The sequence below is a fragment of the Bufo bufo genome, chromosome 3 (assembly GCF_905171765.1).
Source record: "Bufo bufo chromosome 3, aBufBuf1.1, whole genome shotgun sequence".
Taxonomy (NCBI): domain Eukaryota; kingdom Metazoa; phylum Chordata; class Amphibia; order Anura; family Bufonidae; genus Bufo; species Bufo bufo.
Window position 1 is genome coordinate 664,372,768 of NC_053391.1, and position 72,089 is coordinate 664,444,856.

Consider the following 72,089-nt stretch of genomic DNA (forward strand, 5'->3'; position numbering starts at 1 on the left):
GAAAATGGCCAAATTGTGCCCAATTATCCATTTTCCCTCCCCGGTGTCATGTGACTTGTTTTTGAGATACTGTATCTATCTGTCATCTATCTAAAGTACAAAATGAGGCAGCACTAAGAGGGGTGATGGATACACTTTATTCACCTCACGCAACGTTTCAGCCTAACACTGAGGTCTTTCTCAATTTGTACATTGGATCATCCATTGAACTATAGCCTGCGCTCTTAGAGGGATTGCACCCACACTTGACAGTTCTGCTGCTTTCTCTTGTTTAGTATCTATAATCTATCTATCTAGAAAAAAAGGAAAGAAGCAGCACATAAAAAAAGATATATACGGGTGCGAAAATCCTCCTGGGGGACCTGAGACCAAGATCCCAAGTATGGATAAAAAAATAGATAGATAGATAGATAGATAGATAGATAGATGATAGATAGATAGATAGATAATAGATAGATATGAGATAGATAGATAGATAGATAGATAGATAGATAGATAGATAGATAGATAGATAGATAGATTGGAGATAGATAGATAATAGATAGATAGATAGATAGATAGATAGATAGATAGATAATAGATAGATAGATAGATAGATAGATAGATAATAGATAGATAGATAATAGATAGATAGATAGATAGATAATAGATAGATAGATAGATATGAGATAGATAGATAGATAGATAGATAGATAGATAGATAGATAGATAGATAGATAGATAGATAGATAATAGATAATAGATAGATAGATATGAGATAGATAGATAGATGGATAGATAGATAATAGATAGATAGATAGATAGATAGATAGATAGATAGATAGATAGATAGATAGGAGATAGATAGATAAAAAAAGCAAAAGAAGGCAGCACTCCAATTTTTAATGAAAAAAGTGGACGGTTTATTCACCCATCAGCAACGTTTCAGCTCTCTATGGAGCCTTTGTCCAGATGAGTAACATGTGCAAAATTACGTACATAAATAGTGCCAGTGATTATCAAGATTACAAATTGATACATAATATAATAAAGTGCAAATGTATGGATAATACCAGCGGGTCCCCGATGTATGGATAACACCAGCGGGTCCCCGATGCATGGATCAGCCTTGTCTGCTGTATACTGCGGTGCTTCTGACACTTTACATGTGTCTGTCAATTCTATACGGGCGGCTGTGCTGGCACGCGCATGCGCCCAAATGTAATGTACAATAGCGGCCATCTTTGTTGTGGTCCTTATGCTGCGTACTAGTACTGCGAGTCTCGCGATAGCGGACGGAGCGGCGCATGCGCCGACACTCTTCCCGGACGCCAACAGTTCCTGCCAAGTCTCTCCGGCCTAAAGTGATCCATTCAAAGGTTTTTAACAATTTTTTATTGATGTATCATGGTAACACACCTGTTCACTAATCACACTTGATTATTAATTATGCAATTCTGGTGATTTTGTACTGTATGAATCACACTATGGAATTTTTATTATTACACTTATGTTTCTGCGACATTGAATTATGATGACAAATGAATTACACTTGTAACATGGCTGTGTTATCCATACATCGGGGACCCGCTGGTGTTATCCATGCATCGGGGACCCGCTGGTATTATCCATGCATCGGGGACCCGCTGGTATTATCCATGCATCGGGGACCCGCTGGTATTATCCATGCATCGGGGACCCGCTGGTATTATCCATGCATCGGGGACCCGCTGGTATTATCCATGCATCGGGGACCCGCTGGTATTATCCATGCATCGGGGACCCGCTGGTATTATCCATGCATCGGGGACCCGCTGGTATTATCCATGCATCGGGGACCCGCTGGTATTATCCATGCATCGGGGACCCGCTGGTATTATCCATGCATCGGGGACCCGCTGGTATTATCCATGCATCGGGGACCCGCTGGTATTATCCATGCATCGGGGACCCGCTGGTATTATCCATGCATCGGGGACCCGCTGGTATTATCCATGCATCGGGGACCCGCTGGTATTATCCATGCATCGGGGACCCGCTGGTATTATCCATGCATCGGGGACCCGCTGGTATTATCCATGCATCGGGGACCCGCTGGTATTATCCATGCATTTGCACTTTATTATATTATGTATCAATTTGTAATCTTGATAATCACTGGCACTATTTATGTATGTAATTTTGCACATGTTACTCATCTGGACAAAGGCTCCATAGAGAGAGCTGAAACGTTGCTGATGGGTGAATAAACCGTCCACTTTTTTCATTACAAATTGGAGTGCTGCCTTCTTTTGCTTTTTTTTAATCTATCTATCTATCTATCTATCTATCTATTTATTTATCTCATATCTATTTATCTATCTGTTTATCTCATATCTATCTATCTATCTATCTATCTATCTATCTATCTATTATCTATCTCCTATCTATCTATTATCTATCTGTTTATCTCATATCTATCTATCTATCTCATATCTATCTATTATCTATCTATCTATCTATCTATCTATCTATCTATCTATCTATCTATCTATCTATCCATCTATTATCTATCTGTTTATCTCATATCTATCTATCTATTATCTATCTATTATCTATCTATCTATCTATTATCTATTATCTATCTATTATCTATCTATCTATTATCTATCTCCTATCTATCTATCTATCTATTATCTATCTATCTATTATCTATCTATCTATCTATCTATCTATCTATCTATCTCATATCTATTTATCTATCTATCTATCTATCTATCTATCTATCTCATATCTATCTATCTATCTATCTATCTATTATCTATCTATTATCTATCTATCTATCTATCTATCTATCTATCTATCTATCTCATATCTATCTAGAAGCGAAAAAGAAAAAAGCAGCACACAAAGTAAGTGGGTGCAAAAAATCCTCCTGGGGACCTGTGACCAAGATCCCAAATTGCATAGAAAACGAAAAGAAGGCAGCACTCCAGGTGAACTTGAAAAAAGTGGACGGTTTATTCACTCATTCAGCGACGTTTCAGCTCTCTCAATGGAGCCTTGTGTGCTGCCTTGGATTTTTCTTACATATACTGAGCTGGATCTAAGTCCGTGATCCGTCTCAAGGAATTGCACCACCTTGGATTTGTGTGCTGCTCATCTATTTTTCTACATCTATCTATCTATCTATCTATCTATCTATCTATCTATCTATCTATCTATCTATCTATCTATCTATTATCTATCTATCTATCTATCTCCTATCTATCTATCTAATATCTATCTATCTATCTATCTATCTATCTATTATCTATCTATCTATCTATCTATCTATCTATCTATCTATTATCTATCTATTATCTATTATCTATCTATCTATCTATCTCATATCTATCTATCTATCTATCTATCTATTATCTATCTATCTATTATCTATCTATCTATCTATCTATCTATCTCCTATCTATCTATCTAATATCTATCTATCTATCTATCTATCTATCTATCTATCTATCTATCTATCTATCTATTATCTATCTATCTATCTATCTATCTATTATCTATCTATCTATTATCTATCTATCTATCTATCTATCTATCTCCTATCTATCTATCTATTATCTATCTATCTATCTATCTATCTATCTATCTATCTATCTATTATCTATCTATCTATTATCTATCTATCTATCTATCTCCTATCTATCTATCTATCTATCTATCTATCTATTATCTATCTATCTATCTATCTATCTATCTATCTATCTATCTATCTATTATCTATCTATCTATCTATCTATCTATTATCTATCTATCTATCTATCTATCTATCTATCTATCTATCTATCTATCTATTATCTATCTATCTATCTATCTATCTATTATCTATCTATCTATTATCTATCTATCTATCTCCTATCTATCTATCTATCTAATATCTATCTATCTATCTATCTATCTATCTATCTATCTATTATCTATCTATCTATCTATTATCTATCTATCTAATATCTATCTATCTATCTATCTATCTATCTATCTATCTATCTATTATCTATCTCATATCTATTATCTATCTATCTATCTATCTATCTATCTATCTATCTATCTATCTATCTATTATCTATCTCATATCTATCTATCTATTATCTATCTCATATCTATCTATCTATATTATATCTATCGATCTACTTATTTGTGGAATGCCCATATAATATACAGTACACTGAACAAAAATATAAACGTAACACTTTCGGTGCAATATTCATGCTGTTTAATCAGCACCTTGATATGAATTATCTCGGGAAAGGAGAAGTGCTCACTAACACAGATTTAGACAGATTTGTGAATATTTGAGAGTAATGGGTCTTCTGTGTCTGTAGAAAATGTTTCATATCTTTGAGTTCCGCTCATGCAAAATGGGAGCAAAACCGAAAGTGTTGTGTTTATATTTTTGTTCAGTGTATACAGTATATATATATATATATACAGGTCTGCACCAGTGGAGAACAGCTCCTGCACAGATACAGCCATATAGACGCGCACTGTACACCTGTTCCTGTTGCATTTAGATTCCGGGCACATGCTATATGTTAGATATATCTATAATCCAAGGAACCTTGTTGTCTATTGAGAGCACAAGAACCTCAGCATTCTGGAAATGCGGAGACGCTGGAGGGGGCACCCTGCTCATTCATTCTCTTAAATACTTCTCACATTTGATATTGCAAAGTAGCAGAATGAATGTCTTTAGCTAGGTAAAGAGGGAGAACTAAGGGACGTCAGATTTGTAAATGAGCTGCAGCCCAATGAGCGGAGAGCTTTCCTTCAGCCGCCTGGAAGCTTTGCGTGCCTGAATGTCATATAAGTGTGCTGTGAGGGAAGCCTTGCTAGGATACAGATGCTGGATGTGAGGACTCTGATTGAATGCTGAGGAGCATCTGTTGCTATTGTGCGTGACAATTCTCTACTGACCTCTCCACTCAGGCATGAAGATCCATTGTGTAGCTTCTCGACCTACTCTACTTCTTCTTCTCCCCCTCTTGGTGGGATAAATAGATTGCCCATGTCCGTCCCATGTTTGTTTAGAGATGGAATCTTATCTCATGTGGCCTTTACTCTTGGGTTTGTCCACCCTGTCGAAAAGATCGGAAAGTTTCCACCTCAACACCAGCTTGAGGGAATCCTTTCAGCTCCCCAACATCACTGGCTTGTTCTCCTGGAATAACTACAGTCTAGTGGAATGGCAAAGCTTTTTAGGGAAGAAGAGATACGGAGCCGAATCGCAAAACCCCACTGTGAAGGCTCTTTTAATCGTGGCTTATTCTTTTATCATCGTCTTCTCACTTTTCGGGAATGTCTTGGTCTGTCACGTGGTCATCAAGAACAAGCGGATGCATTCAGCCACCAGCCTGTTCATAGTCAACCTGGCCGTGGCCGATATTCTCATTACTCTACTCAACACACCTTTTACACTGGTAAGGACATGTAAAACCCATGTACTACATCTAGCTAGGGTCACCACCACCATCCATATCTAGTGCTCCTCAGGGGTCTCATGTCATTTCTGAGTCTGAAGTCAGAAACAATTTTGTAGACGAGACTAGAACAAGGTCTTATTTACTACGCAATCAAGGTGCTACTTATATATATATATAGCGGGAAAAGATTCTGTAACTTATTAGTTTCCATTTTAATTCAAGTTCCTTCTATGTGTAGGAGACCTGTTGGTGATTGAGAGTCATCTCTGTAGGCATACTCCTAGAGGGAAGACTTTCCGTCACTTAAAGGGGTTGTGCCACGCAAAATATTCTACATTTTCCAACCCAGTACTTGGAACTAAATACTTTTGTACTTGCATGGAATTTAAAATGTAATATGGCCACTATGCCATTCAATAAAATGTATCTGTATAGCGCCACCTGATGTTTGCTCTTTTCCTTATTTCATGTCCACCTCACTGAGGTGGTCGCACGCATTCAGTTGAAATCTTCAACTACCACCAGCCTTATCTTCTGCTAGAAGCTGTGGCAGTTAGAGTGAAAGAGCTACAGCATAAAAGGCATACTCCCTGATAAAAGGACACGCTCCCTGAGGTGCCAGCGTGAAAGAAATCTATCAGAATAATTGGAACAATGAATGTGGAGATCTCCGGACCCATGTGAGGTACAGGGCTGGTTCTAGCTTGGCTAGAAACAGATTGTCATGTACTATATGATGTATTGTTTTCATTTTTGACATCCATCATGGCATAACCCCTTTAATAAGACCGCCCACTGGACTCCTAAGCCCAGAAGGAGCTGGAATGAAAAAAAAAGTATACAGAATCTTTTCCCACAAAACTATGCATCAATCTGCTCAGCTCCTCCCGCTCTATAACCTGCAGGCTACAGATTGGACTCCATGTCCAATGTGACAGGTTCCCTTTAAGTTGGGCTTTTGCCAAGTTCTCCAACTCATAGGCGCTAGGGTCTGCAAAGTCTCAAAGTATCAGATTACTCTAGACCAGGGATGCCCAACCTGCGGCCCCCCAGCTGTTGCAAAACTACAACTCTCAGCATGCACGGACAGCCTACAGCTATTAGGGCATGCTGGGAGTTGTAGTTTTGCAACAGCTGGAGGGCCGCAGGTTGAGCATGCTTGCTCTAGACCACTCTTCTTTGCTCTGGACCCACTCTTCGTTTTTAGCAATGGGGTCAGACTATGAAAAACGTCATCAACTCTACACCTTTAAGGCAGGAGGCACCATGGAAATCCGGACTGCAGAATGTACGACACGGTCCTCTCTAAATCCTCATAGAATTCCCACTGGTTGCAAACCTTCGCTGCTGCATCTTCAATGACTCTGGCCGTCTCTGTATTCTTCTTGCAGCCCCACCCTCCCCTCACCCTTTGGCCAGTTTTGGTGCCATTAGTTTTGTCGTCCAGTAGTGGGTACTAGACAGGACAGTCCCCAGTCCTCATACACACGACAGTATTTTTTCACGGTCCTCAAAACGGGGTTCCGTTGTTCTGTGATCCGTATCTGTTTTTTTTTCCGTTTGTCTTCCCTGATTTTTGGAGGATCACCAGACATGAAAAGTGAAAAAAAAATCTAAGTCAAGTTTGCCTTGAAAATGATAGGAAAAAAACGGACACGGATCACGGACGCGGATGACAATCTTGTGTGCCTCCGTGTTTTTTCACGGACCCATTGACTTGAGTGGGTCCGCGAACCGTTGTCCGTGAAAAAAATAGGACAGGTCCTATTTTTTTGACGGACTGGAAACACGGATCACGGACGCGGATGACAAACGGTGCATTTTCCGAGTTTTCAACAGACCCATTGAAAGTCAATGGGTCCGCAGAAAATCACGGAAAACGGAACAACGGACACGGGACCCAACAACGGTCGTGTGCATGAGGCCTTAGTGGAACATCATCTCAGCCATTCCCACTGAGCCCTGGGGGGCCACTTACCTGACAATTCACTGCTATCTGGAGCTGAAACGTAACGCAGGGAGGCTACAAGAAAAAGAAATGCACCACCGGAGTCACGGAAGATGCAGCTGCAAGGGTATGCAGCCTGTAGGATTTCCTTGAGGGTGTGATAGGTCCTCCTTAAGAACGAATTAATTCTAAATTCTATCTGAAATACATATCTCTAGACTTGCTGAATGAATGCAACAACATTTTTCAACACTATGTAGCAGTGCTGAGCTTGTTCAAATGGCAGTAGTGAGTTTGTCATGAAGTTTTCCCTAAACGCAAGCTCTACTTTTTGATCCCTTTTAATGTCGTAGTTACAAGTTAGAAACAGATATGTCGATGTAGACTTATAGATGTAAATGTATAGCAATTCTCGACACCCCCCAGTGACTTGTGTACTACATGTGCCAGCATGCTCTGTACGGTCCAGCATTGAGGGGATGCAGAAGTCAGCGAGCAACCGTTTTTGCAGACACTAGCAAGAACTGGGTGGATCCATCAGTAAGGAGACAGATTACAGCCCCTGCTGACTGTATCCACTTCTGCACTGACTGCTTTAAACAAGGTGGTGGCACACTGCCACTTAACTGTTCAATATGCCGTGGTTTTCACTGCTCTCATTCATCTTCATTCAACACCGGCAGATTCTACTGCTGCGTCTGCAGAATTGCAAATCTGTCACAATAGCCGTGCGGCTATTGCAGCCTCAGTCTTAAAGTGATACCCCACCTCCAATTACCATTGGCCATCTCATCAACACATGTAAAATCTAGCATCCATATAATAGAGCGTCATTGATGTTTTTATGCTGTTAATTAAATTTTACTATGTGGAAACCGTCAACAAGCAGGCTATCTACATTTGGTTTACAATGGCTTCATTTCTATATACCTGAATCATCACAGCTGATTGGTCTCACATGCCAATGAGTCCATTTTATGTCCATGGGCAGGAAATGGGAAGGTGTTCTAGGTTTACATTTAATTTATACTCCCTCATATGTCTATATACCGCCGAGGCGGCTTTGGTTTTGATGAATTCATGGGCAGGATATGCCATAAATGTCTGATAGGTGGGGGATTCTCTTGACCCCTGATTATGAATGGATGATGAGTCTATGGCAGGCATGCTCAACCTGCGGCTCTCCAGCTGTTGTAAAACTACAACTCCCACCATGCCCTGCTGTAGGATAATAGATGTAAGCAGTATGGGCATGCTGGGAGTTGTAGTTTTGCAACAGCTGGAGAGCCTCAGGTTGGCCATGCCTGGTCTAAGGGATGTATGGAAATAAGGGAGCAAGGAAATCCCCATTCATTCAATAGGTCAGGATCCTAATGGTGGCCCCACACCTCCACCTATCAAACACTTATGGTATATCCTGCAATCATGCCATACATCAATAGGAAAACCCCTTTAACACACAGACCATTTACAACAGCAGTAAACCTATAATAAGATTGCCAGATCCAACAACAGCAGCCTGCTGAACGTTTCCAGATAGCAATACATGTTGTATAATGAGGAATAATGAGTGTAAGTGTCAGATCCAACAACAGCAGCCTGCTGAACGTTTCCAGAAAGCAATACATGTTGTATAATGAGGAATAATGAGTGTAAGTGTCAGATCCAACAACAGCAGCCTGCTGAACGTTTCCAGATAGCAATACATGTTGTATAATGAGGAATAATGAGTGTAAGTGTCAGATCCAACAACAGCAGCCTGCTGAACGTTTCCAGAAAGCAATACATGTTGTATAATGAGGAATAATGAGTGTAAGTGTCAAAAATAATTAACATATACAGCATATACTCCCAAGCTAGAATAAATGGCGTTTTTATCGGGGGTTTTTAGCAGTTTTTTCTGTACAGATGTAGCAATCCTCATCTTGATTCTTAACGCGTTAAGTAAACAATGGCCAGGAACTTTTCATGGACTTTCTCAATGGCTTTCAAAGGTTTGTGCGATGTGTTATCACGCTGATACACAATATCGCGCTCACGTTTACAACCGCTACATCTGTACGTGTAATATATTACACATACTGTATATAATGCATTCATATTACGAACGGGAAGATGTTGTGCATTCACAATCTTCAGTTCAGTAGGAGTTAAATGCGAAGGCCTCATGCACACGACCGTTGTTTTACTCCGTGTCCGTTGTTCCGTTTTTCGTGATTTTCTGCGGACCCATTGACTTTCATCCGCGTCCGTGATCCGTGGTTCCAGTCCGTCAAAAAAATATAACCTGTCCTATTTTTTTCATGGAAAACGGTTTGCCGACCCATTCAAGTCAATGGGACCCTGAAAAAACACGGAGGCACACAAGATTGTCATCCGCCTCCGCGCATCCGCGTCCGTTTTTTTCCTATTATTTGCATGGTAAACTTGACTTAGACTTTTTTTTTACTTTCCTTCATGTCTGGTGATCCTCCAAAAATAAAGGAAGACACACAAAAACGGAAACGGATCACGGAACAACGGAATCCCATTTTGCGGAACGGAACACAACAACGGTCGTGTGCATGAGGCCTTACACTAAGGCACAGATGTTGGAGAGGCTGCTGCTGTAAACAGGGACAACAACGCGTTTCGGTCTCAGTCAACATCACAATGCTACTTGTTTTATCCGACGAGGCAGATGTTGCGACTGAGCAAGTCTGGATGGAAAACTCCTATCATGCTGGTGATGCAGAAGAAGATTGGAGGGATCGTGGGGGATCATCGGAGGTTGTCACTGAGGATGTAAGATGCAGAAAATAAATTGTAGGCTTGTGTGGAGGGTTACAGGAATCTGCTCTATTTACCAGTTATCTATCAGTTGTCGCCTCTGGCTGTGAAGCAAAATGTAAGCCTTGCAGTGTCGTTACATGGGGAAGGAAGGTCAGGAGGACTCAAAGTCTCAGAATAATAACCACAGAGTTCATATTTTATTAAACAGGGAAAGGGCAATGTTGAGGCTTGATATTTGCTAAACTCGTACAAAAGCAGCAGAGAATTACAAAAAAACAACAACAGATGAATTAAAGGAGAATTACCAATTATTAATTAAAGAACTAATCTCACAAAAAGGTTTATTCTCTGACCTGTTATAAAGGTGCATGATGTAAACTGCAGCGAAGGCAATCTTCTTAACAGAGAGACTGTATTTGGGAGTTATAACCTCTCTTCTGATCCTCAGATGTGTCATGTGACCAACACTCAGACTTTCCAAATAACACAGTATCTTGTGTGTAGACAGGAAGCCAGTTTCTGTATGCATTTCTATGGGAGCCTCAATGTTTGGACATCAGAGTGCAGGTCACATCACACAGCTGAGGATCAGAAGGTTATAACTCACAAATACAGTCACTGGTAATGAGATTACCTTCACTACAATTTACATCATGTACCCTTCTAAGGCTACTTTCACACTGGCGTTTTGGTTTCCGTTTGTGAGATCCGTTCAGGGCTCTCACACGCGGCCCAAAACGGATCAGTTTTGCCCTAATGCATTCTGAATGGAAAAGGATCCGCTCAGAATGCCTCAGTTTGGCTCCGTTGCGCCTCCATTCTGCTTTGGAGGAGGACACCAAAACGCTGCTTGCACGAAACTGAGCCAAACGGATAGAAAACAATAGAAAACGGATCCGTCCTCCATTGACTTTCAATGCTGTTCAAGACGGATCCGTCTTGGCTATGTTAAAGATAATACAAACAGATCCGGTCTGAATGGATGCAGACGGTTGTATTATCTGAACGGATCCGTCTGTGCAGATCCATGACTCATCCCCACCAAACGCAAGTGTGAAAGTAGCCTAAGGCTACTTTCACACTTGTGGTAGCCTTTTCCGTCAGGATGTTCCGGCGGGGGAACAGCCTGCCGGATCCGTGCTACCCCTAGTCCACCGTGCCGCTCCGGCCCTATTCACTATTATGGGGGCGGGCCGGGGGTCCGGCCGCAGCACGGCAAACAAGCCGAGAGGTGGCCAGACAAAAAACGGTGGCACGGTAGACCAGCGGTAGCACGGATCATCCTGCCGGAAAAGGTTACCGCAAGTGTGAAAGTAGCCTAACATGATTTTTGGGAGTGCTACCCTGATGTTTCCCCTGAAGGTTAGCTAATTTTAGCCTGAGACCTTCAGCAATCAGCTGTGGAGCAACCCAACAAGAGGTGATCCATGAAATACTAAATAGACAGTCTACATTAGGGCTTGAAAACATTTTTTGTCTTGAACCCAGCCAAACCGCTGCAACCTGAAGGCTTCCATGCCAAAAGAAGAATATGTGTATGTGTGGATAGTGTGATGAAGCAAAATCTTTAGGTCCCACAGTGCCCCCATAGCAGTGTCAGCCACAGTGTGATCAACGGTGCCCCTAGTTACACCTCAATTGAGAGCATTCTGCAGTGGCTGGGTTTGGGGTGACACCAACGCAACGCTGGGTCCCCTGGACACCGTCAAGGTGTCACCACATGTTGCTATTCTCCAGAAAGGATGGTAAGGCGTGATGCACCCCAATGGGAAATAAGTCCAAAGAGTCAGGGTCTGCAGTAAACCGGGGTGCTTCTTCACTGGAGGAAATAAAGTGCAAAACAATACAGGCAAGGCACTGGGCTGGCTTCTCCAGTCTTCTCCCAGGCAGAAGAAGGGTTCGTGCAGAGGAAAGACTTAAAGGGACACTGACAGGGCCAAAAAGCATATTAAGGTATATACTGTATATGACCGTACAGGTCTTATAAAGTGTATAAGAATCATGTAAGTATCCCCCCTGTCCACCTTATAACTACAGTAATGTGAAGTTTTATAACCTGCTGGAATCGGGTTCAATCTGCCCAAGGGGCGGTGTTTCACCTCAGCTTGCGCCCAGCCAGCCTCGCCACAACTGGCGTTTGAAGCGCCGCCCAGCTCATCAATATTCACTTCGCTGGGCAGCGCTGGGCGGCTACTAGTGTCCCCGGCTATCTTCAGCGCATGCGCCCGGCACCCTCACTGGCCGGGATCGCATCGCGCCTGCGCACAGTCTCATTCTCAGAGGCTGCCTCTGAGAATGAGACTGTGCGCAGGCGCGATGCGATCCCGGCCAGTGAGGGTGCCGGGCGCATGCGCTGAAGATAGCCGGGGACACTAGTAGCCGCCCAGCGAAGTGAATATTGATGAGCTGGGCGGCGCTTCGAACAGCAGTTGTGGCGAGGATGGCTGGGCGCAAGCTGAGGTGAAACACCGCCCCTTGGGCAGATTGAACCCGATTCCAGCAGGTTATAAAACTTCACATTACTGTAGTTATAAGGTGGACAGGGGGGATACTTACATGATTCTTATACACTTTATAAGACCTGTACGGTCATATATATACCTTAATATGCTTTTTGGCCCTGTCAGTGTCCCTTTAAGCTAGTTGTCCCTCTCTCTCAGAAGGCTAGTACCCTTCCAAAGGCTGGAGGCCCATGGTCTGTGGCTTAGTAGTCTGGCTGGCTCATTGGTCCCAGGGCTGGTGACCCATAGTATGCTGCTCAGAATACCCATCTTAGGCTACTTTCACACTAGCATCAGCCTTCTCCAGCAGGCTGTTCCCCCGCCGGAACAGCCTGCCGGATCCGTGCTGTCGCTAGTGCACCGTGCCGCTGGAAGTCCGCTCAGGCCCCATTTACTATAATTGGGGTGGGCCAGAGGTCCGGCCGAAGCATGGCAAGCATGTTGAGAGGCAGCCAAAATAAAACTACGACATGTAGTCAAGGGGCCGGAGCGGACAGTGCACTAGCGACAGCACGGATCCGGCAGGCTGTTTCCCCGCCGGAACAGCCTGCCCAAGAAGGCTGCCGCTAGTGTGAAAGTAGCCTTAGTGTCTTCTTTTGTTCACAAATGCAGTCTGGAATGATTCTCTTTTAAGCACTGTTCCCTAACTGCAGAACACTAGGTGCTCTGACGGCTCTCCTAATATATAGTTTCTAGCTGAACTAGAACCTTCACATAAATATAAGTTTTTTTTTATGGCCAGTTTTGAACCTGTTTTGCATCAATTTACTGGCCATCTGGCTGTTTTTAATGACCATTTTGTATGTGTTCTTAATGACTTTTAAAAACGGTCATTAAAAATGGGTGGTTTTCGCTGGAGTTTTTTTTTTATAAAATCCCAACATTTGGAGTATTTGGAGTATACATAATGTTAACCATAGTGGCCCCCATCACTAATAATGTCCCCCATAGTGGCCCCAGCAATAATAATCTTCCCTAGAGTGGCCCCAATGTCCCCAATAGTTGTAATAATGTACTTTTTTGTTTTAAGCTGGAAAAAAAAAAGACCATCCACTTGCACACGCGGAGTCAGTAGCTCTTCTCTTGATGCGGAAGGACCTGCGCCCAGCGTGATGATGTAACCAATGCAATTCCAGCATGATCACTGGGAGCGCATGCTGATATCATCATGTTTGTAGAGCAGGTCCTTCAGCATCAATAGAGGAACGACTGCCTCCGTGCGTGTAAGTGAATCAGGTGAGTCATTTTTTTGAATTTTTATCCCCATAAAAGCGATTTTATCCCCAAAAAGGCCACTGCCGTTAGAAGGGTGCACTCCTGTCTAATGTGAAAGTGGTCAAAAATAGGACTATTTCTTTGACAGACGCTTTTCACTGGCTGTTAAAAAAAACATTAATTTCTATGGGGCCGCCAAAAATAGCTGAGCGCTGGCTCAGCTATTTCCGTTGGCCCTATAGAAATGAATAGGAGCGGTGGCCTGGCAAGCGTGGTGAGCTCCCATTCGCTACTATAGGGAGAGAAATACGTATCATATCCGCTCCTTCACTTGATCATCCCCTTGGGTTGATCTGGATTTAAGGTACGGTATTCCTTTTGTGCTTTCAAATGGTAATTGATTGGTTTAAGCAAAGTTGAAGTCAGACACTGTCGATCCATAGAAAGCTTGCCTTCTAGACTAATCGTCATGTTTCAGTTGTCTGCTTCATGGGAGAACGTATGTACTGATTAGATCCATGGGATTTGTTGGCTTGCCATGAACGGCTCCGTCAGTCCTCCAGTATGGGATAGTCATATTGTATATATCCTGCACGTGTCAATGATTAGCCAGAATTACAGATACAATTCCCTTCCATTACAGATCTTTACGTCTGGAGTTAACATTCCTTCAGTTTTGCACAAATGAATACACAGCAAAATCCAATTTCATTTCTATAGCCGAGAGCTGGTTTGCATGATAATATGTCATCCAGCGGTGTAATATCACATTGAACATGTTCCAGGGAGTGCTTTCTCATTTTACACTGGAAATCTAATCATGCACAAGCTGCATACACTATCATCATCCAGGGGTAGATCTAAAAAAAAATATATATATATATATATATATATATATAGACACAATGACAACATACGTACTGCATACATTCAGAGATACGTCTGGTTTGTGGAGAGAGTGAAGCCCAGTGTATTCCATTGCTCAAAAATGTGAAAATGCATTGCAATACCATGCATGGCCACACGGTGCGCTGTTTAAGGGAAGCATGCTCAGGAGCTCTTTGTACTGTTATTCAAGTGTAGTGCAGCGCTCTAATGCACCACCTAATGGTGTAAATATTTAGTGCATTTGAAGGGTTTTCCAGATAGGTAACCGGAAGTTTCTGGGCACTGAAAAATCTACAAAAGGGTCCTTAAACCGGTTATCCACCGCAAAAACAAATTTAATTTATGACCCTGAAAGTGTGTAAATAAAAGCAAGAAAGCCACAGACCTACTGTATTCACCGTCACTCTGGTCCAGCGTTGAGACTCCCAGCCATGCTCCTCCAAGTCAGAGCCGCCCACTACCACTCCCATTCTCCGGTCTGCTCCACCAGGGCTCGCAGCATATCCATGCCTATTTAATGTTATAAAGTATTTATTATACAATGTCTGCAATGAGAATACCTGTTTAATTCCCAGAACATCTAAATACTGGAGCTTTTGAGAACTTCTTTAAATGTAATATTCTTAAAGAGTCACTCTACTTTCACACAAGTTAATTTCATTTAACCCCTTCCCGCCGTTCCACTGTAAAATTACTTTGGCAGGTGGGGGTTTAAAGATTGCGCTTGCTCACGAGTGCAGTTGGTGTCATAGCCGCCAGCTACCTGCTGTGAACACGTCTGTGAGGTCAAAAACCATGAGCGTTCGCTCCCGGCTGTCCACTGGCTCCCCCCGGTGAGGATCGCAGGAGCCGGAGTGTGTGCTGCAGCTTCTGTATTCCTCAATTATACCAGTCTGCCACACATTAGTGTAGGAACATAGTGAATTTTGATGCAGCCAAGTGGCAAACATTGGTATTCAGTTATGAAGGCAGGTCCTGCCTTGGTAGTAATGATGGTGACATCAGAGTTCTCAGGAGGGTGGAGAGTGCCTGATACCAACACCAGGTGTCATGGAGTGGGGAGCCATTAGCTACCATGGCCATTCCATCTGGTATTCATGGAGGGAGCATTGGCCAGCATTTGGTATGTCCAGGACATCTTGGAACCAGTGCTAGTGCTTTTTTTTTTAGTACAGGAGACTTGGCGATCCAAGTAGATAACGGCCACCCCCACACTGCCCGTGCTACTGTTCTTTTCTAGATATTCAGCAGCTCCCCTGGCCGGCGTGGTCTACAGACCTCTCCACCATTGAGAGTGTCTGGGACTGGATGGGACGATGGATCTTCATGCACAGCAGCCAGGAACCACCTTGGCTGAACTACAGGTCCAAGCAAAAGAGCTTGGAAAGACATACAACAGGAGGATAACCAGCATCTGTCTGACCGTCACCAAGCCAGAGTGGCAGCCTGTATAACAGCAAGGGGAGATGTCACCCAGTATTAATGTGACCCTGCCTCATCATATACCCTGCTGCAGAGCCCAAAATAAATGGGGCACCACTTTGGTTGTATCTTGTGTGATCATTGACCAACCACCACTGTTTATACTTTGTCATTGTCACCTTAATTTCATTACGTTCTCCAGCTGTTCTTTTTTCATTTTCTGGTAGTGCATTTACTGACAGAATTGAAAGTGTGAACAGATACTTGACACATCTATATGTGAGAATTGACGACGAAAGCACTGCATTGTAAACCGCCATAAAGTAATATGGTAAATATGTTTTCTAAGTGGGATTTTGATGTTAGACCGTTTGTTCGACCGACAGCTATTGACTGTGTATGGCCTCCTTAACTTGCAGAATAGTGGATTTCATGAGTGAGGCTTCGTCTTTCCTAGTCTCCACTGTGGTATATGAAATATGAAATCCTTGAAGTCCATGGTATTCACAGAGTAATCTTGTGTGATGCCTTCATATACTAGCAGTACAGATTTTAAGGTGGATTTTTAAATTCACGTCATACTATATGCCATATACTGATTGAGGTTTCTACACCTTGATTGGAATCCCCAATGGTCAGTTAATTGCACATGATTTGGAAAGACACACCACTGTCTACAGGTCTCACAGCTGACAATGCTTATCAGAGCAAAAACCAAGCCATGAGGAGTTAAGAACTGCCTGTAGAGCTCAGAGATGGGATTGTGTGGAGGCACAGATCTAGAGAAGGGTAGAAAATATATTTATGCTGTACTGGAAGATAGAGCAAAGTGGCCTCCATAAATCTTAAATAGAAGAAGTTTTGAACAACCAGGACTCTTCCTAGAACTGTCTGCCCCACCAAACTGAAGGACCTTGGTAAGAGAGGTGACTAAGAACTAAGAATGGTCACACTGGCTGAGCTCCAAAGATCCTCAAATGGTCAAAACTTCCAGAAGGTCAACCATCACTGCAGTCTCCACCAATACAAACTTTATCGCAGAGTGGCCAGAAAGAAGCCTCTCCTCAGTAAAAGACACATGAAAGCCCATCTAGAGTTTGCAAAAAAGCATGTAAAGAACTCTCAGACTGTGAGAAACAAGATTCTCTAGGCTGATGAAAACAAGATTGAACATTTTGCCCTTAATTCTAAGCATCATGTCTGAAGGAAACCAGATACTGCTCATCACTAGCCAATACAATCGCTACAGTGAAATATGGTAGTAGCAACATTGTGCCATAGGGTTGTTCTTTAGCAACTGGGACAGGGAGACTGGTCAGGGTTGAGGGAAAGATGAAGGAGGTATAGTACGGAGATATTCTAAATGAAAACCTGATCCAGAGTGCACTGGATCTCAGACTAGGCCGAAGGTTCACCTTTCAACAGGATAATAATTCTAAGCAAACAGCCAAGACAATACAGGAGTGGCTTATGGACAACATGTGAATGTCCTTGAGTGGCCCAGCCATAGCCCTGACTTGAACCCAATCGAACATCTCTGGAAAGACTTAAAAATGTCAAAATCCAGGTGTTCAAACCTTGCAATATCATACCCAAGACGACAGTGTCGGATTGGGGTTCCTTTGACCCACCTGAAAAAAATAAATTTTGAGGTCCAGCTCCTATATAATCAATAAAGCTAATAGGTTTTGAATCAAACGTATAGACCCTCCAAAGGTAGCCAAATAGTTTTTTTTCTCCTGGACCTTTGGGGTCCACAATAGTATTAAAGTCTGGGCCCACTAGGGGATCCTCTGGTGGGTCAGTCCCACCCTGCAAGAAGACTGGAGGCTGTAATAGCTGTCAAATGTGTTTTAGGGTCTGAATATGTAGCATATCAAACCACAGGGGAAAACACGTGAGGCTCACGGTGGGCCGATGGGTGCAATAGTTCATGCACTCACGGTTAGCAGATGCCTCCCTGGGCTGGCGTACAGTGGATGGGAAGACAGCACAAAATCCTCCGGGGCACTCTCGGTTACAGAAACACCAGCCAGATGGAAGTTGATGTGCCTTTGATGGTGGTGGTGTTTAGGGTGCTTGTGGCTGCTTGGCCCCTGGTTCGTGACGCCAGCACCGTTAGGTGCAAATGTTGAGTGTAGTAGTAAGAATTATGAGTCGGTTGTTGTAAACCAGTTGAACATTTACTGAAGAATCAATAGTCTCTGGACAGTTGGTACAGTTCATCAATGGAAAGCGTTTTGTGTAGCACAAATAATAATACTGTAAGTTCATTGGTAATCCTATTATCAGGTAGTGGCAGTTGTCAATGGAGGGATTCTTCTAATGCTGATACTTTACAGGCAAGAATCCTGGTAGTAATCCTAAGTTCACTCTTTATAGCACTAAAGATGTTATTAACTATTTATTCAGGAGTTATCCTTTAAGGGCGTTCCCCTCACCGCAGGCAAACACATCTGCTTCATTCTTTGGCAGGAATCTCTTCTAAAAAGGTTTTTTGGTTTTCACTACTACCCGGAAGGTTTAGTTAGTGATAAAGATTCTGCGCACTAACTGTCCATTTGTGTCCAGGTACTCGGAAAGCTACTCCTGGTCACTTGTGCTGATGAGGTCCATAAGCTATAGTTAGCTGTTACCCTCACTAGGCTCTCTGCATCTTGGTGTATAGACTTACTGTCTGGTGCTTGGTTTCTGTAGTTATCTTCTCCAGGCTTGATCAGGGCCCAGAGGAAAGGAACAACGTTACATGGTGACTTTAGCCTGTCTCTCTCCTCCATGAACTTGCTTCTCCTCCTCTCACCAACTACTAACTAACATTCCTCTTAAAGGGAGTCTGTCACCTCCATATGGCCATATACAGCGCTTACATTGTCCTATAGCACACCTATACATGAATGTAATGGTACCTTTGTCTTTTTCATTACACTTGCAGAAGCTGGAAAAACGAAGTTTAATTTATATGCAAATGATCACTCGCAAGTGCCCAGGGGCGGCGTTCACTGTGTTGGAGCCCAGGCTGCTCTGCCTTTTTTTTTATTGTTCCCCCGCCCCAGCCTCTGCCTATGGCCGCCCTAATATTCCCTTGCGTCATCCTTTGGTCTGGCTGAGATCCAGCGCCTGCCGGGGCATACGCACTACGATGCCCATTGTGGGCACGGCATCGCTTTAACTACTGCGCCGGTGAATGGCGTGAAAACAGCGGCGAGGGGGCGTTCGCCGGGGCGTGCACAGTAGTTAAAGCAATGCCGTGCCCACAATGGGCATCGCAGTGCGCATGTCCCGATCCAGCGTGGCAGTGTGCAGGCGCGGATCTCGGCCGGACCAAAGGATGACACAAGGGAATAGGAGGGCGGGCATAGGCAGAGGCTGGGGCGGGGGAACAATAAAAAAAGGCAGAGCAGCCTGGGCGCCAACACAGTGAACGCCGCCCCTGGGCACTTGCGAGTGATCATTTGCATATAAATTAAACTTAATTTTTCCAGCTTCTGCAAGTGTAAAGAAAAAGACAAAGGTACCATAACATGCATGCACATACATGAAGATGTTTGAAGTGTCCCATTTACACACATACTGTATGTGGGACACTGCAAATAATTATGTCAGTACAGGATTTTAGCTTTTCCTTTTCAACAAATTAGCAAAGATTTCTGGCATTCTGTTTTCACATTCTCATTATGGGGTACAGAGTGCAGAATGATGGGGAAAACATGATTTTTTTATTTTTTATTTTAATACAAGGCCGCAACATAACAAAATGTTAAAAAGTGAAATGGTCTGAAGGTTTTCTGAATGCATTATATGTATGGATGCAAATAAAGAGCACATATATCTATGACCATGTGTGTAACATAGGCAATGCACGAACACCGACCGTGGGGCAGCCGCAGCGGATCGCGGACCCATTCACTTTAATGGGTCCGCGATCTGCCCGTTCCGCAAAAAGATAGGACATGTTCCATCTTTTTGCGGAACAGAAATACGGGACGAAACCCCACAGAAGCACTCCGTAGTGCTTTCGTAGGGTTCAGTTCCGTGCTTCCGTTCCGCACCATTCAGCATCTCCGGATTTGCGGACCCATTGAAGTGAATGGGTCCGCATCCGTGATGCGGAATGCCCACGGAACGGCGCCCGTGTATTGCGGATCCCCATATGCGGTCCGCAGCACTGGCACGGACACATACGGTCGTGTGCCATAGGCCTAATACTGTTGTCTTCTTGTGTGGCTCAATGGTCTTTGGGCCCCCTCAGGCTCCTGGGCCCGATAGAGTCTGCTACTTATGCATCCCTATAGCTACGCCCCTGTGTATGTGTTCTTGTACGTAGCGAGCTTGTACTCATTTGTTGTTCTGGGGCGCTCTGATTCAATAATTGTCCTGTTGGGGGGCTTGAAAAGTTATCGCTAGCTGATTGGAGGATTTTGTAAAGCAAGCATATATATAACTATCAAAGAGCACCATTTCTCAGAGATATCTTGCGTGTCCAGTTGAACAGGCCAACATTTTTTCTACTGAATTTTTCTACAAAATCCGATAGAATACAACCCTCTATGTCCCTATATGACATTAGTTTTCACAGTAATACACATTGTTCAGTGTATTTATATGTTTTTTATGTACAGTATTTCTTTTTGTTCACTTCAGCAGGTTCTTTTCACCCAAAGGCGTCTATAGGTAAATCTGGCTGCGATCAGTAGAGTTAAATAGGTAGACACTTTGAGAATTCGCGAATATTTAGAATATAGTGCTATATATTTGTATTCGCGAATAGTGTTGAATATTCTAATCGCGAATTTATCGCTAATATATTACATTGCTGATTTTCGCAATCAAGTAAACAATGACTGGAGATCACAAATTCTCGAATTTGCCAATTTATTTGCGAATATTCGGCCAAAAATTCACAAAATATTGCGAATTCGAATATTGCCTATGCCACTCATCACTAGTAGTATGTAGCTCCTTATAGTGTAAGGGCCCTATTGCATGAGCTGATGATTGGGAAGGAACAATATTCGTTCCTGATCATTGGCCTGTGTCAACTGCTTGTTTGTTGGGTGATCACATCTTTTATGCAGCACTAAAAGTCAGGGGATCGGGATGTACTGCCGACAAAAGAAAACTGTATGGGGATGAAGGATCATATTTACAATTGTTGGCCCCTCTTACATGTAAATGTTACTTTAATGAGCCACATACTGTATCGTTGTTTGGTGCTTGTTAACAGGCATCTAGGACCCTAAGACTTTACAAACAGCCACAAGTCCCTGAGAAAGCTAAATACGTCCACTTTTCTGATAGCTTCAATTTATCATATGATAATATTTCAGTTCCCTGCAGCCTCCACTAGGGGGAGCTTATAAGCTAAATGCAAAACTGCATGAAACCCAGCTCCCTCTAGTGGTGGCTGCAGGCAGCCAGAGTTCTATTGTTTAACTCTACGTCTATGCGGAGGATTTGTATCACAAGATATATTAAGAAACTAATCAGCACAAAACCTTGAGCCTTAAAACAATGCAGTGTTAAAAGGTGGACATTCAGTTTAAAGAGGTTGCCTGGGATTTTAGTATTGATGGCCTTATCTCAGGATAGGCCATCAATATCAGATTGGCAGGAGTCCACCACCCGATGTCTGTCCACTACATGGTGGATGGTACTGTGCAGTTCCAAAGCTACAAGGAACAGCTGATCGGTGGAGATGCTGGGTATTGGTGTCTTATATTCATGGCTTATCCTGAGGATAGGCCATCAATACCAAATTATTTGACCATCCCTTTAAAGGGCCATGATTGATGCAAACAACCTTGATTGATGACAACACCTTTCTAACAAAGCTAGAACCAGCCCTGTACCTCACATGGATCCAGAGATCTCCCCACTCATTGTTCTAATTGTTCTGCTAGATTATTTTTAGGTTGGAAGCTCAGGGTACGTGTCCTTTCTGCTGCAGCTCTCTCCCTGTAACTAACAGAACATATGCCTGGTGCTAGTTGAAGATTTAAGCTGAGCACGTGTGACCAGTTCAGTAAGGACGGACCAAAAATTAAGGAAAAGAACAAACAGCAGGTGGCGCTCTACAGATACATTTTATTGTATATCTCAGTGGCTATACAACATTTTTTATTACAGGCAATTACAAACGTATTCAGATCCAGGTGCTGGTTTGATAACTGTAGAATATGTTTCGTGACACGACCCCTTTTAAGGCCCTATTCTTGCTGCATATATTTTTCCAGTAATAGGTCACTGCATTATAAAAGCCCAGCCTATGTTCTCGGCCTCCCTGGGATGTAATTATTATTCTATGTCTTGACTTCCACAGGCCCGTTTTGTGAATAGCACTTGGATGTTTGGAAAAGGCATGTGCCATGTCAGTCGCTTCGCCCAGTATTGTTCCCTGCATGTCTCTGCCCTGACCCTCACAGCAATCGCAGTGGATAGACACCAGGTACGTAATATGATGTCTGTGCACTTAATCCTTTAGAGAGTTACTTCCGGATCAATAAGCTCGAATAGTCTTCATAGAAGGACACGCTGGTATAGTTGTCACCTGCTGTTCTTTTATCTCCTTGTCTTCAGCTCATTTCTGAAGGATTCTGTTTGATAGGTCAAGCATGTCATCTTTCATGCAGCTTCGGGGCCAAGCTTCTCAATGCAGTCATCCAGAATACATCCATTTTTCGGTAGAGTTTGTCCTGCCGCAAAAATTCTAGAACGCGGAGATGGAAGACTGAAAATTTGTGTAGTTCTCAAAGGGGATGTTCGAGAGAAATAAAAACTGGGGCGGCAGCAGTAAATGTCATAAAATAACCAAAACATTTCATAATCACCCCTTTTCTCCCCTGTGCTGCGCTCTGATCCTCCACTCTGCTGTTTTTTGAATGTGGCTTTTTTTGTTATTTTATGACATTTACTGCTGCCCCAGGTTTTATTTATCTTGAACAACCACTTTAAAGGGGTTCTCCGGGAATAATGGAATTTTAGCAATTGCCAGCAGTCCGCCTCACTCAGCTGAGAATTCATACTTACCTGCTCTCTTTATAACACAGCTGGAACCAGCCGTGTACCTCACATGGATCCAGAGATCTCCACATTCATTGCTCTGCTAGATCTATATCAAGCTGAAAGCTCAAGGGGAGTGTCTTTTCTGCTGAAGCTAAGGGGGCGTGTCTCAGCTCCCCCTATCACAGCTCAGGAGGCAGTTGAAGGATGAAACTGAGCATGTGCGGCCTTCTCAGTGAGCAGGTCAAAGAAATAAGAAAAAACAGCAGGTGGCGCTATGCAGATAGATTTTATTCAATAACTCAGTGGCTATGCTAAATTTTGAATTACATGCAATTACAAAAGTATTCAGATCCATGTGCTGTTTTAAAAACTATAGAATATTTTTCATGGGACAACCCCTTTAAATCTCAGACATGTACAGACACTGTGGTTCCTTCCAACATATAAAAAAAAACAAGAGAGAGCAAATTGCTGCCGCACTGGTGTTCCTGACGACGGTTATTTAAAGCAAACTCAGCAAGGGACAAAAAAGAACACCAATCCTCCTGATTCTCCGCCACAAAACAGCGCAGATATGTCTCCAGATTCTGATTGACGCGCTCTGTCTGGCCATTCGACTGCGGATGGAAAGCAGAAGAGAATGACAACCGAACCCCCAAGCGAGAACAGAAAGCCTTCCAGAATCTGGAAACAAACTGCGTGCCCCTATCAGAGACTATGTCTGAAGGAATCCCATGCAATTTGACAATGTGGTCAATAAATGCCTGCGCCAGCGTCTTAGCATTGGGCAAACCAGGAAAAGGGATAAAATGCACCATTTTGCTAAAACGGTCCACCACCACCAGAATCACAGACTTCCCCGAGGAACGAGGCAAGTCCGTTATGAAGTCCATGGACAGATGTGTCCAAGGACGGGAAGGAATGGGCAAAGGAAGGAGAGGACCTGATGGCCGTGAATGAGGGACCTTGGCACGAGCACAAGTCTCGCAAGCTGCCACAAAACCCTCAACCGACTTACGAAGCGCAGGCCACCAGAATCTCCGAGCGATGAGATCCAGTGTGGCTCTTGCCCCCGGGTGCCCAGCAAGGACCGTGTCGTGGTGTTCTTTAAAAATCTTGTGTCTCAAAGCGAGAGGCACAAACAACCTCCCAGGAGGACAAAGATCAGGAGCTTCTGACTGGGCTGCCTGCACCTCTGCCTCCAATTCAGGAAAAAGAGCAGAGACCACCACACCTTCAGCCAAAATGGGACCCGGGTCTTCAAAATTCCCACCTCCCGGAAAACAACGTGACAGGGCATCTGCCTTCACATTCTTAACCCCAGGGCGGAACGTAACAACAAAATTAAACCTTGAAAAGAACAAAGACCATCTGGCCTGTCTCGGGTTCAGACGCTTGGCTGACTCCAAGTAGGCCAGATTTTTATGGTCAGTAAACACGGTAATAGGGTGTCTGGCTCCCTCTAGCCAATGGCGCCATTCCTCAAAAGCCAACTTGATGGCCAACAATTCCCTATCTCCCACATTATAATTTCTCTCTGCGGAGGAGAGTTTCTTTGAGAAAAAGGCACACGGTTGCCATTTGGCAGGAGAGGAACCCTGAGACAAGACCGCACCCACCCCTATCTCAGAAGCATCAACCTCAACTATGAAAGGTAACGAAATATCAGGTTGTACTAGGATGGGAGCGGAAGCAAAACTCTCCTTGATATTAGAAAAGGCCTTACGCGCCTCTACCGACCAGGAAGAAAAATCTACCCCCTTTCTGGTCATATCAGTGAGTGGTTTAACAACAGAGGAATAATTCAAAATAAATTTCCTGTAATAATTGGCAAAGCCCAAAAAACGCATCAGCGCCTTCTGATTCTCAGGAAGCTCCCACTCAAGCACAGCGCGGACCTTCTCGGGGTCCATGCGAAAACCAGAAGCGGAGACAAGAAACCCCAGAAATTGGATTTCTGGAACCGCAAACACACATTTTTCCAGTTTCACGTATAATTTATTCTCCCGCAGGATGAGCAAGACCTGACGTAAGTGTTCCTTATGAGTCTTGAAATCAGGAGAAAAAATCAAAATGTCATCCAAATACACTAATACAAATTTTCCCATTAAATGATAAAAAATGCTGTTGACGAAATGCTGAAAAACGGCTGGGGCATTCATCAAACCAAAAGGCATAACCAAATTCTCAAAATGGCCCTCAGGGGTATTGAAAGCCGTCTTCCATTCGTCTCGTTCTCTGACCCTAACCAGGTTGTATGCCCCTCTTAGGTCTAATTTGGAAAAGACTTTAGCCCCAACAACCTGGTTAAACAGGTCCGGGATCAGAGGAAGCGGATAAGGATCACGAATAGTGATACTGTTCAGCTCCCTGAAATCCAGACAAGGTCTTAAAGAACCATCTTTTTTCTTAACAAAGAAAAAACCAGCGGCAACAGGTGACTTCGAGGGTCGTATGTGTCCTTTTCTCAGACTCTCAGAGATATAAGCCCGCATAGCGACCCTCTCAGGTTGGGAGAGATTGTATAAACGAGATTTAGGCAGCTTGGCGCCTGGGATGAGATTAATAGGGCAATCATACTCCCTGTGCGGAGGTAAACCCTGAACTCCACTCTCAGAGAAGACATCCAAAAATTCAGAGAGGAAAGGTGGTACAGTCTTAGTAGAAACCTCAGAAACAGATGTTATGAGGCAATTCTCTCTGCAAAAGTTACTCCAACCATTTATTTGCCTCGCTTGCCAATCAATGGTGGGGTTATGTTTAGTGAGCCAGGGTAGCCCCAACACTAGAGGAGTAGGCAAACCGCTAAGGACGAAACATGACACATCCTCAACATGAGCATCACTCACAAATAAACGGATATTGTGAACTATGCCCTTTAATGATTTCTGAGAAAGTGGAGCTGAATCAATAGCAAAAACAGGAATATCCTTTCCCAAAGTGCATACCTGGAAACCATGAGTTATTGCAAATTGATTATCAATGAGGTTGACAGCTGCTCCACTATCCACAAAAATCTCACAAAAAATGCTCTTGCTCTCTAGCGCCACCCTAGCAGGCAGGACAAAACGGGAACTACAAGCAAACGGAAAACCTTCAATTTCCGCCTCAACCCTGCCAATAGTAACAGACGGAACATTTTTAAAAGATTTTTTCCTTTTTGTTTCTTTATTACTCCCAGAAGACTGCCTGAATCTCCTAGAGGGACAAACATTTGCCAAATGATTTATACCTCCACAACAAAACAAAACCCTCCCATGCGGGCTGAATCTTCTATTGTCAGAGGCAATCAACCCCAGCTGCATGGACTCCTGCTCAGAAGGGGCTGACAGCGACTGAGACCCCTGTGCACAGAATGAGACCGCTGCACTGTCCCGGGACTGAGTATGACAGGAAGGAGAGATCTCTCCTCTCTCTCTAAGACGCCTGTCAATACGAACAGCGTGAGACATAGCAGAATCCAAGGAGGTAGGTCTTTCATGAAAGGCAAATGCATCTTTCAATCCCTCTGAAAGACCATAGCAAAATTGACTTCGGAGTGCAGCATCATTCCAACCCGTATCTGCTGCCCATCTCCGAAATTCTGAACAGTATATCTCTGCGGATTGTTTACCCTGGCATAACAGACGTAGTCTAGACTCAGCCAGAGCAATACGATCTGGATCATCATATATCTGACCCAGGGCTAAAAAGAATTCATCCACTGAACGAAGGGGCCGTGCCCCCTCCGGCAGCGAAAAGGCCCAGAACTGAGCGTTACCCCTGAGCAGCGATATAATGATCCCCACCCTCTGTTCTTCATCACCAGAAGAATGGGGAAGAAGGCGAAAATGGAGTTTGCAAGCCTCTCTAAAATGCACAAAATTCTCACTACCCCCGGAGAACGTATCCGGGAGCGAGATCTTAGGCTAAGCACAAACTCCATGAACGCAAGCTGAACCGGTCACTTAAAACTGAGAAAAAGTCTTACGGAGATCAGCTACCTCCAAAGAAAGAACCTGAAAGCGTTCAGCCAAAAGTGAAACCGGATCCATGCTTGAGGCGGTTTTGGAGGCTGATAATGTCACAGATGGTGTACAGGAAACAAGACAATACCATATAAACAATGTCTCTCTGGATCCACAACTAAGGAACAAAGGGAGACCCCTGCAATAGACCTGCCGCTCTCCCTCACTGCTCAGCCTATGCGAACACCCCAAAGGTGGATGGCCGCATATCCACGTTCCTCGGCTATCTATTACCTGAAGACCCTACAATAGTGAAGGTACACGACCACCGGCTCCCTACACTGACACGGAGGGAGTCAGGGTCACCTGGATCCAGAAAAGACAAAATCATAAATACATAAACAGCACTTATCTTGCAGACGACTGAGGACTGGGAACTGGGAACAGCATGCACACACACTCCAGGAAGTTGTATCAGCCGCACACTACTGCATTATGGGGAGGAACTTAAAGGGTAGCAATCAGTCCAACTGCATGACAGCTGAGATAGACTAACGAGATGAGAAACTAAACCAAAACAAAGAAATTCAAGGAGGAGGATCTGAGAAGCTCCTGTGAGCGCTTCTCAGCTGTCTGGCTGTGACACTGAGATGGTGAACAGGGGAATAGGAGCAGCCTGCTCCCTCAGAACCTGGAGGAGACAGATGACACACAAACAACCTAGACAGCAAACAACAAAAATAGAAACCAAACTTATCTTATCTGAGCTGGAACAGACAATCCTTCCTTCCTTGCTTCCAAGGCCAGACTGATTTCTATAACCCGCACAGAACACTGGGATTGAGTGAGATTTAAACCAATGACCCCACCCAGTTCACCTGAAGGGAGGCGGATCCAGCACGACTCCAAAACAAAACAAAAAACTAAACACGTGCTGCTATTCTGGCCGACCTCCGCACATAGTCAGAGCAGGGCATGACATCTACACAGCAAATTCCTGTATATTACCGCTCAATCGCAGTCATTTGGAGCAGTTTGTAAGGGTTAAAAGATAAAAGATAAACTAAAGTATTAAAACTTATATGAATCCGAATTTTTGAGTAGTTTGCTTTTCTTCTTATGCCTTGAAGTTTTCCTGTGCGGCATATGACAGCAGGGTGCCAACTCACCTCAATATGGTTTTCCCAGTTTCTAATTAAAAGGGGTTATCCCATGACTAATGAATAATGAAAATCAGACATCATATAGTAAATGGCAATCTCTAACAAAGCCAGAACCAGCCCTGCACCTCACATGGATCCAGAGATGTCCACATTCATTGTTCTGCTAGATTTATATCAAGCTGACAGCTAAAGGGGAGTGTCTTTTCTGCTGCATCTCAGGGGGCGTGTCCATGTTCTCCCTATCACAGCTCAGGAGGCGTGTCCATGCTCTCCCTATCACAGCTCAGGAGGCAGCTGAAGGATGAAACTGAGCATGTGCAGCCATCTCAGTGAGCAGGACAAAGAAATAAAGAAAATAATAGACAGCAGGTGGCGCTATACAGATACATGTTATTGAATAACTTATCGGCTATACAAAATTTTTAATTACATGCAAAAGTATTCAGATCCAGGTGCTGGATTGAAAACCGTAGAATATTTTTTTTGTGGGACAACCCCATTTAATATGTGGGACTCAGCATGTTTATTATTACTTCTCAAGGTTATCATGCATCCCTTAAAGCCACGGATATCGACTGTTCGAGGGGTGGCGTACATCGCTATCATCTGGATCATGGCGACATGTTTCTCCCTTCCTCACGCTATTTACCAGAAGCTCTTCACATTTGAATACAGGTAAATGAATTAATGAATGTTTCATATGAAGGTGAGCCATGACTTTCCGTACAGTTCTCAGATCAGGAGGGGGGAGGAAGGCTGCAGTCGGCTGGTGAGGGAGCTGAAAGGTCCCACAGAAGAAGACACCAGTATTATAAATGGCGTATAGTAGTTAGGGGCCATGTTGAAGATTTTACAGTGGATCCAGGGGCGGATTGGTCATAGACCTTAAAGGGAAATTTCCCGGTGGGCCAATGCCCAGGGCGCCACCTGGGCCCTTCTCACGGCCGGCCAGTGGAAGTTTTTGGGGTTGTATTTTGTGCTGCTGGCAGTATTTTATGACGGGCTGTGGTATATGGCTCTGTTGAGGTGGTATAATGTGCCACAATATGGTATTGCAGGCTCTGCTTTCCATCAATTTGGGCCCGACTACAAAACGGGGGCCACTTTTAGTATTTTTTGCAGGGCCACTTCAAGTTCCCAGTCCGTCCCTGAGTGGGTCAGTAGAACCACCAGATTATTTAAAGGAGTCTTTCGTGATATTTCTGAAAGCATCCCTCCATCTTGCTGAGGCCAGTGATTGGCTGCAGCGGTTACTTCAGGTATGGGGCAGACTGGGGGTGAAGCTTGGAACTGTGGAGCTGGAAATGGAGGGTGCACTTTAGGATTGTTTTTTTATATGTAATCACATTTAGGTTCCCTGCACACGTCGCAGATGGCGGAAAAAAGCGCAACGTAATACAGGACCAGCAAAGTGTATGAGATTAGACAAATCTCAAGTACATTCGCTTATTTCTTCCACACAGAAACTGTCGTGCGGATTTTAAAATCAATTGTTTGTGGTTACTGCCGCAAAAACGGAATCCACAGAGACTTCTATGCGGACTTCTGTGCGCTTCCACCTCAAATCTGCCCTTAAAACCCGCATGTGTTAGACTACTTTCACATCTGCGTTGTGCTGTCCGGTTTTGAGATCCGGCACAGGGTCTCATAACCGCAGCACAACCCTTCAGTTTTGTCCCCCTTCATTGTCAATGGGGAGAAAACTGAACAAACCGGAAGGGAGTGCACCAGATTGCATTCCGTTCTGGTTTGTTGCGTTCCCATCCTGGGCACAAAAAAGAAATTAAAAATAAATAGATCCAGCAAAAAAAAATAAATGAAAGGATCCGACCGTCACCCATTGACTTCCGAATCCGGTTTCTTGATTTTCGAAATAATACAACGGATGCAGCCGGTTGTATTATTCAAACGGAAGCGCAGATGTGAAAGTAGCCTTACCTGAGTTTTTTGTTGCGAATTCGATGCGGTTTTACCGTAGATCTCTCCTTTGCTTTACAAAGTGTGAATTCCGCACACAAGAAAAAAAAAATCACACAAAAATTGAGGTGCTGGAGATTTCAGAATCCGCACAGTAGGTCAATTTCCACATGAAAAAAAAAAACACACATAGTTTGTCTAATCTCATACACTTTGCCGGTACTGTATTACTCAGCTGTTTTTCTGCATGAAAATCTCCTAGGGAAAACCGTGCGTAATCCGCAATGTGCGCAAGTAGTCCGGTTGATTATTATTATATATTTTTTTGCAGATTTCATGCTTTGCATGCAAGGGTGAGAACTGCGGCCAAACTGCATCAAATACGCAACAAAAACTGCAAGTAACGCAGTGAGGATTTGGTGCCGAAACGCACAGAAATCTGCATCCTTGTGCAGGTTCCCTATAGGCTACCTGCACTTGTTGCGGATTACGCAAGTTTTTCCTACGCTGATTCTCATGCAGAAAAACCACAGCATAAGGGCTCATGCACACAAACGTATTTTGTTTCCGTGTCGTTCCGTTTGTTTGTTTTTTGCATACCATATGTGAAACAATTCATTTCAATGGGTCGGCAAAAAAACGGAAGGTGCTTCCATATTTCCGTTCCGCAAAAAAATATAACATATCCTATTATTGTCTGCATTATAGACAAGGATAGTACTGTTCTATTAGAGGCCAGCTGTTCCGTTTTGCAAAATACGGAATGCACACGGAGTAACTTCCATTCCGCAAAAAAAAACACAGAACGGACATGGAAAGAAAATACGTTTATCTGCATGAGCCCAAATACGGTACAATAAAAGAGTATAAGATTACACAAATCTCATGTACATTTAGCTTTTTTGTTCCGTGTGGAAATTGACCTACCGCGCGGATTTAGAAATCTGCAATGTGTCAATTATGTCTGTGATTTTTGGTGCGGAGTTCACCCTTTTCAGTGGAAGGGTAAGATTTGCAGAAAAACTGCATCAAATGTGGATCTTCTGCAGGTTTACCTGCACCCGTGTGCATGTACTCTTAGGCCTCTTTCACACGGGCGAGATTTCCGCGCGGGTGCAATGAGTGAGGTGAACGCATTGCACCCGCACTGAATCCGGACCCATTCATTTCTATGGGGCTTTTCACATGAGCGGTGATTTTCACGCATCACTTGTGCGTTGCGTGAAAATCGCAGCATGTTCTATATTCTGCGTTTTTCACGCAACGCAGGCCCCATAGAAGTGAATGGGGCTGCGTGAAAATCGCAAGCATCCGCAAGCAAGTGCGGATGCGGTGCGATTTTCACGCACGGTTGCTAGGAGACGATCGGGATGGGGACCCGATCATTATTATTTTCCCTTATAAGATGGTTATAAGGGAAAATAATAGCATTCTTAATACAGAATGCATAGTACAATAGGGCTGGAGGGGTTAAAAATTATTATATTTAACTCGCCTTAATCTACTTGTTCGCGCAGCCCGGCTTCTCTTCTGTCTTCATCTTTGCTGTGCAGTAGGAAAAGGACCTGTGGTGACGTCACTGTGCTCATCACATGGTCCGTCACATGATCCACCACCATGGTGATGAATCATGTGATGGACCATGTGATGAGCACCGTGATGTCATCAAAGGTCCTTTACCAGGTCCTGAAGAAAGAAGAGAAGCCGGGCTGTGCGAACAAGTGGATTAAGGTGAGTTAAATATTATAATTATTATTATTTTTAACCCCTTAAGCCCTGTATTAAGAATGCTATTATTCTCCCTTATAACCATGTTATAAGGGAAAATAATACAATCTACACAACACCTAACCCAAACCCGAACTTCTGTGAAGAAGGTACCAAACATGCCGATTTCTATCACGCGCGTGCAAAACGCATTAAAATGTTTTGCACTCGCGCGGAAAAATCTGTCATTTTCCCGCGACGCACCCACATCTTATCCGGGCAAAAAACATGACGCCCGTGTGAAAGAGGCCTTAGGGTCCTTGCAGAACTTTTTGGAAACCTCTTGCTTCTATGGGAGAGTTTGGCGCAGCACAGAGGCACCATATGGCGGCACACAGAGCGGCTATGGTTTCATAATACGGCTTTGCTGTGTGCATGAGGCCAGAATTTCTGATAATACGTCACATCTCTGGCTCTGTGGCTATAAGAGGATATTTTTGCCGTCCTCCAGGAAGCACTTTTACATCTTAAAAACTTGTACAATATGGTGTGGCTCACACTATGTATAATGGAAAACGTGGGTGCACCTCCATTTAGGGTACCCCAGTGCCAACAGATTTTATGTCAATGACAGTAAACAATGGGGGGGCACACCACTATCTGGATTGATTGGAACAACTCCTTAAAAAATGAATATAACATAAAAAGCCAGAAACAACAAACATAAAACTTAAAATTTGCCATGAAATAAAATAAACAACAAGTTTTCTATGTTTTCCAAAACTAGTCGCAAGAATCTATGGCTAGCTGTTCCAGCCTATAGATTTCAGCCAGTAACTGGACAATACTGTTCGCTGACCAATACATTAATAATTTGACCCCAAAGATATAGTTGGCGTTTGTATCATAAAATTCACTGCTGGTACATTTCATCACATATTTTTCCTTTCCTCGCACTCTGATTTGACATATATGTTTTCAGTTGTTGCAACAATGTAATGATATCCCGTTATTTCACTGTGTCAGCAGCAAAATCCCATTGTATGTCGGTGTTAATGTCCCGCTTTAATGTAATGTTCCACTTTATAGAGTTGCAATCTCCTTGTGTATTATCATGGTAGTGCACTTACCGCTACTGTAGAAGTCCTTTTTGTTCCACGTTCGTTGTCAGCACTGCTACAAGTTCACCGGCGCACTCCTCTGGATACACGTGTCCGGACCGGTACTTGCCGGGTGGTTTAAGACTCTAGTTACGTATTGTGCTGACACGTTGAACCCAAGTCACCGCTGCACCTTTTTCACTGTAATGCTTTTTCCATCCTTCTATTGTGGTTTTTCCGTGCTTACTGTTGTCGACGTCTGGCTTATGGTGACAAAGCGCCAAACATGTTTCGGAGCTGCGGCTCCTTCCTCAGTGGCTATAAATCACCTCTATAAGCCCAGCTTTATATACACCTTCCTTCATTCACCTTGATTAGGTTGGAGGGATAAATCCAAAACCTGGGCATGGATCTTATACTCATGGGCATGTATTTCTAATATCACGATACTATTTCATCACTCATGCAATTAAATTATCCTACTTTACACACATTTTCCATTTTCTGCGTTGGTGGTGCGTTTTTAAGCGCATTTTTTCATATACATGCGTTTTTTCTGTGTGCACTCATTTGTCCTTGCTGTGTATCGTTTGCGTTTATCTGAATATATTTGTCATTCTCATAATATGGTTCTACTAAATTTTCTTCATTATACTTACTCTAAGGGTTTCATTGTTTGGAAAAAATTATGCTAATTTGTGCTACCTGCGGTAACGATGCGTTTTTGATGCTTTTTTTTCCATACACATGCGTTTTTTTCTACCAAGACTTCTTTTTCATTGCTATCTAACATTTCTATAAATCAAAATATAACCAACATTCTTATTTTAGGATTTCTACTACTTTATCAAGATATATTAGTTGTCTCTCTATTCTTTCTTCTTTTCATTTTGTCACAACCAGACAGCTGAGAAGCTCTGACAGGAGCTTTCCAGATCCTCCTCCTTGAGTTTCTTTGTTTTGGTTAAGTTCCTCATCTCGTTAGTCTATCTCAGCTGTCATGCAGTTGGACTGATTGCTTCCCTTTAAGTTCCTCCCCATGATGCATTAGGTTGCGGCTTATACAACTTCCTGGAGTGTGTTTGCATGCTGTTTCTATTCCCCAGTCCTCTGCAAGATAAGTGCTGTTCCTTTATTTGTGATTTTCTGTCTGCTGGATTTTCAGGTGACCCTGACTCCCTCCGTGTCTTGTGTAGGGAGCCGGTGGTCGCGTCCCCTCACTATTGCAGGGTCTTCAGGTATTAGATAGCCGAGGTACGTGGATATGCGCCCATCCACCTTTGGGGTGTTCGCATAGGCTGAGCAATTAGGGAGAATGGCAGGTCTCATGTAGGGGTCTCCCTTTTGTTCCTTAGTTGTGGATCCAGTGAGTCATTAATTGTATTGCATTGTCTTGTTTCCTGTACACCATCCGTGACATTATAAGCCGCCAAAACCGTCTCAAGCATGGATCCGGTTTCACTTTTGGCTGAGCGCTTCCAGTGTCTTTCATTGGAGGTAGCTGATCTCCGTAAGACTTTTTCTCAGTTTCAAGTGACCGGTTCAGCTTGCGTTCATGGAGTTTGTTCTGAGCCTAAGATCTCGCTCCCGGATACGTTCTCCGGGGGTAGTGAGTATTTTGTGCGTTTTAGAGAGGCTTGCAAACTCCATTTTCGCCTTCTTCCCCATTCCTCTGGTGATGAAGAACGGAGGGTGGGGATCATTATATCGCTGCTCAGGGGTAACGCTCAATCCTGGGCCTTTTTGCTGCCGGAGGGGGCACGGCCCCTCCATTCAGTGGATGAATTCTTTTTAGTGGGAACACAACGGATTCCCGTTTTTTATTGTGTACTGAAAGTTCATAACGACCATCAAAACCCACCAGGCCGCCCGATAATATCGGGTATTGGGTCAGTTACCTCTAACCTATCTCAATACTTAGACCGAATACTCCAACCAGTAGTAAAAACCACCCCGTCGTATGTTAAAGATACAACACAAGTCATCTCAATGGTGGAAGCCCTCCAGTATAAACCAGACTGGACCCTGGTAACACTTGATGTGAATACCTTGTACACGGTGATAGACCATAAACAAGGCATAGAAGCCATACACACTGTCTTACAAAGGGAAAGTGAATTAAATGAGGAACAAATATTATTCACCTTAGAGGGGATTCAACATATTTTAAACAAACTATTATTTTTGGTATGAATCCTATTTTTATTTGCAAACGCGCAGTACTGCCATGGGTACCAGATTCGCCCCCAACTACGCAAACTTATTTTTGGCGCAATGGGAATACAAAACAATTAACCCAAAGCTGGGGGAGGATCTGGTACTCTGGCGACGTTTTATAGATGACATTTTATAGATATGGGATAGGAGTGAAAGTGAATTGGGACAGTTTTTAAATGCAATACATTCCAACTCCAAAAATTTGAGATTCACACCAAACATAGATAGGAAACAAATTACCTTTTTAGATCTTGTAATATCCGTGCAAGAAAATAAACTAAGGCTACTTTCACACTGGCGTTTCTGCATCCACTTGTGAGATCCGTTTCAGGGCTCTCACAAGCGGCCCAAAACGGATCAGTTTAGCCCCAATGCATTCTGAATGGACAAGGAGCCGTTCAGAATGCATCAGTTTGGCTCCGTTCAGCCTCCATTCCGCTCTGGAGGTGGACACCAAAACGCTGCTTTGTTGTCTGCCTGACGATGCGGAGCCAAACGGATCTGTCCTGACTTACAATGTAAGTCAATGGGGACGAAACCGTAAAAACAGATCCGTCCCCCATTGACTTTCAGTTTAAGTCAGGACAGATGCGTTCACTTTTTTGTGAAAGAATATTGCAAACGGATCCGTTCTGAACGGATATAAGCGTTTGCATTATTGGTGCGGATCCGTCTGTGCAGATACAAGACGGATCTGCACCGAACACAGGTGTGAAAGGAGCCTTACCTGTAAAACACATCGTGAGGATGTGGCGAAAAACAGCTACATCCTTTATAATAGTTGCCACCTTCCGAGATGGTTGACTAATGTACCGGTCAACTAATTTCGGTGACTAAAGCGGAACTGTAGTGTAGAAGTTCAATTTGAAGAAAAAGCTCAGCAACTGTCAACGGAGTTTATAAATAAAGACTACCCACAGGAAATTATTGAAACATCACTAGAACAAGTACAGGAGAATGAAAAGGGAAACATTTTTGGAGTCAAAAAATCCAAAATAACAAAAAGAGGAGGAAATTAGAATTGTACTTCCATTTAATTCCCAATATAGAACGATGGAGAAAATAATAACCCAACATTGGCACCACCTACTTAAGGATAAGGTTATAGGATCATGTTTGCCAACATACCTCAAAATCACATATACCAGAGCCCCGTCATTAGGCAAGTCGCCCCAACAATGAGAAGTCAAAGTAAAACCACCTAAATTACAGAATGGGCAAATTAAATTATTATTATTTGTGTGGAAAATGTGGCAACTGCCAAGTCACAAAGGGCCCTAGGAAGACTAATATAATTTGCTCCACACAGAACAACTATAAAGGGGAGATTAGGGAATTCCTAACCTGTAACTCGAAGAGTGTCATTCATATGATACAGTTCCCCTGCAACAGGCAGTATATAGGGAGGACCAAACAAACCCTCAAAAAGAGAATTGCAGAGCACATAAATAACATCCGAAAAGGGTTAGAGACACATACTCTAAACATTTTAAAGATCATCATTGTAAAAACCCTAGTGGTATGCTCTTCATGGCAATTGAAAGTATTCAATATAAATGGAGAGGGGGTGACCATATAGCCTGTATGTCTCGGGCGGAATCGAGGCGTATATTTGACTTTGAAAATCAAACCCCACAAGGCCTCAATGCAGATATGGAGTTATTTGGCTTCTTGGAGTAATAAGAAAATTAATGAGGGTGGGGGCCTGGTGTAACGTTATATTTCCCTACTTCGTGAGATTTCCCTACCCTCGTCACTTCCGGTCGCACCGGACATGACGTGAGAAGGTGTGCAGCGCCGCGCAGGCGCACAACGACGGATTAGGAGCCTCACCAGCGGTTAGAGTAGGGAAAAAGCACTGGCCCGTACGTAATTTTTCCCTTCCCTAACCGCTGGTGCGGCTCCCAGTGCTTGCGCAGTGTCGGCCGGTGTCCAGCTGAGAACATCCATCCGATCACCGCGCCTGCGCACTGGCCCATAATTTTTCCCTACCCTAACCGCCGGCGAGGCTCTTGGCGCATGCGCACTCTGCTGTGAAATTTCCCTAACCTGTCGTTGTGCGCCTGCGCGGCGCTGCACACCTCCTCACGTCATTTCGACCGAAAGTGACGAGGGTAGGGAAATCTCACGAAGTAGCGAAGTATAACGTTACACCGGCTCTAATGGGAAACAGTAACGCGGCATTAATCAGCGTCCTGGTTTCCCCTTGGATCCGGACCCCTCCCCTATTCACAAGCAAAGGTGACTATATATTCGTCTCCCATGTACCAATGAATTATTAGATATTTTGTAATAAATGAAAAGAAGAAAGAATAGAGAGACTAGAGAAACAAATATATCTTGATAAAGTAGTTGTCACGGCTGAGGATGGGGGAAATCCTCAGCCGTGTGAAGCCAGATGATGTTATGGCTGCTTGACCAAGAAGACAGGATTAGGGAGCAGGTCACCTCCTAAACGCATCCCTAACCAGACCCTGACTCCTAGCTACATGAGCCAACCTTGATGGTAGGAGGGCTCATGCTCCGGAACCTAAAAGTCCCTGCTAGCCCTCAAGATGGCCCTAAGCTAGGAGCTGAGTAAGACAACCCACTCCTCCTAAGCACAGAGGAGCAGGAGTCTCAACGGCCAAGCTGCTGGAAAAGGGGAAACATAAACAGCCTATGTATATGGCAGGTGCTGCACTAGTTCCAGCCACCTGCCACAGCCCTGCTGACTGGATCCGTGTGCAGGAAAGCTGAAGTCCACAAATAGCAGACAGACGTCAGCACAAACTCATCCACACACCGGAACCCAGATACATGGCAGCACTAAATAGTAAAGGAAAACATAAACATAAACTATGACCACAGTGGTGGCTCTTACAGGCGGATGGAAAACACAGGAGGCTGCTTCAGCTAGCAAGACTGAAGCAACCTACTGAGCCCTGCTAGAGAGAGGGTCTATATAGGCCCAAGTGGCCACACCCAAGGGTTGGACACACCCAGTGACATCACACACACACTGGGAAGGGAGTTAACCCTTCCAGTACCACAAAAGGGAAAGACACATAAATGGGAAGTGCACAGAATACATACAACGTGCATAACATACACACACCTAACATAAAGGTTGCTAGGTGTGACCGCATGCCAGGGCAGCAAGCTGCCTAGCGACGCTCAGGCTGCTCTGCTGCAAAATACAACACTGGTTGCCCGCGGCAACCACAATTGAGGCCACAGACAAGCGGCCCTCACCCGTGGTTGAACACCCATACAAAACCGCAGGCAACTGCATGCGGTAAAGGAGTCACGGTCATGGGCATGGCCGTGACAGTAGTAGAAATCCTAAAATAAGAATGCTGGTTATATTTTGATTTATAGCAATGAAAAAAAGAGTCTCGGTAGAAAAAACACATATGTATAGAAAAAAAGTAGAGGTGGGACGAATCCAATTTTTTTCGAATCCGAATCCGAAAAGGTTCTCGAATATATCGAATCTTTCGAATCTCGAATCCTACGAATCCTGTACATAATTGTGTGAACGTACGGTGTAAGAAACAAAGTCAGACCGCGTCAGTTTGTCTGAACCTCCACCTCCCAGTCACGGTCGCACCCTAAATGACCACGATGACCCCCGCTCCTATCACTACAGAACATACAGGGTAATACAGCCACATACCTCTTACATCCAGTGACGTCTCTTGTAGATGTTCTCTTTCCTCATCTTCTCCTTTCAGACCTTCAGACCAGACCACCAGTTTTCAGCCATTTTTCGTCTCTGCAGCTTGACAAAAAAAATAAATCTTAGTTTACTACTTTTCCATCATCCTCCCATCTTCTGGACAAATCATCCTAACACCCCCAATACTGTTCCGCTGTGCTCCCCAATACTATACTGCAGAAACAGATAATACCCCTGATAATACTAGTACCACACAGAGCCCCCCATATAAAATACCCCTTCTTTGTGGCCTCAGTAGATGCCCCCATAGTGCCCCCCAATAATGTGCCAATAAGAAGTGGCCCCACAGTGCCACCCAATAATGTGCCAGTAAGTGTCCCCATAGATGCCCCCCTAATCATGTGCCAGTATCAAGTGCGGAGTGCCTCTCTCCTCCCCCCATGTGCCCGTATCATAGTGCCACCTCCCCCCATAATGTGCCCATATCATAGTGCCACCTCCCCCCATAATGTGCCCGTATCATAGTACCACCTCCCCCCATAATGTGCCCGTATCATAGTGCCATCTCCCCCCCAATGTGCCCGTATCATAGTGCCACCTCCCCCCATAATGTGCCCGTATCATAGTGCCATCTCCCCCCATAATGTGCCCGTATCATAGTGCCTCCCCCCAATGTGCCAGTAGTATCATAGTGCCTCTCACCTCTCCCCCTGGCATTCACAGACCCCCCCACCCCATAACAGTGCCATCCACAGACCCCCCACCCCATAACAGTGCCATCCACAGACCACCCCACCCCATAACAGTGCCATCCACAGACCCCCCCATCCTATAACAGTGCCATCCACAGACCCCCCCACCCTATAACAGTGCCATCCACAGACCCCCCCACCCTATAACAGTGCCATCCACAGACCCCCCCACCCCATAACAGTGCCATCCACAGACCCCCCACCCTATAACAGTGCCATCCACAGACCCCCCACCCTATAAGTGCCATCCACAGACCCCCCCACCTTATAACAGTGCCATCCACAGACCCCCCCATCCTATAACAGTGCCATCCACAGACCCCCCCCATCCTATAACAGTGCCATCCACAGACCCCCCCCATCCTATAACAGTGCCATCCACAGACCCCCCCACCCCATAACAGTGCCATCCACAGACCCCCCCACCCTATAACAGTGCCATCCACAGACCCACCCCCCACCCCTTAACAGTGTCATCCACAGACCCCCCCCATTGCCGCTCCAGTAGTTATAAAATGTGTAATTGTGATTAATAATCATGCTGCCCCCTCTGTCTCTAGTATTACATTCAATAAATCTTACTTACAGGGCTACTGCTATCGTAACAGGCCGGCCGGGCAGACGAGCGGCAGCGTCACTGACTGACGTCACCTCACTGAGCCGCCTGCTTTATGAATGAAGCAGGCATCTCAGGCAGGTGACGTCAGTCAGTGACGCTGCCGCTTGTCTGCCCGGCCGGCCTGTTACGATAGCAGTAGCCCTGTAAGTAAGATTTATTGAATGTAATACTAGAGACAGAGGGGGCAGCATGATTATTAATCACAATTACACATTTTATAACTACTGGAGCGGAGGGGCCGGAGCACAGTGAACGCACCGGCCCCCAGCTCCCCCTCCCACCGGATTCGTCGGATTCGTTTCAGGCAAAATACGTCGGGATTCGAGTCCACGAATCTCACGAATCCAGCAAGATTCGAGGGATTCGTGGATTCGACGAATCCCCCGTCCCATCTCTAAAAAAAAAGCATCCAAACCGCATCGTTACCGCAGGTAGCACAAATTAGCATAAAATATATATATATTTTTTTACAAACAATGAAACCCTTAGAGTAAGTATAATGAAGAAAATTTAGTATAACCATATTATGAGAATGACAAATATATTCAGATAAACGCAAACGATACACAGCAAGGACAAATGAGTGCACACAGAAAAAACGCATGTATATGAAAAAATGCGCTTAAAAACGCACCACCAACGCAGAAAATGGAAAATGTGTGTAAAGTAGGATAATTTAATTGCATGAGTGATGAAATAGTATCGTGATATTAGAAATACATGCCCATGAGTATAAGATCCATGCCCAGGTTTTGGATTTATCCCTCCAACCTAATCAAGGTGAATGAAGGAAGGTGTATATAAAGCTGGGCTTATAGAGGTGATTTATAGCCACTGAGGAAGGAGCCGCAGCTCCGAAACATGTTTGGCGCTTTGTCACCATAAGCCAGACGTCGACAACAGTAAGCACGGAAAAACCACAATAGAAGGATGGAAAAAGCATTACAGTGAAAAAGGTGCAGCGGTGACTTGGGTTCAACGTGTCAGCACAATACGTAACTAGAGTCTCAAACCACCCGGCAAGTACCGGTCCGGACACGTGTATCCAGAGGAGTGCGCCGGTGAACTTGTAGCAGTGCTGACAACGAACGTGGAACAAAAAGGACTTCTACAGTAGCGGTAAGTGCACTACCCTGATAATACACAAGGAGATTGCAACTCTATAAAGTGAAACATTACATTAAAGCGGGACATTAACACCAACATACAATGGGATTTTGCTGCTGACACAGTGAAATAACGGGATATCATTACATTGTTGCAACAACTGAAAACATATATGTCAAATCAGAGTGCGAGGAAAGGAAAAATATGTGATGAAATGTACCAGCAGTGAATTTTATGATACAAACGCCAACTATATCTTTGGGGTCAAATTATTAATGTTTTGGTCAGCGAACAGTATTGTCTAGTTACTGGCTGAAATCTATAGGCTGGAACAGCTAGCCATAGATTCTTGCGACTAGTTTTGGAAAACATAGAAAACTTGTTGTTTATTTTATTTCATGGCAAATTTGAGATATTATGTTTATGTTGTTTCTGACTTTTTAAATACATGTGTTATATTCATATCTAACGAGTTGTTCCAATCAATCCAGATAGTGGTGTGCCCCCCCCCCCCCCCCCCCCCCATTGTTTACTGTAATTGACTTTTACATCTCAGTATCAGATATGGTATGATTAATAGAGAGTCGGAGCACTACCGCGCGGACCCGGGGGGGCTCAGCTGGACACCATTATTTTCCAAGATGAAGTCTAGAAAAGCTTGAAATCAATTAGCTGGCCTTCTAGTGCAGGCAGATGGAGGGCCTTATCCGTTGTATAACACATGTGTTTCATCATTAAGGCAGAGACCGATATAGAGTTTAAATTTATGGCGCAGGCACAATAGAGGCAACATGATTTATAGTTTTCTAGAATCTCGCAGTCTATTAAAGTCTTATCATCCTTGACTTGCATCATACATGATATACTGTATTGACTGTACAGAGATACCTGCCCCACCCTTGTTTCTCTTGGGGGAAAATAGATTATTTTTTTCTTAGTCCTGTATCTTAAAATGAATCTGTCACCAGGTACAATGCCTTGTAGGGCTCACACAGCTGAATGTAATCATCCCTTTCACTTAGCGATCCGAAGCTTCATTCTGGAGAAATAGTATTTTTAATCCATATGCAAATGAACAGTTAAGTGCACTGAGGGCGGACCTAAGTCACTCTGTGCACTCTTGCTCCTTATGCTTCCTGCTGGCTCCTCCCTCTTCTTATTGATTGACAGGGCCAGGCTCCAGCATAGTTATCTCACCTGTCAATCAGGAAGGAGGGGGAGAGGGCGGCAGAGGAAGCAGGAGGAGCAAAGGTGCAAAGAGGGCTTGGGCCCACCCTCAGCAACCTTTGGAACTCCAGCTGCTGTGAAACTACAACTTCCAGCATGCAAACATGTTTGGCTGTTCTTCTAACTCCTATAAAAGTGAATGGGGCCTTCTGGGAGTTGTAGTTTCAGAACTCCTGCAGTGCCGGAGGTTGCTGGTACCAGACATATAGAATGAAGCAACGGATCACTATGTGAAAGGTATCATTACATTTGGCTATGCTAGACCTACAGGACATTGTGCCTGGTCTATCAGTAAATCTCCTGGTGACAGACACCCTTTAATACAATGGCCATCTTAGTACACTAGCCCCCCGGGGCAAAAGGGGCTTTTGCAGAAGGGGCAAAAGCCCCCGAGGTCCTCCTTTGCTCAGCTCCTGATTTAACTCTGGTTCAAGCCATGTCCTATATTCGTGACCTCTCCAGTGTTAAATATATTTGATATGTTATGAAAATACAGTTGAAAACAGCAGTTTACATACACTATATAAAAAGACTCATATGCAGGTTTTTCTCAAGTTTTTTTCTGACATGAAATCAGAATAAACCTTTCCTGTTTTTGGTCAATTAGGATTACCATCATTATTATTATTTGCCAAATGCCAGAATAATGAGAGAGAGAGAATGTTTTAAGGCATTTTTATTGCTTTCTGCAAAGTCAAAAGTTTACAGACATTCCATTAATATTTGGTACAATTGCCCTTAAATTGTATGACTTGGGTCAAACGTTTTGTGGATATCCTTCCACAAGCTTCTCACAATAGTTGGTCGGAATTTGGGCCCATTCCTCCTGACAAAACTGGTGTAACTGAGCCATGTTTGTTGGTCGCCTTGCTGGCACCTGCCTTTTCAGCTTTGCCCAGACATTTTCAATAGGATTGAGATCAGGGCTTTGTGATGGCCGCTCCAAAACATTGACTTTGTTATCCTTAAGCCACTTTGTAACCAGTTTGGCAGTATGCTTCGGGGCATTGTCCATTTGGAAGACCCTTTTCCGCCCAAGCTTTAACTTCCTGGTTGATGTCTTGAGATGTTGCTTCAGTATTTCAACATAATCTTCTTTCCTCATGACGCCATCTATTTTGTGACGTGCACCAGTCCCTCCTGCAGCAGAACCACCCCACAACATGATGCTGCCCCCCCCCCCCCCCCCGTGTTTCACAGTTGGGATGGTGTTCTTAGGCTTCCAATTATGGCCAAAAAGTTCAATTTTAGTTTCTTCAGACCACAGGACACGTCTCCAAAAATGTAGGTCTTTGTCCCTGTGTGCATTTGCAAACATTAATCTGGCTTTTTATGTTTCTTTTGGAGTAACGGCTTCTTCCTGGCAGAGTGGCCTTTCACCCATGTTGATAAGTCCCCGTTTCACTGTGGATATTGACACAATCTTACCAGCTTCTGCCATCATCTTCACAAGGTCTTTTGCTTTTGTTCTTGGGTTGATTTGCACATGTCGGACCAAAGCACGTTCATCTCTTTGGTCCGTCTCCTTCCTGAGCGGTATGATGGCTGGACATTCCCATCTTGTTTGTACTTGCGTATAATTGTTTGTACAGATGAATGAGGCACCTTCAGGTATCTTAAAAAAGCACCCAAGGTCGAGCCCTGGGGCGTCGCTAGGTCAAAACATTTGGGGCTTGAGCCCCTGATGTTTTGTCCAAGGCCCACAATGTTACGGCTGGTAGCTAAACAACTGCCTCGCCGACCTAAGGACGGCAATACAGTTGAATTACTATGGCCGCTTGCTTATAGAACATCGCGGGAGGTTGGCCGTGCAAATGCCTGTTCCGGGTCTCAGGCGGGGTGATGATGTCATCGCGCATGCCTGCGCCAAGACACAGATGGCGTGGTGACTTCAACATGCCCATCTGAATCCAGAAGCCTGCAACTTGGACCTCGGCAGTAGGAAGTCAGGTGAGTATTTTTTTTATATCTTGTCCACAGTGGGGGCTTTGTGAATGCTATGGGCACTAAATGTTGGCATTATACCTGCTGGAGCCACTGGGAGATTGGTTATAACTACAGGGGCCTTTGCAAGTACTGGGGACACTGAAGAGGTCATTTTACATGGGGGTACTATGTGGGGGCCATTATAACTGTTGGGGGGCACTATAAGTATTGCTGGAACTACAGGGGGCATTATACCTTCTGGGGCACTATAGGAGGGTATTATAACTATAGGGGGAACTACAGGAGGGCCTTATAACTACTTGGGCACTATAGGAGGATATTATACCTATTGGGGGCAGAACAGGAGAGACTTATTACTACTGGGGCACTACAGGAGGATATTATACCTATTTGGGGCACCACAGGAGGGCCTTATTACTACCGGGACACTACAGGAGGGTATTATACCTATTGGGGGCACCACAGGAGGGACTTATTACTACTAGGACACTACAGGAGGACATTATACCTTCTGGGGCACTACAGGAGGGCATTATACCTATATGGGGCACCACAGAAAAGTCTTATTACTGCTGGGGCACTACAGGAGGATATTATACCTATTGGGGCACCACAGGAAATCCTTATTACTACTGGGGAACTACAGGAGGATATTATACCTATTTGGGGCATCACAGGGGGGCCTTATTACTACCGGGACACTACAGGAAAGTATTATAACTATTGGGGGAACCACAGGAAGGCACTATTAGTACTGGGGCACTACAGGAGGGCATTATTCCTATAGAGGCACCACAGGAGAGCCTTCCTACTGCTGTGGCACTACAGGAGTATATTATACCTATTTGGGGTACCACAGGAGGGCCTTATTACTACCGGGAAACTACAGGAAAGTATTATACCTATTGGGGGAACCACAGAAGGGCCTTATTACTACTGGTGCACTGCAGAAGGATATTATACCTTTTGAGGGCACCACAGAAGGGCATTATTAGTACTGGGTTACTGCAGGAGGGCATTATTCCTATAGAGGCACCACAGGAGGGCATTAAACTACTGGGGCACTACAGGGAAGCACTATAACTACAGGGGCACTATAGGGGGCATTAGACAGTAACCACTGGGGGTCTTATAGGGGACATTATATGTTCTGCCCAGCAGACATGCCTAGGCATGCAATCTAATATACAGACAGCCACTTTACTATGTGCTTCAGTGTTAATGTAATGTTATAGTACATGCTACACTATGCTTAATACTTATAAATGTTATTTGTATTCTTGTAGTTGTAGATCACCAATGTATCCACAGGCAAATATTATAAGGGTGATCAATTGTGAAACTTAAAATATATCTTTTATTCTAGTATCTAAAATATGTAGCCCTTAGATAAATCAAAATAAATATAAATGGAAAAACAACAATAATTAGTCAAATAGGAACATATAGTGCACAGCGGCACTTTTAAAGATAAACCGTAGTCCTACCACTCTGACGACAGGTCCCTCGATGTGGCAACTAAGGTCCAGATAGATACGGGTCAGCTCCCTTGTGGACTTGTAATCGCCTTTCAGTGTTGGGGTTATTTAGGATCACTGTTCGCCCCTGTTTTTGACCCTGTGGTTAAGTGTAGCCCTAGCCTAATTTTTTTTTTTTATAAGGGCGACCCTGTCTGGAACCTGTCCCTGACCAATAACCCTATATTTTCGCTACTCTATTGCTAACATGCATGTTTCATATTCTTACATGAATAATCATGAGGGGAAAGAGAATCAGGATCTGTAGGATAAAGACAAAAGGGTTACATTCGCCAATCAGGTTTTGCCAAATTTTTAAATTTTTCTGAAAATTTCCAAAAAACACTTTTTTAAGAACCAGTTCAGTTATGAAGTCACTTTGTGGGGCTTACATAGTAGAAACCACCCATAAATTGACCAATTTTAGAAAGTGTACCCTTCAAGTTATTCAAAACTGATTTTAAAAACTTTGTAAACCCTTTAGGTGTTACACAGGAATTTAAGCAATATGGAGGGGAAATTTTAAAATTTCACTTTTTTGTGCAGATTTTCCAATTTAACCTATTTTTCCTGTAACACAGCAAGGGTTAACAGCAAAAAAAATTATTAAATATTCATTACCCTAATTCTGCAGTTTACGTGGTCAGTTTAGGTGGTCATAAATCTCTTCATGGGAACATGGTAGGGTTCAGAATGAAAGGAGAGCCATGTGGTTTTTGGAGTGCAGAATTTGCTGGAATGCTTTTGGGACTCCATGTCATATTTGCAGAGACCCAGAGGTACCTGAACAGTGGAAGAAAAAAAAAAATTGACCCCATTTTGGAAACTACACCCCTCAAGGAATGTATTTAGGCATGTAGTGATTGTTTTGGCCCCACAGGTGTTTCACAGAATTAATCGACACTGATCCGTAAAATAAAAAAAAAATCATTTTTTGCAATGAAATGTAGATTTATCCCCATAATTTGCTGTTTCACAAGGAATTCAAAGACACAATGCACCCCGTGGCTTGTTACACATTTTCTCCTGAATACGGAAATACTCCATATGTGGTAATTAATTGCTTTATGAGCACACAAGGATTGGAAAGGAAGGAGGGTTATTAGGATTTTGGAGGGCAGATTTTGCTGGAATGCTTTAGGGACACCATGTCACATTTGCAGAGACCCAGAGGTACCTGAACAGTGAAAACCCCCCAAAATTGACCCCATTTTGAAAACTAAACCCCTAAATGAATTTATCTAGGTGTGCAGTGATTGTTTTGGCCCCACAGGTGTCTCACAGAAATTGTCAACACTGAGCAATGAAATAAAAAAATTACATTTTTGCAATGAAATGTAGCTTTAGCCCCATATTTTGCTGTTTCACAAGGAATTCAAAGACAAAATGCACCCCGTAGTTTGTTACACATTTTATCCTGAATATGGTAATACCCTATATGTGGTCATAGACTGCTGTATGGGCACACAACAAGGCTTCGAAGGGAAGGAGAGCTATTAGGATTTTGGAGGGCAGATTTTGCTGGACAAATGCAGAGTTTTTGAGGTGAACCCAAAAAAGAAATCAGCTTTAAAGAGGACCTTTCACTTGTATAAACTACCGTATGTGAACTGAGTATGCTGCCATATAGAGCGCCGCCCGGGGATCTCACTGCACTTACTATTATCCCCGGGGGTGCCGCTCCGTTCTCTCGTTATAGGCTCCGGTACCTTTGCTCCTTAAGTTATAGTAGGCGGGTCTTCCCTTGTCCTGTGGGCGTCTCCTTCTCCTAGGCTGCAGCGCTGGCCAATCGCGGCGCACAGCTCACAGCCTGGGAGTTTTTTTTCTCAGTGGGGGGGAATATCTGTGGGGAAATGCTGGCCAGGAATTATCCTACAGACATCACTGCCAGATGCACTGTGGCCTGCTTCCTAGTCAGTAAACATCAGGGATTTTATAACTTTTTCTTGAAATTGCAGAAAGGAATTGCAGCATATTTGTAGAGCACAAAGGCATTGTACAGAGCAACTTGGGTCAGATGGACAGCCAACTTCTTGTACCATACTTTTGTTTTTTGCGCATGTCGTTGTATGGCTTGATGACCTGATCTGAAAAGGTCCACGCCGGCGGTGTATCAGCAGGGAGGGAGGAGGGGTGGAGGTCGGCATCTGGTGTTGTAATGGCAGCGGGGCCCGGTGCAGTCACTGTATTCTATTACACCGGGCCCCGCTCACTGTAGTATTAATAGGTAACGTGTAGGCATGGGCGCTGTTTTAAACTATAGTAATCCTCTGCAGCATAGAGAAATCCATCTAGTACGGTACTCACTTAAAATTCCTGTAGGCAGGCCGGGCGGACGGCGGCAGCGTAACTTCATTCACTACGTCATGCGCCTGCACCGCCTGCTTCATTCATAAAGTGGGAGGAGCAGGCACGTTACGTAGTGAATGACGTAACGCTGCTGCCGCCCGCCCGGCCTGCCTCCAGGAGTTTCAAGTGACTACCGTACTAGATGGATTACTCTATGCTGCAGAGGATTACTATAGTTTAAAACAGCGCCCATGCCTACACGTTACCTATTAATAATACAGTGAGCGGGGCCTAGTATAATAGAATACAGTGACTGCACGGGGCCCCGCTGCCATTACAACACCAGATGCCGGCCCCCACCCCCTGTATTGGGGGTCATTCACTATTTTACACAGGGACACTGTTATGGGGGGGATCTGTGGATGACACTGTTATGGGGGGAGGAATCTGTGGATGACACATATATAGCATAAGATGCTATATATGTGTCATCCACAGATTCCCCCCATAGAAGTGTCATCCACAGATCCCCCATAACAGTGTCATCCACAGATCCCCCATAACAGTGTTAACTACAGATCCCCCATAACAGTGTTAACCACAGATCCCCCATAATAGTGTCATCCACAGACCACCATTAGTTCAAAACCCACCAAAAGCACACCTTTTGGTTCAAAATTTCTTTTTCTTATTGTCCTCCTCTAAAACCTAGGTGTGTCTTATATACAGTACAGACCAAAAGTTTGGACACACCTTCTCATTCAAAGAGTTTTCTTTATTTTCATGGCTATAAAGGCATCAAAACTATGAATTAATACATGTGGAATTATATACATAACAAACAAGTGTGAAACAACTGAACATATGTCATATTCTAGGTTCTTCAAAGTAGCCACCTTTTGCTTTGATTACTGCTTTGCACACTCTTGGCATTCTCTTGATGAGCTTCAAGAGGTAGTCCCCTGAAATGGTCTTCCAACAGTCTTGAAGGAGTTCCCAGAGATGCTTAGCACTTGTTGGCCCTTTTGCCTTCACTCTGCGGTCCAGCTCACCCCAAACCATCTCGATTGGGTTCAGGTCCGATGACTGTGGAGGCCAGGTCATCTGGCGTAGCACCCCATCACTCTCCTTCATGGTCAAATAGCCCTTACTTTCAAAGTTTTCCCAATTTTTCGGCTGACTGACTGACCTTCATTTCTTAAAGTAATGATGGCCACTCGTTTTTCTTTACTTAGCTGCTTTTTTCTTGCCATAATACAAATTCTAACAGTCTATTCAGTAGGACTATCAGTTGTGTATCCACCTGACTTCTCCTCAACGCAACTGATGGTCCCAACCCCATTTATAAGGCAAGAAATCCCACTTATTAAACCTGACAGGGCACACCTGTGAAGTGAAAACCATTTCAGGGGACTATCTCTTGAAGCTCATCAAGAGAATGCCAAGAGTGTGCAAAGCAGTAATCAAAGCAAAAGGTGGCTACTTTGAAGAACCTAGAATATGACATATTTTCAGTTGTTTCACACTTGTTTGTTATGTATATAATTCCACATGTGTCAATTCATAGTTTTGATGCCTTCAGTGTGAAATGACAATTTTCATAGTCATGAAAATAAAGAAAACTCTTTGAATGAGAAGGTGTGTCCAAACTTTTGGTCTGTACCTTATATTAGGTTAATATTTGAAAAGTTTCTCATCTTATGAATGGAGGCAATCCTTGTACCTTGCCATCACTACTTTCTTTCTCTACAGTGCCTTGAAAAAATATTCATACCCCTTGAACTTTTCCAAATTTTTTCACGTTACACCCACAAACAAAATTGTATTTTATTGGGATTTTATATTATAGATTAACACAAAGTAGCAAAATCTGAAAAGCGTGGTGTGCATTTGTATTCAGCCCCCTGTACTCTGATACCCCTAAATAAAATCTGGTGTGACCAACGGCTGTTCTGTGAAGGCCTAAGAGGTTTGTTAGAGAACATTAATGATCAAACAGCATCATGAAAACCAAGGAACACACCAGACAGGTCAGGAATAAAGTTGTGAAGAATTGTAAAGCAGGGTTAGGTTATAAAAAAAAGTATCTCAAAGTATCCCAATCTCTGAAAATCTCATGGAGCACTGTTCAATCCATTATCTGAAAATGGAAAGTATGGCATAACTGCAAGCCTACCAAGACATGGCCGTCCACCTAAACTGATAGCCCAGGCAAGGAGAGCACTATTTAGAGAAACAGCCAAGAGGCCCATGGTCACTCTGGAGGAGCTGCAGAGATCCACAGCTCAGGTGGGAGAAACTTTCCACAGGAGAACTATTAGTCGTTTACTCCACAAATCTGGCTTTTGTGAAAGAGTGACAAGAAGAAAGCCATTTTTGAAAGCAAGCCATAAGACTCCCCGTTTGCAGGTGACACAGCAAGCATGTGCAAGAAGGTGCTCTGGTCAGATAAGACCAAATTTGAACTTTTTGGCCTAAATGCAAAACATTACGAATGGAGTAAAACTAACACTAATCACCCTGAACACACCATCCCCTCCATGAAACATGGTGGTGGCAGCATCATGTTCTGGGGATGCTTTTCTTCAGCAGGGACAGGGAAGCTGGTCAGAGTTGATGGGAAGATGGATTTAGCTAAATACAGGGCAATCCTGGAGGAAAACCTGGTAGAGGCTGCAAGACGAGACTTGGGAGGATGTTCACCTTCCAGCAGGACGACAACCCTAAACATACAGCCAGAGCTACACTGGAATGGTTTAGATCAAAGCATGTGTCAGAATCAGGGCCGTCTTTAACATAGGGGAAAAGGGGCAGCTGCCCCGGGCCCAGTTGCTCCTGGGGGGCCCAAGGCAACTGCCTCTTGAGCCCCGCTGGCCACTTGAGGACCTTTCATGGGTCCATACAGGGCCGTCTTTAACATGGGGCAAAAGTGGCAGCTTCCCCGGGCCCAGTTGCTCTTGGGGGGCCCAAGGCAACTGCCTCTTGAGCCCCGCTGGCCACTTGAGGACCTTTCATGGGTCCATACAGGGCCGTCTTTAACATGGGGCAAAAGGGGCAGCTTCCCCGGGCCCAGTTGCTCTTGGGGGGCCCAAGGCAACTGCCTCTTGAGCCCCGCTGGCCACTGGAGGACCTTTCATGGGTCCATACTTTATTAACTAAGTAGCAGGACATGTGGGGCATACATGATGGATGTCCCTGCACTTACTATTATTTCTGGGCGCCGCTCAGTTGCCCCCATTACATTCTCCCGCGCTGTATGCTAAGTAACAACATCAGAACACCAGGGAGGAGACATCAGCTTTTCTCTGTGGGCGTTCCTTCTCCATGGCTGTAGCGCTGGCCAATCGCAGAGCAGAACATCACAGCCAGGGAGAAAAAAAAAACTCACCTTCTCCCTGGCTGTGACGTTCTGAGCTGTGATTGGACAGCGCTACAGCCAGGGAGAAGGAACGCCCAGGGAGAAAAGCTGATGTCTCCTCCCTGGTGTTCCGATGCTGTTACTTAGCATACAGCGCAGGAAAATGTAACGGGAGGCCACAGTGGCGCAACGGAGCGGCGCCCAGAAATAATAGTAAGTGCAGTGACATCCCCCATGTATGCCCTACATGTCCTGCTTTAGTTAATAAAGTATGGACCCATGAATGCAGCGGCACTTGTGTTCTCCCTCTCGCCCAGGGTCCAATCAATATTAAACACGGCCCTGGTTAGAATGGCCCAGTCAAAGTCCAGGCATAAATCCCATTGAGAATCTGTGGAAAGACTTAAAAAATGGATGTTCACAGACGTTCTCCATCCAATCTGACTGAGCTTGAACTATTTTGCAAAGAAGATCGGGCAAAATTTTCAGCCTCTAGATGTGCAAAGCTGGTAGACATACCCCCAAATTCTTGCAGCTGTAATTTCAGTGAAAGATGTCTTACAAAGTATTGACTCAGGGAGGCTGAATACAAATGCACGCCACACTTTCCAGATTTTTATTTATTGAAAATTTTACCATGTATCATTTTCTTTTCATGTTACACATACAGTACTTGCTACTTTGTGTTGGTTTATTTCTTAAAATCCTAATAAAATACATTTAGGTTTGTGGGTATAATGTGAAAAAAGTGGAAAAGTTCAAGCGGTATGAATACTTTTTCAAGGCACGGTATATTTTAAGAATGAAGTAAGGTTTTGTGTTTTACTACTTAAGAGAGATGGACAGTACCATGAATATTGTGCACATCTGGGGTCAGGGGGGCAAAGGGCTCATAAAGCACCATACTCAACCATAGGAAAGCTGTAAGTAGTCTCACAGTTCCCTCAATGGTCCATGCCCGGCACTGATCTGTATAATCAGTCCAGGACAGGAAGGGAAGTATTTATTTGAGGTCGGGGTACTTGGCTTAGGAATGTTGAAAAGCACCAAGGAATATGGCATTAACCCTGTTATTACCCTGGACCACCAGGGAAGAAAAAACTGGCTACTACACTACACTAGGCTGATTGCATTAACCCATCCACTATCTTCCACCCCCCAGGGTACCCTGAATTAGTCTAAAATCTGTTTTAACACCAAACCTACTTCCCCATGTAGAGTAACTTTAACCCATATACAGATGTAGCAGGGTTATCACTCAAACTCTTAACTCAAATTTCTTAACTCATCATGTTATCCTGAAGCAAAAGCCATTGAAAAGCAATTGAAGGTGTGTGCTTAACGCATTTAGTTTAGATAACACATCTCATAAAGCATGAGTATTAACTCTACTACATCTGTACATAATAGACTGCAGAAACCAATAGAAGTATATGTAGTTAAATAATGAATCACTAAGTAGTCACACCATTACATTTTTATTAAACATATATTAACAGCATGATTGGCATACACAAACTGGTTAAAAAGATTAAAAACAACACAGTTGTGGTGGCTGGACAATGGGATAGACATAAAGTGCAAGTGCAAAATAATAGGATGGTATTAGAAACACAGCGTGGCGGTGTAGCTGTGAAAGTACCGGTATATGAAATATGCTAAATATACTCGAGAGAATATAGTATAATAAAGATGTATAAAAAGAAAAGAGCAATTGATAATAACAACCAAAGTGTGCAATCCCGTATTAGGTCAGACCACCACCACGCCCCGACGTGCGTTTTACATTGTACAAAATAGCCCTAATGATAGGTTCCTGTAAGCCCTGTACAAACATAAATACTCTGGTTTCAAAACTCTGCATTTACTATTCTTTTTTATTTCTAGTGAAGAAACTATCAGAAGTTTATGTCTCCCTGACTTTCCGGAACCTTCTGACCTCTTCTGGAAGTATCTGGACCTGGCCACATTCATCTTACTCTATGTCTTACCATTACTGATCATCTCTGTTGCCTACACAACCGTAGCAAAGAAGTTGTGGCTTCGCAATGCCATCGGAGATGTCACCACCGAGCAGTATTTTGCCCTCCGTCGAAAGAAAAAGAAGACCATCAAGATGTTGATGCTTGTGGTTGTCCTCTTCGCTGTCTGCTGGTTCCCTTTGAACTGTTATGTCGTCCTCCTCTCAAGTCAAATCATTCGTACTAACAATGCTGTTTACTTTGCGTTCCACTGGTTTGCCATGAGCAGTACCTGCTACAACCCATTTATATACTGTTGGCTTAATGACAATTTCAGATCGGAACTAAAGGCCTTGCTCAACATTTTCAAGAAGCAGCCTGGACCTCAGGAAGACCTACTTCCCTCCAACGTCCCTTCTTATAGAGTGGCCTGGCCTGAAAGCCGAAACTTCAAGAGGTCATTAGTGTCACATGCCCTCCCATCATCTTCTAATATCCAGTCTGGGAAGACTGATATCTCGGCTGTGGAGCCTATCGTGTCCGTTGGCTAATCTTATACTTGAAATCAGCAAAGGTCGAGAGTAGACCAGCTAAAACTCTTAGTGGATCCTTCAGTTTGCTCACTGGTGCTCAAGAAATTATGAGGATGATATTTTATTCAAATGTATGTTTTACTGAATGTCTAAGGGCGTAAAAGAAGAAGAAGACCTTGGCAAGGGAAGAAATGCTGCGCAACAGTTGCTGCACAAAGGCTTAATGCTCTGGGACCTAATCTTTAGCAAGATTGGTGTGAGCTTTGTGCTATCCATAATGAGAGGGAAAACAGTTCTGCTGCTACAGTCTATGTAATCAGATTGTGAGGGGAGCATCTGCTTAGTGTACTTCGTGATTTCATTATTTTGCTGCTAAATCATCTTTTGTACAATGTCTCGTGCAAATGAAAGAAAGTCATTAAAATTAAGACAATGGAGTGAAGGCAGACCATTTATAAATATAGTGACGTGGTGACAATGGTTCGTCATAGATCATATTGTGATTTCCATAGATCATTCTCCAAAGATCATGCCAAAGCCATTGATGTTTTCTACAATACCCTGCAACAATAGGCTTTGCTGTCAATAAGAAACACTACTAGGTCTATGCCTATCACTGCTTTATTCATGTGACGGCTCCGAAATGGATTGTTAATAAAGAGTCCGTGCAGAACAGCTTCTCTTTTTCATAACCCCATAAATTCTTGGAATTAGGCTTTGCAATAAAATGTTTGTTAAAAAGGTTGTCTCACCTCAGCCATTGGTGGCATATCGCTAGGATATGTCACCAATGTCTGATAGGTGCGGGTCCAACCTCTGGGACTCGTATGCACAGTGCGCTCCCCTTCACTTTGGAACTCCCGCAGAAATGAATTTAGAATGTACTGCGCAAGCGCCGCCACCTCTCCATTCACTTCTATGGAAATGCCGGAAACAGCTGAGCCAGTATTCGGCCATTTTTGGCACACTCATAGAAATTAAGGGAGGACGGCTATGCATGCGCAGTGCGTTCTTGTTCACTTTGGGAGCTCCTTCCTCCCTACAGTGCCTACTAAACTGAGCACTACATTGGCCACATCTGTACATGTCCCTTCATCATGGCTCCATCTTGGAGAACCCTGATCATCCATGCATTATATGGTCAGCCATTCATATGATTGGTCATACTGAACATATGCAGCACTTGTTATCTTGAGATATGGGTCGCTGCGCTATTAACATAGCACGCTGTTATAGAAGTGTATGAGAACAGTGTTCTATTTTAATAGCAGAATTAAACACTGCTACAGACAGTGATTGCTACGTCTGTATGCAATACTACATTTACCCTGCAGACTGCAAGTGCCTAGGGATATAAAGACATATGTCATCCATGTGCCGTCTGCATAGTTACATTGTTACTATGGTTGAAAAAAGACATAAGTCCATCAAGTTCAACCAAGGGATACAGTAGGTGGGGATGCGAATCCCAGAAGGAATTGAGACTCAGATTTCTACACATTTTCATAAGCATTAATGTCATTTACTTTTAAGAATTCATCTAAACCCTTTTTAAAACTGTCTACTGTTCTTGCTGTGACCACGTCCTGAGGGCGTCTATTCCACAGATATACAGATCTTATAGTAAAGAAATTTTGATGCTTCTGGAGACTGAACTTTTTCTTCTCCAGTCGGAGGCAGTGCCCCCTTGTCTTTTGAGGCCATTTTACATGGAACAGTTTTTCACCGTATTTTTTGTATGGCCCATCTATATATTTGTATAGGTTAACCATGTCCTCCCTTAGATGTCTCTTCCCAAGACTAAATAAATGTAATTATTTTAATCTTTCTTCATAACTAAGACCCTCCATGCCCCTTATCAATTTAGTCGCTCTCCTCTGTACTTTTTCCATCTCCAGGGCATCCCTTGTATGGGTTGGTGCCCAGAACTGAACTGCATATTCCAGATGAGGCTGCACCAATGCTTTGCCCCGTGAGTCCATGTCTCATTTAATGCATGCCAATATCCTGGTGGCCTTAGAAGCAGCTGATTGACATTGTGCTATAATTTAATCTACGCTCTACAAGGCCTCCCAAATCCTGACTCTCCCAGTGTTACATCCCCTAGCCTAAGACATATGAAGCACAGAGATTATTACTATCAAGATGCAGAACTTTACATTTATCCACATTGAACCTCATTTGCCAAGTTGATGCCAAGTGTTCAAGTTAGCTTGTATTTTATGTCTGTGAAGGTTCTCATTTATCCAGGTCATGGTATACCTGTAAAGAATAAATCAAGGCAACTGGACTTACTGTAGATTTCTTGAAAACGTTTCACTCGTTCTTCCAATGAGCTTTCTCAATTCTGAGTGACTGTACAAGAATTCTCTGGGAATAAATATGTAACTGAATCAACATCTGGTAATTATACCCAGCATCGGGTCAAAGGTGTTGATGCCATTATACTAATTGGAGTCAGTAGGTAATAATGACCTCCCAGAAAAAGGTGTCAAGACAGCATTGTATGTGGCAGACAATAGATGTCTAACCCCCCCGCCTCTATTCAAGCTTGGCTTCTCCATTTTTACGTAGATGGGCTCCTTCACGCCTCGTTTGTACCAATCGGCCTCCTTATCCAAAACACGTACTTGACTGTCTTCAAAGGTGTACCTGTTTCTTCTAAACATCTAAAAGAAACAGGTCACACCTTTGAAGACAGTCAAGTACGTGTTTTGGATAAGGAGGCAGATTGGTACAAACGAGGCGTGAAGGAGGCCATCTACGTAAAAATGGAGAAGCCAAGCTTGAATATGCATCGTAACTAAAATCAGAGAAAACATTGATGTAGCAACTAACGTTACACGTCCGCAAATGAGCAGGTATCTGGCTAATTATCAAGCCAATTAATTTAGATCAATACTACATAGAACAAAAATATACATCACCCAAGGGTCAAGTGATGTGCAGAGTCTTGGGGTAGTCAGTTCTCAAGAGTTTTTCCGATAATCCAAATCTTTTTCCAGAGATCTCCCTTTTTTTTTTTTTTTTTTTCTGTCCTCCTTTTTTTTCTCTTTTTGGTATCTGGTTTCTTAACCGAAAACTTATCAGATGAACAGACCCTCCTAGTTTGGAACTTTCCAATCATTGTTGGAATGGTGTGTGCATTGATAAGGAGCGTGACGTCATAATCCTACCCAGAATGCACTTTTGCTACTGGTGTAAAATTAACTGCTCATATCTAGGTGGTACTGTTGTATAATCAATAAGCATCATACCATTAAGGGTTAACTCATACATGCCTGATATTTTTAATACTACACACCTCTGACATCTGGAGGCCTTGTCTTCGAGGCGAGGGACAAATTTTGATACATGAAAGTATACTTTGAGGAACATCTAGACAATTCTCACACTGTGGAATTCATGTCCAGATAAGAAATACAATGAAGCCTCTAAATCTGCAGGTGTCGTGTATCTTCTAATATTCTAAATGTATAATATATTGTTACAATAATACTAGCTCTTTGAACGGCGCAGTAATCTTCCCATGGACTTACTTCGGCCTACATGAAAATCCATACAAAACAGTGAATATAAATCAACATTACTCTTAAAGGCAATGAATACCCATTATAATTAAAATAAGTAGATATAACTGTTTACACTTATGAAAAAGCACAACACGCCTGACACCTGACGGCTGATGCCTGACGGATGACACCCGACGTCTGACGGCAGACGGCTGATTGAGTTTTGACTGAGGTCTGACACCTGATGTCTGACCCCTGACGGCTGACGGAGTTTAGGCTGAGGGCTGACACCTGATGTCTGACCCCTGACGGCTGAGAGCTGACACCTGACGGCTGATGGAGTTTGGACTGAGAGCTGATGGAGGAGGTATTTTTTGACTGACATCTGACGGACGAGGGAGTTTTGAGTTGGGGGGAGAGATTTTTGTCTGACCTCTGAAGGAGGAGGGAGTTTTGGATGAGGGTGGAAGACTGATGGAGTTTTGCCTGACGGAGGAGGGAGTTGTGGATGATGTCTGAGGATGTCCTATTATGTATGCCATACATATAATACATTACTTATCCTGAGTTACATCCTGTATTATACTCCATAGCTGCACTCTCTATTCTGCTGGTGGAGTCACTGTGTACATACAATACATTACTTATTCTGTAATGATCCTGTTGGGTCAAAAACCCCAATGCCGGATGAGCGGTGGACTCCAAATTAGAAGTTATGGATATCCATAGAGAAAAACCAACACCGGTATAGAGCTGTGTTTCAAGAGTTTCTACTTTGTTAAAGAAAGCAGAGGTTAATAAAGCAATTCTTTTTGGATCATTTTTAACTGAAGACATAGTCAAACATTTACATCATTAATAGAGATGAGCAAGCATGCTCAGCCAAATAACTGCTCAGCTCAAGCATTGCTATGCTTGGCAGATACAAGGTCAAATAACTCAAGTCCTCAAATTCAATTTAATACAATGGAAGTCAACTAGGCACCCCTGCTCAGAAAACAAGAGGGTGTCTGGTTTATAAAAACAGGTTAGAAATTAATGGAAACCCTATCAGATAACAGCCAGCATGCCTTACAATGACAGCCTTGTGCACTATGAGATATTCCAAACCAACGCTCATCTAACTAAGAACCAATAACCCTCAAAGTTATTTTGCATTTGTTGGATGGCTTGGGTGGACCTGCACACCTAGATCAATATCATTAGGGCGACAAAAAGTTTTCTGATTGTTCTAACATAATATTCAATAACCTTTCTATACAGTTTTGTCATGTAAAAACTTATTTACATAAACATGGGCTTATGGGAAAGACATGCAAAAGAGCAGAATCTGCCTTGTTTTTCAGCTGTTATAAGACTATGAAAACTAATAGATGGCGCTATGGAGTTATAAATAGCGCCCTCTATTGGTTTTACAGTCTTATGACAAGTCTAATATTCTTGTCAGAAGACTATGAACAAGAGTCTTGTCATAACACTATACAACTAATAGAGGGCGCTGTAATCGTGACTCATGATTACAGCGCCGTCTATTAGTTGTATAGCATTATTACAAGACTATTTGCTGAGATCATATTCGCTATATTGCCATTCTAATCGCAAATTTTCCATGCAAAAGGCTAATAAGTTATTAGCCATTTACATGGAAAATTCACAATTAGAATATTCGCAATTAGAATATTCGCGATTTACACTAGGATGATATCTGCCAATAGGAAAGCTGGGTAATAACTCAGTGATAAAATCTGACACTGGGAAAGCTTGGTAATAACTTGCGATCTACACTGAGTTATTACCCAGCTTTTCCAGTGTCAGATATTATCACTGACTTACTACATAATGATTACATAATATTCGCTATATTGTTATATATTTGTTTTTTAGAATATTACGAATATTCTGAAAAACGAATATAGAGCAATATAGCGAATATGATCTCAGCGAATAGTCTTGTAATAACGCTATACAACTGATAGAAGGCTGTAATCAGGAGTCATGATTACAGCGCCCTTTATTAGTTGTATAGTGTTATTACAAGACTCTTGTTCATCGTATTCTGACAGGAATATTAGACTTGTCATAAGACTGTAAAACCAATAGAGGGCACTATTCATAACTCCATAGCGCCATCTATTGGTTTTCATAGTCTTATAACAGCTGTAAAACAAGGCGGATTCTGCTCATTTGCATGTCTTTCCCATAAGCCCATGTTTATGCAAATTAGTTTTTACATGACAAAAATGTATAGAAAGGTTATTGAATATTATGTTAGGAATCAGAAATTTTTTGGTCGCCCTAATGATATTAATCTAGGTGCGCAGGTCCACCCAAGCCATCCAACAAATGCAAATAAAAAAAAAAACCTTTGAGGTTTACTGGTTCTCAATTAGATGAGAGCTGGTTTGGAATATCTCATAGTGCGCAAGGCTAACATTGTAAGGTATGGTGGCTGTTATCTGTCTCATGGATAGAAGGCTCACATACCTGACTATTGGCATATATCCTTTGTGTGGTTGTATGTAATAGGAGTCTAAGATGTATCCAGCCATCCTTGTAATGCTGTTTCCAAACCATTTTGATATGGTATCCATTAATTTCTAACCTTTTATTATTAACCAGACACCCTCTTTTCCAAGCTGGGTGTGCCTGGTTGTTTCCCATTGACTTCCATTATATATGAATACTTTGTAGAGATGGGAAGATCTTCGGTTCACTTCCTGAGCCGGCAGAAGCAAGTGAACTGAAGATCAATGCGCATGCTCAGCTCATCGAATCTTCGGTTCACTTGCTGAGTCGGCTCTCAAGTGAACCGAAGGTCAGGAGGGACTCGCTCCTGGCAAGCACAGCTCTGCTGCAGTGGAGCAGACTGTGATGTAATTACAATGTATAGTTATCGCAGGGACTCAGAGAATCTGAGAGTTTATTAGTTAAAAGAATCGAATGAGTCAGAGACTGTGTCACCGAGTCCCTGCCAGACTTTCTGCTCTGCTACATGCTACACTGCTGCATGCACCCTATACACACACAGCTCCGCTACATGCTATACTAATTTCCCCCTTTCCCCCGGGAGACAGGGAGCCGCAGAGCAGGAAGCCGCAGAGCAGGAAGCCTGGTAGGGACTCGGTGACAAATTCTTTTAACTAATAAACTCTCAGACGATTCTCTGAGTCCCTGCACGACTCCCCCTGTGCTGTGAGTCAGTGCTGGTTGCCTCTGATTGGTTGGAGGGCGGGGTGGGGCTAGCTTCCACTGTAGGCTCCTATTACACTGCCTGCTGCTGCCTCTATGCTAATCTGACTGAGCTGTTTCACACGGATCGGCTCAGTCAGAGGAACCGACTCCTCCGGATCAGTGAACTGAATCGATTCAAAAGAACGATTCGTTCATGATCCGGACATCACTAATACTTTGGTGCTCGCTCATCACTAATCATTAACCTATTAAAAACACAATCTGAAAATGAACATCTTATTAGTCATATGCTTAGAACGTCTCCTTAATCTTAACTGTGGGTGCTAGCCACATACTAGTACTCTTGACGCTTGTTAAGATTCCTTTCTAACAAGCGTTGGAGGGGGCTAGGAATGACCTTGAAGTTACAGTAACTTTCCACAAAAAGCTCACAGTTTATTACACACAAAATGGCAGAATGAAATACAAACATGGAGGCTGAGGACACAACATGGAGTCTTAACCCTCACAATCCCCCCCATTTTGAGATATTCACTCACCACAGGCATCAGATACAATATACTTAAGCTGGACATTCCCCTTGCTGCTGGTTTCCCAGATTCTGCATATCTGCACCTGTGTGAGGGATCATCTCAACATGTCTAATAGTCTTTTCTACCTTTGTTCCTGTTACACACTCTGCTCAAGCACATCAATGCGAGCTTAATTACAATGTAAATGAGTGCAACATTCAACACAATCTGTATTATTTCCCTGTACTATACCCATAAGCCACCCACCAACATTTTTAAACCAGTTTGCTGGATTCAAGAAAGAGAAGGTATCTGACAACCAAGAGTCCTTGTCAGCACTATGTGCATCCAGCCATTTATCTCTGGTTTCTTTCATCTTTTCGATACCTGCTCTTACTCGAAAGTTACCTTGTGGATCTATATAATGACAACAATCAGATCCTATTACTTGACACATTCCTCCTTCCTTAGCAGTAAGAGAGTCTAAAACTAGAGTATGCTGGTTAGTAACTATGATTAACTGAGATTGTACATTATTAGTTTGGTTTACAAGACCTAACACATCCCATATTTGGTCATCTAGGTAGTCAGTGGAGTTAAACTTAAAACTTAAATTTTCTGGTCTTCAGATAGATAAGAAGTCTCTACAATTTATGTCAGCAAGTTCTAACCACGGTAACGGAATCACTAAATAAGGCATAGTCTTTGAACTCACAGGACTGTGAGTACAGATCCAACAGTTTTTATAATTGTCCGCATCTGTCATATATTTTTTTCTTTTAACATGACCTGATGATGCCTAATAAGGGCATTGTCCCAGTCACTTTTTAGGTTCACATGTAGAGCTTGAATGCTCAGACCCAGGAGTAGCAGTGCAAGGATCTCCATCCTCAGGGTTGGGCACCTTTTTTGCAATGGGAGGCGTGAATCCAGTTAGGCTTTCCTTACACCTTTACAGAGGCTGCAATTTTCAACAGGACTTGGAAGGGACCATCAAATCTGGGCTCAAAGGTTTTCCTCACATGCCTCTTTATCACCACCCAATCTCCAGACTCAAGACTGTGTGTGCCTTCTACTGAATCAGGGTCTGGAATGGAAGCAAACACTTGTTTATGAGTGTGATCTAACCTTTAAGTAAGTGCCTTCATGTAACTGACCATACTATCAGTCTGCAACTACAACTTTTGAAGAAAATACAATCCTAGCCTTGGAGCACTACTAAACAATACCTCAAAGGGGGGCAACCCTGTCTTCTTGTTCGGGGTGGTTCTTATGGAATATAAGGCTAGAGACAAACACTCTGTCCATGGTCTACCTGTTTCCTGCATGGCTGTTTTGTGGGTGGTACACCGTATAGAGGGCTTGGGTCACCCCTAAAGCTTGCATAACCTCTCTCATCACTTCACCTGTAAAGTGGGAACCTCTATCTGATTGAATAACTTCAGGAACACTATACCTGCATATCAGTTCACTGACCAGTTTCTTTGCGGTGTTCTTTGCATTCGCCTTAGACACTGGATAAGCTTTCGGCCACCCTGAAAAGAGATCAATACACACAAGAACAAACTCATATACTCCTACCTTATAGTTTTATATAGTCTATCTACAGTCTCTGAAACTGGTAAAATGGCCTAGGAGTGTGCTTGCTTGGAGTCTTCACCACTTGGCCGGGGTTGTTCAATGCACAGACCATACATCCTTGTACAAATCGAGCGGCTACTGCAAAAAACCCTGGAGCAATCCACCCTTCATTTACCACACTTACCATGGCACCTTTCGACAGATGTGTAGGCCCATGGGCCTTTTGAGCCATAGCTGGGTACAGAGGGCATGGCAGACAGATTCTGTCTTTGTTTCTCCATAGTCCTTGGTCATCTGGCTCAGCTCCTTGTTTAGTCCATAGTTCTTTTTCTTCAGGTGGGGCCTGCTCATGCAATATGATCAGAGTGTCTTTGGATATATTCACAGGTTTTAAGGCTCTTACCAGGGTGGAATCAGCATTCAGTAGCTGGAGCACAGCTTGCTTGGCTGCCTTATCAGCTCTGTCATTGCCTTTTACCTCTGCCATGGTACACCTTGTGTGAGCCTTTACTTTCACAATAGCAACTTCTTCTGGAAACAGTAAAGAGTTCATTAGTTCAAGCACAGAGTCTTTGTTTTTAATGGGCTGACCTGCAGAAGTCAAAAAGCCTGCCATATGGGTCCATAGTCATGTGCAATACCAAAAACATACCTGGAGTCCGTGTAGATGTTCACCTTCTTCCCTTCAGCCATTTTACACGCCTCGGGGAGTGCATTCAACTTTTGCACAGACATGTGCGAAGGGAGTGGTCGAGCAACGGCTACCTCATGCTGTGTGACCACTGCATATCCAGTGTGGAATCGGCCATCTTCTCCCATAAACCTGCTTCCATCTACAAAATACTCAACATCAGGGTTATCAAGAGGTTTTTCATGCACATGAGAAAATCCAGAAGTTTCTTGTTGCATCAACTGTATACAATCATGAGGATCATATTCAGCTAAATCAGACAAAAGCTTCCTGTGGTACCCTCCCCTATTTCTGAATCTGTAATTGGTAACAAAGTAGCAGGATTCAGAGTAGTACGTCTTTTGAAAGAAATATTGTCTGGCATGAGGAGGGCACATTGGAGTCTGAGTTGTCTAGCCATGGAAATGTGTTTTGGCTGAACTTGAAAAACAATACAATAGAAGCTCTAAACGTGTGTAGGCTTATATAGCACTCCAGTGTCAATAGGCGAATAGGCCCCCTAGAGGGGGAGGAGTCTAAAATATAACTTTTAATTCAAAATACAACACAATGATGCAATATCTATAAAACATATGGGGTCTAAGCCTGGTACCCCAGTACTGGTAGAGAAATAATACACCTGCTCAACCTGGTGAAAGGTGCGAGCAGTCTTACCAGACCAATGAAAATACTGGGATCAGCGAGGGTGTCCAGGTAGATCAATCCAAGGACATCAGGTATATACCGGATACGAGGTCACACTATGGGGTGGCATCTGTAAAGTTGATGCAGAACTGTGCCCTAAAAGATCCTATGAGAGGGGAAGTGGGCTGGTTTCATTCTACCTATCTATACAGAGCACCCGTCCGGATACCTGTCCCTACTTCGGGCCTGATCCCTAAATTTAAAGAAAGTGGCCAGTTAATAAATTCCTAGTGACCTCCCGACGTGGCACGTTTCTGTCCGTGTCGACTCTTCAGGGGTAAATTGCAACAAGGAAAAAAGAACAAAAAAGCCGCAGGTAGATCATTGTGTTGTTTATTCCCCCAACCATAGGGGATCTGCCACATAGCAGATTATCATATCTTCCTAACCGACCAGCATCGGATTACCATCTCCTTTGCAGATTTGCGTCCCAGCACCCAGGGGTGGTAAATATAAGTTCATTTTTGACCTAGTTACTACCGCAGGGTATATACCTGCGGCTATTTTTGTTCTTTTTAACTTGTTTCAATTTTCCCCTGAAGAGTCGGCACGGACAGAAACGTGCCACGTTGGGAGGTCACTAGGAATTTATTAACTGGCCACTTTCTTTAGATTTAGGGATCAGGCCCAAAGTAGGGACAGGTATCCGGACGGGGTTGCCCCTATCGGGGCGGGTGCTCTGTATAGATAGGTAGAATGAAAGAATGAAACCAGCCCCCTTCCCCTCTCATAGGGTCTTTTAGTGCACAGCTCTGCATCGACTTTACAGACGCCACCCCACAGTGTGACCTCTTATCCGGTATATACCTGATGTCCTTGGATAGATCTACTTGGACACCCTCGCTGATCCCAGTATTTTCATTGGTCTGGTAAGACTGCTCGCACCTTTCACCAGGTGGCGCAGGTTTATTGCTTCTCTACCAGTACTGGGGTACCAGGCTGGGACCCCTTATGTTTCATAGATATTGCATTATTGTGGTGTGTTTTAGTTGCATTTTGAATTAAAAGTTATATTTTAGACAGTGATACTCCTCCCCCTCTAGGGGGCCTATTGGCTGAACTTGACTAAGAATAAGAATACCCTGGATGTCATGTGCTGTTTGTACCACTAGCGGGTAGTCGAGGACTATCTCAGATGCCTTTTTCCACCATGAGCTGGACAGCCGCCACAGACCTGACACATGAAGGAGCTCCTCGAGATACAGGATCTAGTCTGGCAGAGAAGTATGCTACTGGTCTCTGCCTATCTTCATGTTTCTGGGTTAACACTGCTATGCTGTGTCCCTGGAGTTCTGAACAAAACAGACTAAACAGTTGATCATAGTTTGGGATTCCTAATGCCAGTGCAGATAATATTGCCAATTTCAGAGTGAAAAAAGACTTGATTGCATGTTCCGTCAGACAAAAAGGTTCTGATGATAGGCAACCATGCAAAGGCTGCATAAGCATGGATGCATGCCTTATCCAGGGTCTGCAGGATGAGACCAGACCCAAAAACATCCTGAGGGATTTTGGCCCCTGAGGGAGTTTTATGTCCTTCACCACTTGTGGCAGTTGGTGGCACCTGGGACAACAAAGTGTGCGGGTTTGGCACAATGGGAGTCTGCAGCATCGTGACCTTATTCACCTCCCTAAGATAATGAACCATCCTGTATGTTACTGGTTGTCCCTTTACAGGCTTCTCAACTGGGTACAATGGTGAACTGGTCCTTACTAAGTCCCCTATTCTCTCATACTGCTTCACCTGTAAGGCCACTGCTTGTTCTTGGGCATGACTCAAGGGGTCCTGTTTTAACACAAGGTGGTTGGAAACCTGGTTTGAGTTGAACCATGAAAAGGGTAACATTAAGTTTCCCAATGTCCAACTTTGTGGATGCCCACAACTTGTTTCCGCAGTAAGAGGCGGACTTAAATAGAGCCTCTAAAACAGCTAACGAGCAGAACCTGTGGAGAGGTGGGATCCAGCCCACAACAATGAACAGAAAGGAAACACAGAAAGACCTGTCAGATAGACTCACGTGCTGCAAGTCTATCTGATCTTCTCAGATCTCTCACAGGGCAGCCAGTGACAATTATAGGGAATATTTTCTTTGACTAACAATTGTGTTACAACTGTGCTATCTTTAATTCGCAATTTTAACAGCATTGTTTCTTGAACAAAAATTGTCTCCCCTGTGAAACCTGCTGCAGGTACATAATCTACACTCATCTGCCATGATTGAATATGTTTTGGATATATCATTGTTTATTCCCCACTTGTACTGGTATTTGAATTTGACACCCTTGTTTAGCTATACTCATGGCAGATAAGGACACTTGGTCTCCTATTGTGATCCAGCAGAGACAGGGTTTACGTCTGAGGTTCCCTGGGTCTGTTGATTCTCCTGCTGCTGGGGAGGAGCACGGCAGTTTCTCCTAATGTGTCCTGGCTTTCCACAGCTGTAATATTTGAAATCATTCCTCCTCTGCCTTCCCTGTCCCTGCAGACCTGACCATGTTTTCGGTTGACCTTGGACCATGTTTACTTTGGCTGGTCTGGAGCTAGACATGTCCAATTCCAGACCCTTGGCAGCAGCAACAAGTTGAGGCAGTGGTGACCCTCCACTTAGGCTTACAGGCTTAGAGTTTAGCCTTCAAGACTGGTCTCAGTCCTTCCATGAAGGCAGACGTGAGAAGTTTTTCTCCCATTTGCCCCGCGGCATCCCAACCCATGTCAGTCCGGACAGTTCTTAGTCTTGACTCAAAGGAGACTACATCCTCCTTAGCCTCCTGCACTACCATCTACCAAAAGTCCTGCAGTACTCTGTACCTGACTGTTCTGTCTTCTCCCAATTACTCCAGGCCACATTTGGGTAATTTTTCACTCTGTCGCACTCTAGGGTATTCTTAACCGAGCTATACTGTGCCTCCCCTAACTTCAGGGCTGCCAAGTCATTTAATAAGTCTGCCCATGTTGCTCTTTAAGTGGCCTGTATCTGTTGTAACATTCGGGATGTGGGCATAGGTCGCGTCAGTGGGTCAGGTATCCTTGACAGTAGTCTCAGTTGGTCCTTAGGACTCCATGGAACATACTGTATAAAGTGTTGTTGAAAATAATGGGGAGCCTGAGGAGGTAGTGCTGCCTGTTGGCCGTCTTGGCCATCTCCACCACCAGCTCCATCGGTGGCGGCAGGCGCCTGAGGGACCTGTGGTATCATCCCTGTTGTCAATAGCACTGGATATAATCCAAGCAGTGGTTAATAAAGTGATTTTCTGGATCATTTTTAACTGAAGACGTCGTCATTTAGGTCATTAACTCATTAAAAACACAATCTGAAATGAGTATCTTCTTGGCTATATGCCTAGAACATCTCCTTATTCTTAACTGTGGTTGCTAGCCACATACTAGTACTCCTGACGCTTGTTAAGATTCCTTTCCAACAAGCATTGGACGGGGCTAGGAGTGACCTTGAAGTTACAGTAACTTTCCACAAGAAGCTCACAGTTTATTACACAAAAAATGGCAGTATGAAATACAAATGGAGGCTGAGGACACAACATGGAGTCTTAAAGGGGTTCCGCAGTTTGTTTAAACTGATGATCTATCCTCTGGATAGATCATCAGCATCTGATCGGCGGGGGTCCGACCCCAGGGACCCCTGCCGATCAGCTGTTTGAGAAGGCAGTGGAGCGGCCTTCTCACTGTTTACCGCTGGCCCAGTGACGTCACGACTAGTATCAACTAGCCTGGGCGGGGCTAAGCTCCGTTCACTTGAATGGAGCTTAGCCCCGCCCAGGCTAGTTGATACTAGTCGTGATGTCACTGGGCCAGCGGTAAACAGTGAGAAGGCCGCGGCGCCGCTGGAGTGCCGCTGCCTTATCAAACAGCTGATCAGCGGGGGTCCCGGGTGTCGGAACCCCGCCGATCAGATGCTGATGATCTATCTAGAGAATAGATCATCAGTTTAAACGAACTGCAGAACCCCTTTAACCCTCACAATCCTGAGTTACATCCTGTATTATACTCCACAACTGAACTCACTATTCTGCTTGTGGAGTCACTGTGTAGATATATTACATTATTTACCCTGTACTGATCCTGAGTTACGTCCTGTATTATACTCCAAAGCTGCACTCACTATTCTGCTGGTGGATGTGGCATTTTTTTCACAGATTTTTCTATAGACATCTTACCAGAGGACGTTTAAGAAAAACAGTGTGGCAACACCCCCAAAAAAAATTGAATGTGAAAACCCAGCTCTGACCAAGTTCATAGTTCAGTTATTTGGTCAGTTATTTCCATCAGTTATTGGGAGCCAAGACCCCGTGCAGGTCAAAAACACAGAACAGATAGATGCAGATCTTTCTATTATACTGTATCTTTGAAGAGACTTCACTACTGGTTTTGGCTCACAATAACTGATGGAAATAACTGAAGTGTGAACTCAGCCTAAGGCCTCATGCACACGACCGTTGTGTGCACCCGTGGCCGTTGTGCCGTTTTCCGTTTTTTTTTCGCGGACCCATTGACTTTCAATGGGTCCGTGGAAAAATTGGAAAATGCACCGTTTTGCAGCCGCATCCGTGATCCGTGTTTCCTGGCCGTGAAAAAAATATGACCTGTCCTATTTTTTTCACGGCCAACGGTTCACGGACCCATTCAAGTCAATAGGTCCGTGAAAGAACACGGATGCACACAAGATTGGCATCCGTGTCCGTGATCCGTGGCCGTAGGTTAGTTTTTATACAGACGGATCCGAAGATCCGTCTGCATAAAAGCTTTTTCAAAGCTGAGTTTTCACTTCGTGAAAACTCAGAACCGACAGTATATTCTAACACAGAGGCGTCCCCATGGTGATGGGGACGCTTCTAGTTAGAATACACTACAAACTGTGTACAAGACTGCCCCCTGCTGCCTGGCAGCACCCGATCTCTTACAGGGGGCCGTGATCAGCACAATTAACCCCTTCAGGTGCGGCACCTGAAGGGGTTAATTGTGCTGATCACGGCCCCCTGTAAGAGATCAGGGCTGCCAGGCAGCAGGGGGCAGACCCTCCCCCCCCTCCCCAGTTTGAATATCATTGGTGGCCAGTGCGGCCCCCCCCCCCTCTATTGTAATAATAGGTTGGTGGCCAGTGCGGCCCCCCCCCCTCCCTCTATTGTAATAATTTGTTGGTGGCACAGTGTGCGCCCCCCCCTCCCTCCCTCTATTGTAATAATTTGTTGGTGACACAGTGTGCGCCCCCCCCTCCCTCCCTCTATTGTAATAATTCATTGGTGGCACAGTGTGCGCCCCCCATCGGCCCCCCCTCCCTCTATAGCATTAACAACATTGGTGCCCAGTGTGCGGCCTCCCATCTCCCCCCCCCCCCCATCATTGATGGCAGCGGAGTTCCGATCGGAGTCCCAGTTTAATCGCTGGGGCTCCGATCGGTAACCATGGCAACCAGGACGCTACTACAGTCCTGGTTGCCATGGTTACTTAGCAATAGTACAATAGTAGAAGATTCATACTTACCGGCTGCTGCGATGTTCCTGTCCGGCCGGGAGCTCCACCTACTGGTAAGTGACAGGTCTGTGCGGCGCATTGCTAAATGAACTGTCACTTACCAGTAGGAGGAGCTCCCGGCCGGACACAGACATCGCAGCTCCCAGGTAAGTATGAATCTTTTACTATTGTACTATTGCTAGTAACCCGCTGCCACCAATGATCGGGGGGGGGGGGGAAGGGAGGCCGCACACTGGCCACCAATGTTGTTAATGCTATAGAGGGAGGGGGGGCCGATGGGGGGCGCACACTGTGCCACCAACGATTTATTACAATAGAGGGAGGAAGGGGGGGGGGCGGCGCACACTGTGCCACCAACGAATTATTACAATAGAGGGAGGAAGGGGGGGGGGGGGGCGGGGGGGCACACTGTGCCACCAACAAATTATTACAATAGAGGGAGGAAGGGGGGGGGGCCGCACTGGCCACCAATGATATTCAAACTGGGGAGGGGGGGGGGTCTGCCCCCTGCTGCCTGGCAGCCCTGATCTCTTACAGGGGGATATGATAGTACAATTAACCCCTTCAGGTGCGGCACCTGAGGGGTTAATTGTGCTGATCACGGCCCCCTGTAAGAGATCGGATGCTGCTAGGCAGCAGGGGGCAGTCATGTACACAGTTTGTAGTGTATTCTAACTAGAAGCGTCCCCATCACCATGGGAACGCCTCTGTGTTAGAATATACTGTCGGAAATGAGGTTTCACGATCTAACTCATATCCGACAGTATATTCTAACATAGAGGCGTTCCCATGGTGATGGGGACGCTTCAAGTTAAAATATACCATCGGATTGGAGAAAACTCAGATCCGATGGTATAAAAGGGACTCCAGACTTTACATTGAAAGTCAATGGGGACGGATCCGTTTGAAATGGCACCATATTGTGTCAACGTCAAACGGATCCGTCCCCATTGACTTGCATTGTAATTCAGGACGGATCCGTTTGGCTCCGCACGGCCAGGCGGACACCAAAACGACTTTTTTTTCATGTCCGTGGATCCTCCAAAAATCAAGGAAGACCCACGGACGAAAAAACGGTCACGGATCACGGACCTACGGACCCCGTTTTTGCGGACCGTGTAAAAAAACGTCCGTGTGCATGAGGCCTTAGTATTTGTGAAATAAGGCAGCATAAAATGATGGAAATGAAAGGATTGAAGGTGCTGAAAATGTGCTGGAGCAATGAGACATCTCCATGAGAAGCCATTTCACTCTGAAACAGCCATTTACATACCGTAGTCCTTTAAGACAAGGTATTACTGAACGGTATAATGAAAGCCGGACGCTAGTACAGAATTTTAATTTGCTTCTATTTATCTGAAAGTGGTTGTAAAAAAAATTTATGTAGCCAACTTAACCCCTTAAGGAAGTAAGCTTTTTTGGACTTTAGGAAGCAGCAATTATTTCCATTTTTTTCCTTTCAGCATTTCAGAAGTCATTTTTATTTTACCATCACTGCATGAGGGTTTGTTTTGTTACAGAAAGACTTGTGGCTTTTAATATCATTTTGGGTTGCATCTAATGTGTAATATTTTTTGTTTGTTTAAAAATAATTATGGGGGTAAGGGGCAGCATGATAAAAACACATTTGTATTTTTGGGTTTAGTTTTTATGGCATTTTTGATAACTAAGGCTACTTTCACAGTACCGTTCAGAGCGGGTCCGTCTGATGTCTGCACAGACGGATCCGCTCCTATAATGCAGACGTTTGTATCCATTCAGAACGGATCCGTCTACATTATAGTTTAAAAAAAAATCTAAGTCTGAAAGTTGTTCAGACGGATCCGTCCAGACTTTACATTGAAAGCCAATGGGGGACGGATCCGTTTGAAAATTGAGCCATATTGTGTCATCTTCAAACGGATCCGTCCCCATTGACTTACATTGTAAGTCTGGACGGATCCGCTCGCCTCCGCACGGCCAGGCGGACACCCGAACGCTGCAAGCTGAGCGGAGCGGAGGCTGAACGCTGCCAGACTGATGCATTCTGAGCGGATCCGCATCCACTCAGAATGCATTAGGGCAGTACGGATGCGTTCGGGGCCGCTTGTGAGAGCCTTCAAACGGAACTCACAAGCGGAGCCCCGAACGCTAGTGTGAAAGTAGCCTAAGACAAATTTTGTTTTTTTCCTTTTTGACTTTCTATATGCTACTAGTAGACCCCTATATAATACACTGC

General features: G+C 43.9%; 1 protein-coding gene across 1 annotated transcript; it reads left to right on the forward strand.

The window, feature by feature from the left end:
- Window positions 1–5,051: 5,051 nt before the first annotated feature.
- On the forward strand, window positions 5,052–54,229 carry GPR83 (G protein-coupled receptor 83). The gene is made up of 4 exons (XM_040422637.1): window positions 5,052–5,438; window positions 22,507–22,632; window positions 28,841–28,974; window positions 53,605–54,229. The coding sequence occupies exons 1-4, from the start codon at window positions 5,052–5,054 to the stop codon at window positions 54,227–54,229; spliced, it is 1,272 nt and encodes a 423-aa protein (XP_040278571.1).
- The last annotated feature ends 17,860 nt before the right edge of the window (window positions 54,230–72,089 follow it).

Bases quoted from the DNA above. Each gene is read 5' to 3' on its own strand.
- GPR83 (XM_040422637.1), top strand. From the start codon at position 5,052: ATGGAATCTTATCTCATGTGGCCTTTACTCTTGGGTTTGTCCACCCTG. The intron at 5,439-22,506 runs GTAAGGACATGT...TGACTTCCACAG, and splicing joins TCAACACACCTTTTACACTG to GCCCGTTTTGTGAATAGCAC. The intron at 22,633-28,840 runs GTACGTAATATG...TTACTTCTCAAG, and splicing joins TCGCAGTGGATAGACACCAG to GTTATCATGCATCCCTTAAA.